At 57.4% G+C, this 67,080-nt stretch overlaps 5 protein-coding genes across 8 annotated transcripts in view; all 5 read left to right on the top strand.

Annotated features, from left to right (window-relative positions):
- Nucleotides 1-14,675: 14,675 nt before the first annotated feature.
- Nucleotides 14,676-36,484, top strand: CADM3 (cell adhesion molecule 3). 2 transcript variants are annotated; one of them, XM_030465263.1, is made up of 10 exons: nucleotides 14,676-14,821; nucleotides 26,340-26,480; nucleotides 26,691-26,843; nucleotides 27,067-27,204; nucleotides 27,447-27,617; nucleotides 27,840-27,930; nucleotides 28,292-28,461; nucleotides 31,561-31,686; nucleotides 32,201-32,266; nucleotides 32,725-36,484. In XM_030465263.1, exons 1-10 carry the CDS (start codon nucleotides 14,752-14,754, stop codon nucleotides 32,841-32,843), a joined length of 1,245 nt encoding a protein of 414 aa, XP_030321123.1. In that variant the 5' UTR covers nucleotides 14,676-14,751; the 3' UTR covers nucleotides 32,844-36,484. The 2 variants fall into 2 exon arrangements, with proteins under 2 accessions (XP_030321123.1, XP_030321124.1); XM_030465264.1 differs by lacking the exon at nucleotides 32,201-32,266 and having other exon boundaries at nucleotides 14,677-14,821.
- A 939-nt stretch (nucleotides 36,485-37,423) lies between these two features.
- Nucleotides 37,424-39,177, top strand: ACKR1 (atypical chemokine receptor 1 (Duffy blood group)). The gene is made up of 2 exons (XM_008496084.2): nucleotides 37,424-37,674; nucleotides 38,125-39,177. Exons 1-2 carry the CDS (start codon nucleotides 37,654-37,656, stop codon nucleotides 39,058-39,060), a joined length of 957 nt encoding a protein of 318 aa, XP_008494306.2. The 5' UTR covers nucleotides 37,424-37,653; the 3' UTR covers nucleotides 39,061-39,177.
- Nucleotides 39,178-40,485: 1,308 nt separating this feature from the next.
- DUSP23 (dual specificity phosphatase 23) lies at nucleotides 40,486-41,995 on the top strand. Of its 3 annotated transcripts, none has more exons than XM_030465222.1 (3): nucleotides 40,486-40,576; nucleotides 41,087-41,359; nucleotides 41,495-41,995. In XM_030465222.1, the coding sequence occupies exons 2-3, from the start codon at nucleotides 41,090-41,092 to the stop codon at nucleotides 41,678-41,680; spliced, it is 456 nt and encodes a 151-aa protein (XP_030321082.1). In that variant the 5' UTR covers nucleotides 40,486-40,576; nucleotides 41,087-41,089; the 3' UTR covers nucleotides 41,681-41,995. The 3 variants fall into 3 exon arrangements, with proteins under 3 accessions (XP_030321082.1, XP_030321084.1, XP_030321083.1); XM_030465224.1 differs by lacking the exon at nucleotides 40,486-40,576 and adding an exon at nucleotides 40,671-40,691; XM_030465223.1 differs by lacking the exon at nucleotides 40,486-40,576 and adding an exon at nucleotides 40,675-40,754.
- A 2,426-nt stretch (nucleotides 41,996-44,421) lies between these two features.
- Nucleotides 44,422-60,841, top strand: IGSF9 (immunoglobulin superfamily member 9). Its single transcript, XM_030465159.1, is given in 25 exon segments — nucleotides 44,422-44,485; nucleotides 44,673-44,867; nucleotides 48,633-48,785; nucleotides 48,924-49,075; nucleotides 49,218-49,335; nucleotides 49,493-49,634; nucleotides 49,821-49,966; nucleotides 50,091-50,233; nucleotides 50,310-50,450; nucleotides 50,629-50,745; nucleotides 51,052-51,202; nucleotides 51,333-51,456; nucleotides 51,551-51,726; nucleotides 51,848-52,098; nucleotides 52,247-52,331; nucleotides 52,720-52,890; nucleotides 53,115-53,160; nucleotides 53,505-54,133; nucleotides 54,136-54,705; nucleotides 54,708-54,840; nucleotides 55,099-55,248; nucleotides 59,670-59,850; nucleotides 59,927-60,101; nucleotides 60,190-60,292; nucleotides 60,370-60,841. Coding segments are annotated over 25 exon segments (4,452 nt in total). The 5' UTR covers nucleotides 44,422-44,427; the 3' UTR covers nucleotides 60,512-60,841.
- Nucleotides 60,842-61,042: 201 nt separating this feature from the next.
- The window catches only part of CFAP45 (cilia and flagella associated protein 45), an 8,290-nt gene continuing 2,252 nt past the window's right edge, over nucleotides 61,043-67,080 (top strand). Inside the window, exons 1-6 of the mRNA XM_030464961.1 lie at nucleotides 61,043-61,177; nucleotides 61,328-61,444; nucleotides 63,861-63,991; nucleotides 65,914-66,055; nucleotides 66,457-66,621; nucleotides 66,858-67,036. Of these exons, the coding sequence (XP_030320821.1) occupies nucleotides 61,043-61,177; nucleotides 61,328-61,444; nucleotides 63,861-63,991; nucleotides 65,914-66,055; nucleotides 66,457-66,621; nucleotides 66,858-67,036 (869 nt within the window). The remainder of the gene's footprint in view (nucleotides 61,178-61,327; nucleotides 61,445-63,860; nucleotides 63,992-65,913; nucleotides 66,056-66,456; nucleotides 66,622-66,857; nucleotides 67,037-67,080) is intronic.

Genomic DNA, 67,080 nt, shown 5'->3' on the forward strand with positions numbered 1-67,080 from the left:
AACCTTGCTCCATCAGAAGTGCCACTTGCACCACGTTCCCAAGCAGGCAGAGACAATCTCTTGTTTGTAAAGTCTGAGGGGGAATTTGGGCACAATGGTCCCAATTGCAGGTTAGAGGCACCAGACTCAGCTTGCAGCACCCCCATGGGGACCCACAGGTCCTGATCTGTAAAACCTCCCTGCTGTCAATCCCAAAGATGCTCACTGCCTGGCACAGACAATGTTTCTCCCAGATGCTCTCAGGCTCCTCTGTAAATGCTTTTTTTTTTTTTTTTTTTACCCCCTGCTCTGTGTGTCTGAACCAAGCATACTTCTCACCCCCCACCTCCCCTGTATATTCAGAAGGGTGAAGCTATCTCCAGAAGCACAAACTGGTGGGATAAGCTGCTGTTTGCTGAGCCAAATGAGCTCCCCGACTTATTCCAAGTCAGCTGCTCACTTTGAAGGGATAAACACTCTGATTAAACCAACAGCTATTCCTTCCTCACAGCCATTCCCTTTGAAGGATGCAGGCAAAGGCAGAGTGAGTGCAATCTCCAGCAGCAAATCCACTGCTGACTCCTCCTGGGAGAGAGAGAGAGCTCTGTGCAGACAGAAGGAGGAGAGCCAGAGCCCAACGATGCTTTGCATCCAGTGATCTCCTTATTCCCATTTCAGAGATCACTGGTAAATTGGGCAGGACTGCTGGGCAGTGCAGCAGGAAGCAGGCCTGGCTCACTGGGTCATTTAGGTGATGGAAATAATAACCTCTGCCTGGATGGCTGCTGGTGCAAACCCTCAGCATCACCCTGAGTACCCCCGGAGATGTGCTGTGCAGGCACATCCCTGCCATCTGAGGCCATCATCCAGAAGTCCAGGGAGGGCTGATACAGGAGAATTAGGAAAGATGAACAGCTGATAAATGTCAAGGAGCACAGTTGCACTAACAGGTCTTATCAGAACTCAGTGGGTCTAACACCCTCCAGTGATGCAGAAGGAGCACAGCGGTGGGGAGGGCAGAGCAGATACAGAGAGCAATTCATGTGGTGGCTTGGCATAAACTTGAAGCAACTTGATATAACCTGACAAGAAGGAGAAACAATGAGAGTCATTTGCATTTTTCAAGGAGAATCAGTGCTCTCCACTCAGCCCCAGGCCACAGCAGAGTCTCACGTGGTCCGTGGAGAAGGAAGAGTCCCAGATGGGTACAACCTTTGTCACAGCAGCCAGATGAGACCCGAATGCTGCTCTTTGTGTTTATTCCCACAGTTTCCTAGGTTTGAATACAGCATGACCATCCATCATCCCAAACTTCTTTTGGGGCACGATCCCACCCACTCTTCACTACACTTTGAACCCTGCTCTGAACAGGGAATCTTTTGCTTCCTCTTGCATTTCTCTGTTGCACTCATATCAGGGAGGTTAGGAACCCTCACAGTGCACTATGAGATGAGGAGATATATTCTATCCTTTGAAACGTGCTCCCAGATACCCCTGTCCCAAAGGCACTCCTTGGATTTCCAGCAGCATCAAACTTTGTGGTCCTGTGGTCCTGCCCACCATTCACCACGTGCTGCAGATCTTTTCAGAAGAAAACCAAGTTGTCCATGAAATGAGAGCACGGATAGTACAGTTTGTTTGTCCATATGCAAAGAAGAAGTTCTCTTCTTGGTGGTATTTCCTAAGATCTCAGCTTTTGCCTTAACCCTCTCAAAGGGCTTATAAGAGGCTAAGGTTGCTTTCAAATCCCTTAGCTTTCAAAAACAAGAGGGATGTTTCATGTCTTGCTATAAGTGTGCCAAGGTGTGCAATAATATATCCACTGCTCTCATCCTCTGTCTCTTCAATCAAATGGGTCACAGTTTGCCAGTGGTGACTCCACAGTGAAGCAAGCTCAGCTCTTCCTCAAGCAGAGCAGGGTTATGAGGAGACATCAGTACCCTGAAGTCATTGCCAAGAAGAGTCTGCCACTCATGGCAGCGATTTCTTTCTCCTCAGCCTTGCACATGTTTGATGTTCATTTTCATGTGTTTTGCTAACAGCAGTTCCCAGCTGAAATTTGGAAGTAGCCCAGTAGCCTCCTCCAGCTTCACATTAACACAAAGGGCTCTTGTTTGCCACACAGCAATGGATGGGTTCACCAGTGTCCTGGTTTGGGCCAGGATAAAGGTGATTTTCTGTTTTGTACTTTTACTTGCACTTGCTGAAATTAACAGCACGTTTCTCATGCAGTGTGTGTGCTTCTAGGATTGATAACACTTGATGTTTATAGTTACTGCTAGAGACTGGTATGCAGAGCCAAGGACACTGCTCAGCTCTGAGGAAAGCATTTTACCGTCCAGGAGGATACAGAGGTCCCACCTGAGCCCTCCTTTAGGGAGGAACAGACAAGATAGATGCCAGAATTGACTAAACAGAGTATTCCATCCCATATACGTCACACTCAGTATAAATTTGAGGCATCACAAGGGCTGAGCCAGATCTTTTCCTGATTTCCTGTTTCCCTTCCTTCACCCGGCATCCTGGAAGGATCCTGTCCGTTCATCTGCCTGTGGTCCTGATCCGTGCCAGCCCATATCTGTGTGTTCCTGCCTCCAGTTCCCGACTGCTGCCGACTCCAGGAGTCCAGCCTGGACTTTCCCAGGGCTGCCCTGCAGCCTCGGTGGGGACGTGAGAGTTATTGGGGGAAAGGGGGGAGGAATGTGGTTTCCATTTTCCTGTATATTTGTATATATTTAGTAATTTTACCTATTTATCATTACTATTTCATTAAAGCTGTGTAGTTTAGTTTCCAACCCATAAGTCTCTCTCCCTTATTCTCTCTCCTTTCTCTATCAAGGAGAGAGAGATTAATAGAGAGCGTCTGTTATTCGGTTTAATTGCCGGGCCAGTGTTAAACCCTGACAACCAGCTCCTTAAAACCCATTCACAGAGCTCAAGCAACCACAAGTTGGGCAATGATTAAGAATAATATTGTGAAATTACTAAATGTTCCCAGTTTCATCCTTGCCTTGCTGTAGCTGCTTACCAGGACTGAAAGCCCTGCCCACCCACAAGCCAAAGGACATCTTTGCTTTCCAGTGCTCCATGGGACATCCCAGAGATGTCCCTAGGTGGATGCCTCAGTCCATCATCACTCATCCATCCACTGGATGGATCAAGCAGCTCAGCAAGGCCAGTTCAGCACGGACTTCTTTCTTACTGCAGGTTCTCCTAGCCCAAAACTGAGAAAAAAAAAAAAAATACAACTAATAATAGAAGCTGTGAAGAGTTAAAATGTCCCGGGAGTAGAAGAAGCTTTGATTCATTTCTCCACATAAGAACTTTCTAATTATACTGAGTCTTATCTCTGTGCTAGAGTGGATTCATAACTCTGCCTTTGTCCTTGATGTGTTCAGCAGCAATGGTTGGATTTTGGACAGTGCATGGATGACAGTTTAGGTTAGAAAAGCAGTTCCCAGGAATCCTTCAGGGAGGAGAAGGGGAAGCCTCACTGGAAGCCTCAGAAGCTCCAGAGATGCATAGTGAATAAGAGTAAAATACCCAAACACACACAGCTACAGATGACTCCCGAGGACCTGTATTCCTCCAAGAATGTCTGATCTCAAGCAGAAAGATCCATCTCCAGGAGCTCCCAAGGCCACGTTGGCTGCGTGGACTTTCCCCTGAAGGGAACCAGCACAGTAGGAAAATTAATAGGAAAAAAAAAAAAAAAAGTTTTGCAGTCAAGAGTCATTTCTCAGACCATGTCACCTTGTGACCACAAACCCACTTGTGCCAGCTTCTGAGGACAGATAATCAGATCCTGGGTTGCATCAAGAGAAGTGTGGGCAGCAGGTTGAGGGAAGGGATTCTCCCCCTTTACTCTGCTCTCCTGAGACCCCACCTGGAGTACTGTGTCCAGTTCTGGAGGCCAAGAAAGCCATGGAAGTGCTGGAGGATCAGGAGGATGATCAGAGGGCTGGAGCAGCTCTGCTGTGAAGACCCTGAGAGAGTTAGGGTTCTTCAGTCTGGAGAGGAGAAGGCTCCAAGAGGACCCCATTGTACCCTTGCCAGTGTCTGAAGGGGCTTCAGGAAAGCTGGGAAGGGACTTTTTAGGATGTCAGGGAGTGACAGGACATGGGGGAATGGATTCAAACTAGAGGAGGGGAGATTTAGATTGGAAGATAGGAAGAAGTTCATCACCAGGAGGGTGGTGAGACACTGGCACAGGTTGCCCAGAGAGGTGGTGGAAGCCCCATCCCTGGAAGGTTTTATGGCCAGGCTGGATGGGGCTCTGAGCATCCTGATTTAGTGGGAGGGGGTTGGACCTGGATGATCTTAAAGGTCCCTTCCAACCCTGAAAATTCTCTGATTCCATGATCAGGAGGGGCAGAGACTCCTCCTTGAAGAGCCACATCAAAAAGCAGTGAAACCTCCAAAGTAAATGCTGTTCCTGATGTCCTTCCTCCTCCCTCCATCCTCTCTCTTTGCTCTCAGGCTCTCTCCATCGTGGTGCCTGCAGAGGAGTGATGGGTTCTTCCAGCAAAAACCTCAGACAAAGCCATTACACACACAGCAGAGAGCTGCTGCCAGCAGAGCCAAGGAGCCATCTCAAACACCATAAGCCATGGTGAAAAGGTTTTTTCTGTTGCACACACAGGGTAAGGCTGCTGGTAATGGTCTACCATCCAGGGATATGCCTGGCAAACCTGCTCAAGGAAAATGTTTCAGTCTGAATTTATCCAAGGAAAAAAGCCAAATGTGGGAGTCAGAGAACATCCTACTCAAATGCACATGCACACACACTTAAGTAAGTGTGCACACTCACATATAAGCTGCCTACTTGGCTGATTTCAGCTCTGCATAAGGGCCAAATCCCCCACCAGTGCTGTGAGATCCCCAGTGACTGGAGTGGGGATGCTCCTCAAGGCTTTCCCTCCAGCACAGAGCAGCTCACACCAAAATGCACTCCAGAAATCTGCCACTGCTCTCCCTAATTATTTTGTTTGCCCATTTTCCCACAGCAGTTTAACATCTAAAAAAGCAGTTTTAAAATCACCTTCCAAAAACTGAGAACTCCAAATTTGAGTCACTGATAAAATATTTTGGCTCTAGCTTTCCAACTCTGCCTTTCAGTATTTGTCCTCATCTTGGGGTCGGTGTGTTTTGTTACAAGCAGAGAATTTCAAACAAATCTTGCTTTTCCTCTGTGAGAGCAGCTGAGCAATCCCAGGACAGAAATACTTGCAAGTTCTTTGGGAGATCCCTTTTCCCAGACTGCCAGCTGTGATGCTGCCCAAGATAGCCTCCACAGATCAGAGGCTCTGATCCCGAGGTGAGCTCAACCCTGAAAGCAAAAGAAACCAAACAGCTGTGCCATCCCTTGGAGCTCTTACAGCTCCAGCCTTGGGATGCTGAGATGTTCAGAGATGCATCAGAGATGTTCACAGAGCCTCAGGCTCTGTCTCTGGCAGAAGCAAAGGGAGATGCTCTCTGGGATGCAGACAAGCTTGGTGACTCTGGAGGCATCCCCCTTGCTCTTTCCTCAGCATCCCCAGTTGCTGTAACAGGGGCATGAGAAGAGATCACAGAATGGTCATGGTTGGGAAAGACCTCTAAGATCACTTTGGCCAAACCCCCCCACCCCAAAAAATAATAATAATAAAAAAAAAAAAAATAGATATGCCCATGAGTGCATGTCCTGAAGTGCCTCATCTACACAGTTTTTAAATATTAGGTGATTCTAACAGCCTGGGCAGGCTGACTAAATGCCCTTGCCTGCTGTGAAACCACTGGAAAACAGAGCATATCCTTACCACAGCCCCTGCCCTCCAGCTCTCTGACTTCCTAAACTGAGGTCCAACAAGCCCAAGGGGGACAAGAAAACCACTTTGCTGCCCCCGTTCAAATCTACCACCCTGGATGGTGTCTGCCACCTAGGTCTGGTTCCAGGTGAGCCTGGGGTGGTGAAGGAGAAGGGAGATTTTTCCTAGAAAGGAGCAGATAAGACAGAGACACAAGAGTCAGTAATTACAGGAGAAGCAAATTATTCCAGTGTTCCCACACATGGAGCACAGACACAGACCAAGCTTCCTCGGGACATTTACCTCTATCACAGATGGGGATTAGAAGCCTTCTAAGCCAGGCTAAGGACTCCACATTAAGGGTGTAGCTTGTGCTCATTTATAAGCCCAATTTCACAGCCTATATTTCTCAAAAAAACCAATTTCTTTGCTTTTGAATTTCACACACGTTATCTGTGGCCAGAGCAGATTTTGGGCAAAATGTGAACTGAAAGGAGAAGAGAGAAGGGATGAGAGAGGGGAGGGAGAGGAAAGAGGGTTTCTATTCCAAGAAATGTCTTCTCTGCTAAGAAGACAAGAGAAGTTGTGATACATGGAAAAACAAGCAAAGCCACCAGCATAATCCCCTAATCTCAGTAAGATCCAGTTTTGGGGATGACCTGTGCTGGCAGCAGTGGCAGAGATGACTTCCACATGATGACTTCCAGAGATGACTTCCACGTGGCCAATTCAAGGAACCTTTCTGTGTCCCCTCCACTCTCACATCAATGCCTGAACCATGCTCACAATTTTATGCTACTGACCTCCTGCTGATCCTTCTCCCGTGGACAGGGCACACCAGACTGTGCTGTCTCACTCATCACTGGAGATGTGGAAAACCCCACCCTGGACTGAACTTTCTGAGCCACGACTTTTGCCATGATGAACTCATCTTGTCCCACTTTGAACACCCTCTGCTTTCAACCCTGAGTTAAGATGGGGAGTTGAACCCACGAAGAGATGTGAGTGGAGCACATCCACCCATGCACCCACTTCTCATGAAGCAGGAAATGGCAAAACATTCCTTCTCTCTCTACCACAGATGTCTGCTACGTTGCCTTTGATTCACCCCATTCCAAGCTGGGTGCTATCCTGTAAGCCATCCTCTCCCTGTAAGCCATCCTCTCCCTGTAAGCCATCCTCTGTAGAGAAGCCAACTCTGGCCTCCCTGCCAGGATTTCTGTACTTCCTCCAGTGAGCTGCAACAGATACTATTGACACCCTGCACACACCACTCCCCTCTGAATTTGGCTTCACATTTGAATTGAATGGAATATTTGAATTGAATGGAATCTGCCACTTTGTTCATGAGCATCATGGGACCCTCTTCAGCTTCTTGCATTCAGCCCCAGATTTGGCTCTCCTCAATACTTTTTTTTTCCCCCCTACAAATTTGCCAGCTCACTATTCAGAGTCTTCTCTGCATCCTCAATGAATGCACTGATTGGCACAACTACCAGCACAGACCTCTGTGTGCAGCCACCAGCACCCACTGCCACTGTAAAAATAAGCTCAATACTCCTGTAACCAATTCATCTACAAGCCTTCCTCTCCACCTCTTGAGAAGTCAAGTGTTCTTGTAGTTCACTGATGCACGAACTCACTCAAAACCTCCAAACCCCCACGTGCAAGTGTACTAACTGTGCACCACCCTGACCCACCAGCTCAGGTGCCCCTTCAGAGAGCTCAGATGCACTGCTGAGCTTTGACTTTCTCCTCTTAGAGCCAAATAAAACCCTTCCCCAATATACTGTCTCCATTCAAGCCTCTAATGAAATTATTCTGTCATTGTTTATAATGATTTCAAGCTCTTTGAACCTTCCTGGGATGCCACTGCAGTGAGCAGTAGCAAAAGGAACCCATTGGCTTCTGCAACTTATATTTGTCTTCATGTATCCTCCCTGGCCCTGCTGTGCACACCTCAGGACTGAGCTGCCTGGACACTTTCCTGAAAATTAGCCTCTTAAAAGGACTTTTACCCTCTAAATATATACAGTGTCAGAATGCAAATGACAGTGAAAAGTCTTCTGAAACAGGGGAAATTCAGGCTAAATTTGCCCTTCACCCTCAAGTCAGCAACTTTGGGTGGCTTGCTGGTATCTAAGAAACTCCAGTCCCTCCTGCAGCTCTGCAATGGCTCTGCCTTGGCCATCAAAGCCTGGATGTGCAGCAGCTTCCCCATCCCCATCCCCTCAGCATCTCCTGCTCCATTATCATGGAGCATTCTCTGCCCACTCCAAAGGTCCCCCCTGACCCACCACTCACCTCTCCCAAGACCACACAGTATCTGTGACAGCAGAAAACAAGGACTATTGGCACAAGACCTTCATGCAGGAGTTTTAAACACTCTCCATGGCAAAGCCAAGGAACTTAGCTGTTCCCTTTAAGTCCTTTTCCCTGGTTTTCTCTTTGTATGACATTTAAAGACTTCTTCAAATTCCTGCTGCTGCAATTCCACTTTTTAGGCTCTTTCCCCTCACAAGGATGCTGAGTGTGAGTTCATCACAGTCAGTACAGAAACCAGGTGTATCTTTGAGAGCAATGCATTGATTCAGGTTCTGTGGATTACTCTGGTGTAAATCAAAAGCTACTTCTCCCCTTATAAGGCCTTTCACCAGTTGCTTTATGGCTTTATGGTCATTTATGCTGTCTAAAAGCCATTTGCTCCCCCAAACAGAAGCAGCTTCTCCAACACCAAATTTTACCCAGTTGTTTAAGGCATTTCCCCATCATAACAAAAATCTCATTTTCAGCAGGATTACAAAGTCACATCTATGAAGTGTCAGTGTTTCATGGATTAAACCATTTTAACCAACAATTTATTTCACTTACTACATGCTCAGGTGACTAACTCGTTCCCAGTAACAGAGGAGTTTCTGCACCTGGTGTAACCTCCTTAGAACTGAGCTCCAGAATTCTGCTATTAAGTTTGAGAGTTACCAAGGAGAAAGTTCTGTTGCATTTGGTTCAGGTTTTTTTTTTTTTTTCTGCTAATTTTTATGCCAGCTTCTGAAAGAACATTTTCTTTTTTGACTGGCATTTTGTATTGTTTTGTTTGCAGCTATTTAAATGCATTGTTTTGACATCATGTGCATTTATACTCCCTCCATCATTAATTGGGGCCAATTTCTTTGCAAAGAAACAAAATGCTCCAGAATAAATCCCAACACGATTTGCAGCATTTTCTACACCAAATCTCTGTTCCAACTGCAATGGGGGGGGGATCTCAGAAAGGACACAAAGCTCTGCTGTACCTGCCCTACCAGTGCTTGGGAAAGCTGTCTGCAAAACCCACGAGGAGCAAATTGCCAGCCAGGATTTGGAGTCAGCTCTGAGCTGTGCTGCAAGCCAGGAACTAATAAATGTCACCCAACCCGCACAGAGTAGATTAGAAACTGCCATTTGGATTTTGGCCATCAGCCTGTGCAGTGCAGCCACGACACCTCTCTGAATTCCTCTTGAATGTGACCAGACTGGGGGAAAAAAAACTTCATTTGTCATTTAAAAATTACCTGAGCAGGTTAAGCTGCCTCGGGAAGTTGCTCCAATGGTCAGGATTTTATTCCAAATCCCAGCTGTCTTCTGCCAGCTTCCAGCCACTGGATCCTGCTCCAGTTACTGCTGTCATCCAAACTGGAAGGCCTGTTAACAGAGCAGGATTTTTTTGCTGAGACACTTAGGTACCATGGCTAAGTAAGCCCTTAATGCTCTTAGAAATTCAATAGTTAAAGTAGATAAAGGTTATCTGATACTCCAGTGACCTCAAAGTCTTCTCTGGTCACTGTGTCTCAGAAGAGCACCATCCATCATTTGTTCCTCAGATGATAATGCTACATTCAGCCTTCCTAAAGCATCTCTTTAGTTCCAGCTTAGCAAATTGCCAGCCCCAGCCTCCAATTGTTTTGTCATCTGCACAGTGCACCAGTTTTGCTTTTTTTCAGGTAGGTATTTGGTAAAAACATTGAGCGTTTCCAGCCCCCCAATCCAGGTCATCCTAAGACTTTAAATAAAGTGCAAGGTCTAGATGGTACAGAGACAAAATAAAGTGCTGAGAAAGCTGAATTTGTTGGATAAAGGAGGTGCTGAGGGCTTGCTGCAACACAACAGACTGTGCTGGTGGAACCCACCACATGGTCCTGCTGAATCTGGGGTTTAGTACCCGCTCCCCACTCCTCTCTTCTGAGGTGTTCTGGGCTCCCTGGAGCCAGCCATGAATAAATCCTGCCCTGATGAAAATTGGTTCAAATAATAGTCCTTAAATGTATCAAACCCAGCCTCTGGGAGGAGTTCCCAAGCACAGACACTGGGTTCTGGTTCCTGACACGCATCAGAGCTGTGCTCTGATTCACAGCAATGTGACTCAGAAGTAACTATGAAAGCCTTAACAGAAGCAAATCAAGGACAAGATATTTCTGTACAGAATATTTCTGCAAATTCGGTTTGGCTGCAGGTTAACATCTTTGATAAAAGCCTGCACTGGCCTGGAACAAGTATTACAAATATCCAGGCAGTATGCAAAGGCAGGTGAATTGCCTGGACCTTGATCTTGATAGAAAAGGAATTACAGAAGTCAAAAGAAATACCAAAGCATCTGGCTGCAAGCTCTGCAGGACAGCTCAGGCAAGCTGCAAAGAGCAGCAGTCAGATGCCCAGATGCAATCACATCCCTGCAAGAATCTATCTCCCTGCCCAGACAGCTGCAGAGCAGCAGCAACATGACTTCTTTGATGAGAGAGATCAAAAATGGGATGAAACTCCAGCAAAGGTGCGATCACAGGGGATGGTACCCAAGGGATGTGAACCACCCACATACAACTGCAGAGCATCTCCACACTGAACACCCTGCTCTGTGCAACCACTTACCTGGAGCAAGGAGAGGAGCAGGAGGGAGTGGGGAGGCTTAATTTTAAGTGGCACACGGGAGACAACTCAAAAAGCAGCTGAGATGCTGCCCAAGAGAAACCCTGGTGCTGCTCAGTTCAGCATCGCAGGGGGAAGCCAGGACCAAGCAGCAGAGTGACACCCAAGAGAAGTAAAATCAGTGTGAGGTTAATTAAGCAAAGTTTAAGGAGCGTTTGAAGAGCAAATCAGGAGAAATAAAAAAACCAACAGGGCTGAGGATGTCAAAAAGCCATGAAGGAAACATGGGGCTGTTAGGCTGTCAAAAGGTTAAAGGTAGCAAGTATAGCATATGAGGCTTGTCCTCCCATCTTCCACACTTCCCCTGGAGATTTCTGTGCCTTTGCAGAGCCTTCAGGGAGATACCAGCCATGGCTGAGTGCCTTGGTTTAGTGGTGACGGTAAACCAAAAACCAGAGGACAGAACTGCTGTTTTCCCTCCCTCCACCCTCCCCAGGGAAGATAAAAGAGAGAAGAAATAAGAGACACTTAAAGGTCGGAAAGCAAAAATGCTCAGCAGCAAGGAAGAAGGGAGCAAGAAGGGGCTGCCCATCCTCTGGGCTTTGAGAGAGGATGGCAGGAGGTGGGAGGGAATCCTGAGCCTTGCCTGCTCTGCCCCTCTCAGGTGCCTCCGGGGTCCCTCAGAAACCCTCTCTAGGTCCTTGTCTTGATACCACAAAATTAGCTTAGCCCATTCAAACCATAACACTGGGGCAAGAGCAATCACAGGCTAGGAAAGGTGATTATTTGAAGGGAAAGATGTGGTTGAGCCCATTTGGTGATTTAGAAGGCTTCATTCTCACTCCATCCTCCAACAACGCTTCCAGAGGGAGTACCCATTGTAGGCACTAGGGAAGGGAATTGCTGGTCAAGCTTCTGGTTTGGTCCTAAAAGTCAGAAGACAGGCAGCAAGACATGACTAAAAGCCAAACTCAGGTAGCCAGAGAGGAAAACCCTCTCCAGAGGTATGATAAGAGAGTGGTCAAGCAGAATGGACTTTTTAGACTGGGGGTCATAGCTAAGGTACTTTGGAAACTGTTTTAGCTCTATATTCCAGCTGGTCCTGGGTGGAAAGTTACCACTGGGGTGGTTTATTCTTCCTCTGCAGCATTAATAATAGCTGCAGCCAGGACATGGGGCTGGAAGGTTTTCAGAGATGGTCAGGTATGGAGCTCTTAAACTGTTACCAGTTAGAGGTGAGATCTGGTTGCTTCTGCCCAAGAGTGCAACACATTACTGACACAGTCCCACAGCTTGTATGCCCCTACCTTTGCCAGTCCTTTACCCTTAGTGAAAGGATGGTGCCAGCCTATTGCTGGGACGTGTAGGAGGGTCTGGAGGACTCAGAGTTCAAGAGAGGCACATGCTCCCAGAGAGCAAGGAGACCTGGAGGCCAACACTGCAGTGAATGGAGCACCCACCTCCATATCCCTGCATTGGCATCAGCAGCAGAAAAGCAGAAAGATTCAGTCCAGCAGAGACTTGCAGGGTTTCTCAAGAACATTAAGAGCAGAAGAGCACCATCCTTCCCAGACATGGCAGAGTGAATCTGTGCTGGGGGGGCCCTGGGAAGCCTCGGCAGAGGTGGCTGCATGACATCAGCCACCTCAGCCATTTGTTAATGCTCAGTACCCAGCAGTGGCAGATGCTCTGGGGCTGAATCACAGGGATTTGTTGTGGCGAGTGTTGCCTCAGCACCTGCTGCACACTGAATGCATTCTCCTCTTCCTCTGCCTCCAGCCTCCCTGCCCTTCCCTGGTCAGCACCTCTCAGCAGCCACCTGTGTGATGGAGAACATGGGTGCTTGCTGTCTTGCAGGAGACAACGAGTTAAAAGCACTGGCTGGAGTGACCAAGAGGAGAGGGGACAGGCCAGGGGGCAGGGGTGAAGGGGTCCATCTGGATACACAAGCATCGTGCCCTCCCCACCTCACCACAGCTCAAGGGACACGATGCTTCTGCACCACTTCCTCCAGCCAAAGCTTCTGAAAAGAAGCTGGGGGCTCATGAAAGGACCTAAGCAACCCCCCTTTCACCTGAGACTCTCCTCTCCAGAGGAAACTGCTCCCTGATTGCTGCACACAGTGCCAGGAGCCAACCCACACCCTCCATGGGCCCAACCCAGTGTTGTCCCCTTCCGCAGACCATCCCATGAGACCCTCTCCAGCTCCATCTCACCCTCCCACCAGAACCTTCCTCATGCACGAGGCTACACTCATGTCTCACGGAGGAGCTACACTTATTCACACTGTTCCTGGGGGAAGACCTTGTGTGAGCTTCTCTCACATCCCCCAGATTGCCAGAGCCATTTTCCAAAGGCAGCCCCTTCTCCTGCTAAAGACCTGAGGAGAGCCTCCTGTGGCATCACTTGATTCACGCTGTCCCCAGATCTGCACCCCAAGCACTGAAGTCAAACCTGGGGCCAGGTGCAGTTCCTCTGAGGTCAGCTGGACCTCAGGTCATAACATGAGCAGCATCACCTTTAGGGCCATGTCCAGACACAGGATGAAACTGAGGCAGAGCACAGGAATGTGATCTGACCACCAGAAAGCTGTTCCTCCCACAGCTCCTTCCTACAGAGATGATGACTAACAGAGACATCCTTCTTGCACAGCATTTGTGCAGGAGAGCATTAAGGGTGCAGAAAAGCTCCACGTAAAAGCACGTGAGGAAGAGTTTATGCTGAGGTGCAAAATGAATGACCAAGGTTCAGACCTACTAAAGTAAAAGGGAGTAACTTCTCCTCTAGGGCTGCAGGAAGGAGTCTGAGCTAGAAACACTTGGGCTGGCATGAGCAAGGAATCAGGTGTTATCATCTAATGGATGATAACGTGGATGGATAACAATGAATAAAGGAGCTCCCTAGGGGATGCCATGGCATAGCAAAGACTGGTCACTGAGTTTACAGACTGTCAGCCAAGGACTGGCACAAAGACAGACTTCACCCCAAATCTGATTCAGCTTCAAGTCTGAGTGAGGATGGGGTTTGAGTCAGAGAAGTACAAGCGGTGCTGCCGAGATGGAGAGGGCAGTCCTCAGCCCTGAGGACCACAGACAGACTGAGCCACGATGATGGGTCACAGCCCAGCACTTCAGCTCTAGACCCCACAAAGCCCCGTAGAGACAATCTCCCACTGACCAAGCTGCACACTCTCTGCTCGGCCATGCTCAACAAGCTGGCTGCAGGAGTGAGGGTCAAGCCAAAGCCGGGCCTTCAGCAATGGGAGGTGCTGATGCTGACCTATGCAGAGCCCACAGCACCAAGGAGAAGGATCCAAACCTCAGCCAGGCCAGCTGCCCCAGTGAGCAGCAATGCATGGGGCCAGATCCCCTGCCTGCTGCTGCCTCCATCCTGCGGCTCCATGGCTCAGCCTGGGGCTCTGCCACTCACTCACCATAGCACAGAGCTGCCGAAAGCCACCAAGAGTCAACTGGCCTGCCAGGCGCATTGGGGACACGACAGCCCTGGGGACACGGTCTGGGTGGCTTCTCTCCCCGCTCTCACCCCGCCGTGGGTGGAATCAGCCACAACTTGGCATCCCCTCAGGGCAGGATAGGGAGTGGGGGTGACACCCTGACAAATAACGACTTCATTTAGACCGGAGCCCCTCAGCCCCGGGGGCGGGGGCCACGGGGGCGACGAAGACCACCGGGGCAACCAGGACCACTGGGGTAGCCGAGACCACTAGGATGACCAGGACCACCAGGATGACCGGAGCCACCGGGATAACGAGGACCACCGGGATGACCGGGACCACCGCCGCCCCGCGCCCACCTGCCTCCCGCGGGGAGCCGCGTATCTGGAGCGCACCACCACGCCTCGGGGCAGGGAGGGAGGGCTGGCACCCGGAGCCCGTATGTTTATACGAGGCCCGAAGGCGGCGGCTTCGGTGCGGTCTCCCCTCCGCCGCGGTACGAATGGGCTCTTCCTCGCGCTCTATTTAATCCGCGCCGCCGCCGCACCGGCGGCTCCAGATCGGGAGCAGGATCCGCGCTGGTTGCTGTTGCTGCCCCAGCGCTGCGGGTCGCCGCGGGCCCCCGCCACCATCATGCTGCCTCTCGGCTTCCTGCTGCTTCTCGCCTGCTTCGGTGCTGCCCGGGGAAACCTTTCCCGCGACGGTGAGTGGCGGTGTCCGGGATGGGCGAACCCTCGCCATCGTGGCGGGGACCGACGGGACGCGGGTCCCGCGGGTGTGTATGCGTGTGTGTATGTGTGTGTGTATATGTGTGTAGCGGGGGAACCGATACCTGTGCGAGCGACAGGTGCGAGGGGCGGTGGCACCGAGATGTGGGTCAGGCGCGGCGGGGCCCGGCAGGTGCCGCCGCCCCGCCCCGGCCCCGCCCCGGCCCTCGGGGCCCGCCCGCGACGTCGGCCCCGGGCGGGAGCAGGTGCGGGTGCCGCGGAGCCGGGCGGCCGGTGGGGCTCAAGGTCACGGCGGTGCCGGTGCTGTCCGCCTTGTGTCCCCCTCCATCGCAGATTACCGCCCGGGGCGGGGCTGGGGCGGCGGAAGGTTCCAGACAGACCCCGGCGGGCGGCGGCGGAGCTCGGCCCCTCCCGGCGCTGCCCGCGGTGGCGCGGGTGTAGCCGTGGGGAGACCCGGCGGATGGCGGATCCCCGGTGGGGTGGAGCCGCCTTCACCCTCCCCCCCGGAGGATGCTAGGATTCGGTGTTGACCCCCGTGGGCGGGGTATGGATCCTTTGGGGGTCTGGCGGTGACTTCCCCAGGGTGGGGAAACCGTTCCTCGGCGCGGGTCTCTGGTTCCCCCCGGCAGGGCAGGAGCCCCCCGCCTCCTGGGAGTGGTGGGCTCCGGTAAGGGCAGCTGCTGCCCCTCCTGCGCGGATGTCTGGTGGCATCTCGGCGTTTGCTCGGTCCCCGGTGTCGGTATGCGGGAGGTGCGGGGCTGGGCTGGAGCATCAGCCCTAGAGACAAAGGGTGTTTACCGCCGTACGCCGCTGCGGGCGAGGCGGCCGCTGATGAAGTGCCGCAAAGCAAATGAATTTTCGGTGGCGGCACCTTGTTTTCCATAACCATTCGACTGCAGAGTCCTGGCTGGGTTGCCAGCTCTCTCTGCTTACGGCCATTAGGGCTGTAGGGCTGCTGGCAGCTGTGTTTGACGTCTCGGGAGTCGCCGGTTCGCAATAAAATCACTGCGGTGTGTTTGTCGGGGGAAGACGGCCCTGGTCTGCGTGTTGTGTTTCGGGGGCTGATGGTAGCAGAGGGCCCAGCTGCCATCCGTGGCCCTGCCTGCCCGTGGCAAGCAGGAAGGTAATTCTAGCATCATCAAGGGTCCCCAAGGGCTGTTGTTGGGAGAGCATTGGTAGAGGTCTAAACTTGGCAGCCTCCTGCCTGTGACTTGTGCTGGAGTCAGGAGCAAGCTTCACATTTGCCTTCCCACGAAGCTGCCTCCCCCATGGCCTGTCCCATTGCTGGAGGAGGTCACTTTCACAGGCAGAGCTGCTCTGGGGGCTGCTGTGCACTGGTGGCTGTGTTCCCACCCACGAATCTCAGGACTGATTTTGGCTACAGCCACCATCCTCCCACGGGAGCCCAAAGGGATCACTTGTGGGTGTGGGTGATGCTGAGTCCCATGGTGCAGGGGTGTCCTGGCATCCTGTGCATGACAGTGCTCAGTGCATGGGTTGGAGCCAGGCAGGAGGGGGTGGCTTAACCATCCTGGCAAGTGCTGACATGAGGAGGGGTGGCTGTGGCCTGAAGTTGTGTGTAGTCCTAGGGCAGAATCCAGCCTGGATGATGACACTGCAAGATTTCTTCCAGGGCTGCCCTGCTGCTGTGGCCCAGTCCTTGCCATGATCTGTCAGGCTTCCTGTTGTCTGATGCAATGAGATAAATGGACCCCCCAAAAGCCTTTGGGAGCAGAGGAGATGGATGGCTGGAAGATGCTTAAAAAGAAGCTGCTGGCATATCTTCACAATCAGTGTTTTACCCTTGTACCTCTCAGCCATCAACTCCCAGCTTGGCTCTTGCTCTAGGAAAGCCCCTCTTCAGCATCCTTCCTGGGGCAGCAATGGAACCACTGTGTCCTCTCATTGAAGAATTGCTCCTGCACCACTCTGGATTTCAAGACTCCAACTTTGGCAGGGCCCAGCAGAACCCACTGAAGCTGCCTGGGCACTGGAAACACTGGTGCTTCATACCAGGGCCATGTTTGTGCACTTGGCTGGTGTTGTGCTGCTCTCAGCAGATTTCTGAGTGTTTGGGCTGGCTGCGTGGTTGTCCTTGCTGTGAGGCTTATTCCCCCTGAGTTATTCCACTCTGGAATTGTGTAACCCTGTTGTTTGGACAGTGCCCTACTGTTGTCCCATGAGAAGCCAAAACCAGACTCCATGGAGCTGTTTTCCCTGTGCTTGGTAGCACCCTCATCCCACTGCAGCAGCAAGGGGGGGGCTGCTGGGCAGTTCCAGTGGCACAGCAAGGAGCTGAGCTCAGGTCTCCCATCCAGTTGCCTCCCACTGTACCAGAGCTGTTCCACTCATTCTGTGTTTCTGTTTCTGGGAGAGGCTTTAGCATGGAGGGTCTTGGAGCTGGGTTTGCATGACCAGGTGTAGATGCCACAGTAGGGAGGTCAGGGCTGCTCTGTCTCTTCCTGGAGATGTTGAGGTTGGGTAGGTGACTTGTGTTCATGCCTTCCTGTTGGCTGAGAGCCTGAAGACCATCTTGAAATGTCTGAATCCTAGAGAGATGAGCTCCCTGCCTTGTGTTTGCAGAGGAGGAGGTTCAGGACATTGTCCCCTTCCTGGATAATGGCTTCAGCTTTCTGAAGCTGGTGGTGATGTCTGCTTAGCCAGACTGTGCCAGGGGAAGCTCTCTCTGTCTTGGGAAGATGTCCTGTGATTTCAAGTGGTGTCCTTTCTGTAAGAAGTCATCCACCCTGCCCTGCCTGTGTGGGAACAGAGCTGAGTGGTAGGAGCATAGAGCTTGGAGAGATGTTTGTACTGCCATGGGGCTTAGAGCATCTCTGTCCCCAGAGCTGATGATGGCTGCCAGGTCCTGTAGTCCTGATCCTTTGGGAGAAGCAGTCAGGAGACGTCAGCATTGGTCCTGAGCCAGGTATGGGAGGCTGTGTATGACCTCCAGCCTGTGGCATCAGCTGTGGAGCAGGGAGACCTTGGTGAGGGAGTCCTGGGGTGCCGAGTGAGATGGTGGAAGCCTGGTAGTTGTCTGAAGCTAATTTAATCCTTTGTTGCTCACGGCAATGCTTTTACCCAACTAATGTCTGCAAATGCCCTGTTCTCACATGTTATTAGGGCTCACCATATGCCACGAATCTCTCTCTGTGCCAGCACAAGCCCCTGGCACTGGAGTAGAGGAAGCAGTGACATCCCTGCTGAGGCAGTGGTGCACAGGCATGAGAAAAAGGGGGTGAGACTTCTCTGCATCTCTTGCTACCTGGATAGCCTGATTTTTGGATGACTCTGATCAAAGACTGGGGGGTAAAACGAGCTGTTCTTGCAGTGGCAATGCAGCTGGGATCAGCATGTCAGAAGAGAGCATCCCTCTGCAAGCAGCTGGGTGAGCACACTGGACAGGGAGCAGGAAAGCCACCACTCAGCCGTCTGGCACAATGGGTGAGGCTTAACAGGCAGTGCTGGATTTTAAGACAATACACGGGATCAAGGGCTGTAGAGCTGCCCAGTCGCATACCCAGACAGTGAGGGGATGTGCTGGCACTGCTGCCGTGGGACAGGATTTTAGCTGCTGTCCTGATAATGCCTCAGGTTTTGGCATGATGCTGAGGCCAGGGTGTCTGGCTTGGTCTGCTCGCTGGAGGAGAAATCCCTGGCAGGCTGGTAAAGCATGAGTTGAGCATCTCCCAGGTGTTGGAGACCTGTCCTTCTCTGGAAGGAGATGGCTGGAAACACCTTACTTGCCCAGGATTTCCTGCTTGTGAGGTCTCCTGCTTGCCAGACTTTTCCTCTTCTTCCTCTACCCAACGTTCTCGCCTCTCCAGGGGTGTTGGAATTGCCAGAGTAACTGGAGGCGTCTGCATCTGGGTAGTCACCCTGGTGCTGGCACTGCCAGGCATTCAGGCAGATGGAGGAATCTGCATTAAAGCTAACATTCCTGTTTGTTTTCACTAGGTTGTTTTTAATCTACTTTTACCCCAATCCTGAGTGTTGTGTGACAGTTCAAGTCCTCACAGGACTGAGCAACGTGAGCAAGGAGATGATGCAGGATGCAAGCACGCATCCACGTTGTCTTTGCTGGTGATCCTAAAACCTGGTGGGCTCTGTTTATGTGCTGCTGGGTTTCTTCTGGGTCCCCCTTGTTTGTTCTGTGTTGGAGCAGCTGTGGAGTGTGGTCTGCTTGTGCAGAGCTGTTCTGGGAAGTGCTCAGTTCCGTGTGCTGACGGTTGGCATGGTGTCCCTGATGCCCAGCCTTGTCTCCATCTGAAATGCTCTCCATGCTCCTTTTACAGATCATGCAGTGGCCTGGCCGTGCAGGTCATCTGATGCTGTGTCTGCACAGACTGAATTGCCTCCTCAGTGCTTGGCTTTTCAGTGGCTGCATGGGACCTTCAAGGTGATGCCAGCACTGCTACACCCACGTAGTCAGATATAGCTGATCCTCCTCCTCTGAATTACTGGGTCAGCTCAGCGTGAACCATCTGGTCCAGTTCTCTCCCCTCAGCTCTTGGCCAGGCACGGGCAGCCATGAGGTGATGCAGCAGCAGAGCCTTCACCATCCAGGGATGGAGAGGTCCAAGTGATCTCCCTGATGCTCCCTACAAGGGCAGGAGGGGGAGCAGGCTCTGCATCTTGCTCTGAAAGAGCTCCTGCTTTCACCCAAGGCTGTCTCAGCCCCTTTGTCACTGTTGTGGGTGCTGTGGCAGAGCAGAGGGGCTGTGCTGGTTGGGGGAAGGAGAGAGGAGCCAGGCAGGAGTGGGGATGCTGGGATGCTGCTGCGGGTTGTGTTTGGGCAGCCCGATGCTGAAACCTCTAACCCAGGTGAGGCTACCATGAAGGAGCAGTCAGGAGTGGAGGGAGGAGGCAGAGGAAAAGCCAAGATGTGATGAGGGCTGGTCAGGAATGTGCTTAACCATTCCAGTCACCTGCCTGGTGTCACACTCTGCCTCTGCCATGATGCAGGCACAGGGATGCAGGCACAGGCAGACATTGGATGCTGCAGTTCTTGGAGGCCTGGGAAGACTTCCCTGATGTCCTGGAGGGGTAGCAAGGCTTGCTGTCAAGCCACATGGTACCCATCTTCCCAGGTGACCCCAGAGTTTGCCTGTGGCTGTGGAGCAGCAGAGCTGTGAGCTGCTGCTTCCTGCTCAAGGGGACCTGCCCCTTCCTCTGGTGATGCTCTAGGCAATGCTCCATCTACAGATGTTCTTCCTCACCTCACAGTGCTTCAAATGCTGTATTTACTGGCAATCCCAATGTAGGAGCATTAGGTTTTCCAGACCACTGCTTTTGCTGCTACTTTTCAGGCCATCTGTTCCCAAGCAAAGAGAGTTCTGACCCTGCTGAGTGGCCAGTAGCACTGGGACCAGCAGCAGGCTGGCTTCCCACACAGGACCTGGTTTTATTTTCTCAGTCTGGAGACAAGAGGAGGTCTGGCTGTGCCACAAGACAGGGCTTGTTGGGACCCCATTGCCCCCATGTCCCTGGGGACCTGTTTTACAGAGGTGCAGTGTGCCTAAGCCAGCAGTTCCTCACCCTCCTTGCTGTTGCTGGTACTCTGCTCTCTTCCCAGTCTGAGGTGCAGTGGGAGCTGTGGGGAGATGGGTCCAGTGGTGTGGCATGCTGCTGAGAGTGCTCCTGCCCTGGTTGTGTGCTGCAAAGCTTGTCCTTTAACATCTTTACCTTGAGCAGATGAACACTAAAAGGTCAGCATCCTGACACTGTCCTGGGGGCTCTGGTTTGCCCCTTTCCACATCTCCCCAGCCTTGGGTTCTGCCTTTTTTTTTTTAATTTTTTTTTTTTCATTTTTTGTCTCTTTATGATGCTGGGAGCTTCCATCTCTGAGAGGGACAAACCATGCAAGAGCAAAGCTGACCTGGTAGGCCACAGCCAAAGCTGAGTGCACTCCTCTGCTCTCCCTGAGCATCCACTGGGATCAGAGGATCCTGCAGCTGGGTACGACAGCAACCACCACAGTCACCTGGAAGATCAGATGGATTTAACCTTTTTCTTTTCTGAAATTCCTCTCCTCTCCTGTCTTTCTGGGAGGAGGTGTTGGTGCCTGGCAGCAGGAGTGCTGTCCCCTAGGAGAGGAGCAGAGGTGTTGGGGGTTTCCATGTTCTTTATTTCTGTTATAAGCATCCTCTTGCACAACGTTATTTGTTTAACCCTTGGGCAGTTTTGTGGTTAGAGTTTCTGATGCCAGCTTGGGCTTAGGTCTGCAGGAAGCATTCAGATGCCTGCAAAGCAATAAGCAATGTACCAAGGCACCCAAAGCTTTCTGAGACACCTTGCTGGGCAGGCAGGAGGTCCTTAAAACAGAACTGTCAAAGTAAAGAGCTCGTTCCCTTGGCAACAGTCATGTTGGAGATTGGCCTTAGGGTAGGAGCTAAAAAACATGTTCAAAAAAAGTAGTTATCAGCTGTTTGCTGTCAAGCTGGAGGAGGAGGAGGAGGAGGAGTAAGCCTGCCCATTGCTGCCCTGTGCCAGAGGGAGACCTGAGGCTCCAGGTGAGCTTGCTGCTGGCTTGCAAAGGACTTTGCCATCTTCTGGGGGGGGCCCAGAAAGTTCTGCCACAGCACTTGGATGATTTGTGCTGGTCCTCAATGGGGCTTTTATCCCTTCACCTCAGTGTTGCCTCTTCTAAGGAGTTGCCTTTGCTCTGCAGGCTTCAGGGATGGATGATCTTAAAAGTCCCTTCCAAGCCTGAAAAATTCTGTGCTCTGAGTCTGAGGTCTCTGCTGTCCCTGAGTTTGTGGTGGCAACAGATCTCCTCCCAGCCATGGGATTGCTGGTGGCCTTGGAAGGAGGTGATGGATTTCCTGGCAGTGCTGCTGATTTTTTTTTTTTTTTTTGCTGAGTTGATTGGCCACCAGACTGGTGTGGATGTGCAAACACAACTAAGCAGAGCCAGCAGCAGCCTAGGTTTGTATGGCTGCCAAAGCTGCAGGCAAGAGCTGCTGCCATCTGAGGTGTTCCCCAGTTCTCTCATCCCCTGCCCAGCTCCATCCCATCTTTGGGATGCCCTCTTTGAAGGGGTTTGTTGGGGCATATGGAGGAGCAGGTGATAACCTAGGGGAGACCAAGCTGTGTGCTTTGGTAGGGCACACCCTGGAGGAAACCCTGGAGGAGAGGTGGTTTCCCCAGCTCTGCTCTGATGTGGGGCGAGGAGGTACCCAAAGGTGTGCAGGAGGGGATGGAGAAGGAGAAGGAGGAGGGCTGTGAAGCTCCTCAGATCCTGTGATGTGTAGAGCTCTACAGCACTTGCAACCAGCATCCCTTCAAGTGCTGCTCTTGGCTGCTGATTGAATGCTAATTGCTGGCCATGTCTCAGCTGCTTAACCCTGGTGAGGGGTCACAGGCATCTGTCACCATCGTGCTGTACCTCAGGAAAGGTCTGTCAGAGAGGTGACTGCATCTCCACGCCCTGGGAGGATTCTGCTCTCCAGTTTGCCAGCAGTGCTCAGGGTTGAGTGTGGGTGCCCCTTGGACCAGGACCTTGCTGCCCTTTGCCTGCAGAGGGGCTCTGGGCTGGTGGAGAGCATCAGTAGGGTCTTGGCTGTGACCAAAGTCTTGGTCTTGGGAGAACTCCAGCAAATGATCAGGTTGTGATGGAGAAGCTGGATCCTTTTTTTTTTTTTTTTTTTTTTTTGCCTTTTTTCAGAGAAAGCTTTGTGTGTTTCTGCTTTCAGAGAAATAACTTGGTGGTTAGGGTGGAGAAGTTGGGAGAAGTCTCTACTTCTTGGTCCTCCCCTGGATCAGCCTGGGTTCTTGCATCAGGAAGGTTTCACAGCAGATGTCTGAGCCTGCTTGGCTGAGTTTGCAACCCACCAAATTCCTAAGTGCCACCTTGGGCTGGGCTGCTCTGGTGTCACCACAGGGGAAGGATGCCTGAGGCTGGAAATGGAGCTTTGCAGCTCATGGCTGTCGAGTGAATTATTAAAATACAGTCCTTGGAGAGGAGAGAACTTGCCTTAGAAAATGTCTGTGTCAACAGAGATAAATTGGATCTTTATGATGAAGAAATGAGACTAAATAGAAGAAAAAAAAAAATTAAGAAAATTACAAGTGGTGGATTTTGGGCTGTGAACTGAGGGTGTTTGAGGGACTTGAGCAGTGGGTCTGTTCCTCTGGGGATGCTTCAGAAATGCTTTCACAGCCTGGAGACAGGCTGAGATGGGCAGATGTAGGGAGAGGGTCCTGGTACCTCCAACTCCTGTCTGCCTTCACCCCAGTTACCACTGGAAGTGCCTTCCAAACACTCTGCCCTGCTGAGCTTGGTGTGGGCAGCACGGCCACCTCTGGAGGCATGGTGAAGGCTGCTGGGCTGGAAGTTTCCTCCCAAGCATTGTTTACTGCTTCCCCTGTGGATGCTCCAGCTGAAAAAAACAAAAAACAACAACCCAAACAGCTCCTGGAGGGGCAGAAGGTGTGTCATGGCATTTTGTTGCTAAAAGGCCCCAGAGATGTGTGTGGCTGCAGAGGATTTATGTCCATCATGTCCCAGTGCTAGAAGCAGCAGAGTTGCAAGGTTTTGAGGAGGATCTGTGCTGGAAGGGGCTTTGAGTGCTGGCCACCTCAGGTCCCTGCCATCATCCTGCTTCTGGGGTCTGGAGAGATGGGGACATTGGTGGTGGTGTCTGCAGGAGCCCCCACTGCTGGCTTGTCACCTGCAAAATAATTTCTCTCTTAGGAGCAGGATGATGGCAGGGACCTGAGGTGGCCAGCAAAGGTTGGGTGGCCCGATGCTCAGCCCTGCTGGCATTGCTGGGGCTTGGGCTGCACAGCCCATGGTGGCCCTAGGGGCTGTTTGTAGCCATGGTTTGTAGTCTGGAGAGTGAGAGGACTGTCAGATGGCAGTGGCTCTGTGCTGGCAGCATTTGCTGGTGAGGACGGATGCTTCCCTGAGTGTCCAGCACCTGTCCCTGGGCTCGTGGGGACTCTTCTAACCTGTGTGCCAGAAAGACCTGAGAGCTTTTTGTGTCAGCCAGCTTCCCAGAGCATCCTGGCTCTGGTTTCCCTATCCCTTCAAGCTTCTGGGATGTTGCTGTGAAGATCCCCTGTCCGTCCCGTCCCTCCTCCCCCAAAATATAATCTGGGGACCCCCTGAGTGACAGTGATTCGTGGCACTGTGCTGCTGAAGGGCTGTTGTGATGGGAGCAGAGTGGTTCATGTTGCCCTTTGTCTTCCTGGAGATCCCCCAGGATCTGACCCAGGGGGATGTTCAGGGGCTGAAGCTGCTGGATTTGGGAGCACGGGTTGCATGGAGCATCTTCCTTCCCCGTGTGCCACTGTCCCCTGCTGTGGGATGGTGCCTTTGCCCCTTGTGCCCCTGCTTGGGGAGGGTCTTGCCTGTGGGGGTGGTGGTGATGATGATGATGATGCAGAGGGATGGGGACCCCCAAGTTGTACCTTCCTTCCCATGGTGGGAGCAAGTGGGGCTAAAGCCCACTGTGGTTGTACTTGCTGCTTCTGGGGTCCTGCCACCCCCTCGTCTCCTGGTCCTGTGGCAGCTCTGCCCCTGTTCTGTCAGGGGCCAGCAGGTTACAGCCACAGCAGTTTTTAATTAAATCAAGTCCTGCCCATCTGTTCCTCCAAGCTGTCTGTGCAGGGAGCTGAGTATCTGGGTTGTGCCAGCGGGCACAGTGTGGTGGAGCAGAGGGGCTCACGTGTGGCAGTGTCCCCCTTACCCCAGGGGGACATAGGTGGCTCTGTGTTCCTCACAGAGGGGTTGGAGACCTCTCTTGGTGGTCCTTCCTGTGAGCTGGGAGGGAGAAGAAAATACACTGAGGAGGCCAAGTCAGGGAGGGGGTGTATGTGGAATCTGTGCAGTGCCCAGTGTGTCACCTGGCATGGGGGTGTGGGTTGCATCACTTGTCCCAGGGGAATCCCCCCCTCCTTGCTCTGTAGAATGTCTCCTGATGCCAGTACTTTAATGAGGGTGGTGATAATTGTAAATGAAGACGTTGGGTCTGTTCTGGTGGGGTTTTCAGACCCTGTCCCCAAGTGCATCTGAGTCGAAGGCCTTTTCTGAGTTTGGACAACAGCAGCTTGCAGCAGCCTAATCCCCTAATTACAGCAGAAGCTGCAAGAAGACATCGTTAACCAAATTAAAACAAGCTGACAGACAGATCTCCCCAGAGTCTTGTCCTCCATCCCTGCCTGAGCCCTAGAGTGTGACATGGCAGAGACATCCCTTGGAGTGGAGGCAAACTGCTTGCCTGGTGCTTTCCCTAGAACTGGGGTCCTGGTGGTCCTCACCAGAGCTCCCACCACACTGGGACCTTGAGCAAGCTGGAGATGGATTGGGGAAGAGGCTGCATCATGATGGGCAGCTGGAACCAAGCTGTGGAGCAAAGCTTTTGGGTGCAGAAGGGCTTGATCATGGCAGGAAAGCAACCTGGTGACACCAGGACCTGGGTGTGGGCACAGAGGTGGGATCACCCATAGCTCAGGGGCTGCTGATGCCAAGTGCCTGCCTAAACACGGGTAAAAAAACCTTGGGCTGAGTAACTTCACTTTGCATCCAGCACGTGAGCAAAGTGCAAACAGCAGCAGCATCCCTGTTCCTCCCGCTTGTCCTTGTGGCTGCCCCCCTCCAGCTGGGTGAGGAGGGGGTGCAACCCCCAAGGCTGGACAAGCTGGCATTCCCCTTCTCCCTCTACAGCTCCCTGGCACATCAGCTTTCCCAGAATAGCTGTCCTTGGGGCAGACAGGGGGTTATGTGATCCTGTTGCTGCTCTTCTCTGCCCTTGGGCTGCTTGGTGGTGCAGAGCCCTCTGGGGTGCCTGGAGGAAGGGAAGGGCAATGTTTGAGCTGAGGAAATGCAGCCTGGCAAGGGATGGGGACTGCCCAGCAAGAGGTGTCCCCTAGGATGAGCCTGAAGAGTGGCACACTGCCTGCACCCCACAGTGCATCCGTGCTCAATGGGTGACAGCAGAGCATCCCTTTGTGTGGGCTGCTTGGCACAGAGGCACCATGGGTGCAATCCCCCATTGCTGGCACTGCCAGGGTGGTGGAACAGAGCTTGCTGATCTCCAGGTGCCTTCCATCCCATACCAGGCTTTCCTGTTCCTGCCTGGATCTTCCAGCAGTGCCAAGGACACCGTGCTGGGAGCCTGACACTGGTGTCTCCTGTGCTGGCTGCCGTGGATCTACTGCCTGGGGACAGCAGTGTCTGGGAGCTGCAGTCTCAGCAGGTGCTGCAGGATGGATCCTGCCTCCTGGTCCTTGCTTCTGCAGCTGTAGTTGAGTTCTTCCCTGCTGGGAAATGGGATCAGAGTGGGAGACCCAGGCTGCCATGGGCTGTGATGTGAGCAGGTCCTCATTATCCCCAGGATGCAGCTCTGCTCCAAGCATGCTGCTTGAGTGATAGAAAGCTGGGGAGAGGGACACACACCCCCAAGACTTGTCCATGCTCAAGGGGATGCAGGGATGCTCCCAGTTATCCACGTGTGCACGCTGGCACTAACTTCCCCTGTCTGTGTGCAGAGAGCCAGCCCACGACGTCAGATGAGACTGTGGTGGCCGGTGGCACAGTGGTGCTCAAGTGCCAGGTGGAGGATCCTGATGACTCCTCGCTGCAGTGGTCCAATCCTGCCCAGCAAACCCTCTACTTTGGGGAGAAACGAGGTAGGTGCATGGGAACTGGGAGAGGAGCCAGCTGCAAGACTGGAGCAATGGTAGGAAAAGTAGCCCATGGCTGGGGTGGGTTCCCCTGCTGAGGGTGATGTTCCCTCCTGCTTCCTAGCTCTGGTGATGCTGCCAGGGAAAAATAGGAGCTGGTGGAGGAATGTGGTGGTACTGAGCCTTTTGCTCACCCTGTTGTCCCTTTTCCTGCAGCCCTGCGAGATAACAGGATCCAGCTGGAGAGGTCCACACCCAACGAGCTGACCATCAGCATCAGTGATGTGGTGCTGTCCGATGAGGGGGAATACACCTGCTCCATCTTCACCATGCCTGTGCGGACTGCAAAGGCCTTGGTCACTGTGCTGGGTAAGGCACCAGGAGCATCCCTACCACCACCACATCCTGCTCCTGATCTCCTGCCTGCAAGATGCTGCCCTACAGCCTTTCATCTCTGCTGCTCCCATATCCATACCCATTAACTCATCCTTGCCATGTTTATCAATGGGTTTTTGCATGAGCATCTGTCTCTGGGTGGCAGCACACTCACACACACAGATAATAGGCTGTTGTATTTCTTCTCCTCTACCAGGAATCCCTCAGAAACCCCAAATCTCTGGCCATGAGCAGCCCATTGATGAGGAGAAGGTAGCCCGGCTGACCTGCAGGTCCTCTGGCAGCAAGCCCGCAGCCCAGCTCCGGTGGAAGAAGGGCAACAAGGAGCTGAAGGGTGGGTGTCCAAGCAGCAGGGCTGTGCCCAGAGGCACTGGGGTGTCTGGGAAACCCCATGAAGGCAGCTGAGCCAGCAAGGGTTGCAGCTGTGCCCATTGCTGGAACACACTGACATCCTATGCCCCTGCCAACAGAGGGATGGGGACAGGAACAGGGTATCCCCTGCTCAACACGTGTCAGCCTCGTGTCTCTTTTTGGGGTGCTGTGTCCATCAGCTGCAATGCTCCCTTGTCCCTGCAGATGAGGGCACTGAGGTGATGGAAGACCCCAATGGAAAGACCTTCACCGTGAGCAGTCGGGTGGAATTCCGTGTCACCAAGGAGGACAACGAAGCCGAGGTGACCTGCACCGTGGACCACGAGTCCCTGCAGAACTCCGAGAGGTCCACCACGCAGAAGCTGCAGGTCCACTGTACGTGCCATGTGGGGATCACAGGACAGGGGGTGGGGACACATGGAGGAGGACAACGGTGTCACCACTGTTCAGTAGACGTCACCTCCATGGTCCTATGCTGACATTGCGCCCATGGCCATCACACAGTGATGTGTGCAGGGTTTTGGGGTGCTGGCTGCTCCTGCAGGGTGTGGGGCAGGGCCAGGTAGTCACCCCACTGTGTGTCTCCTCTTTTTCCAGACAAGCCAACGGCGAAGATCGAGCCACATCCCCAGTACCCGCGAGAAGGAGAGAAGCTCCAGCTGCAGTGTGACGGGCAGGGCAATCCCATGTAAGGCCCCTCCTCGCCTTCCTGCTGCTCAGCCCTGCCAGGCCCTGGCCAAATTGTCCTTCAGGCTCCCAAAACCACGGCTTAGGCCTCCCCAGACCTTGGGCAGGGCATCGCAGACAGCACTGTGTGGGCTCAGGGCCAGGCATTGGCCCTGCATCGATGTCAGGTAGGGCCGGGCACCCCCATGGAGAGTAGGCAAAGCCCCTGTCCTCTCCATGGAGCAGCAGATCCATCCCGGCTCCTTCCTAAAACACGGGGTATTTCCCTTCCGCTTAAACACTCCCACGTCTTCGTTGTCCCCTCCACCTGCCCAGCCAGGGACTCCACTCTGCCCCAGCCTCACCCTCATCCCGCTCCGCAGCCCCCAGGAGTTCCTGTGGCAGAAGGAGGGCAGCGATGCTCCGCTGCAGCTGAGCTCCGACAGCGTCCTCATCTTCCCCTTCCTCAACAAGAGTGACAGTGGCACCTATGTCTGCACAGCCACCAGCTCCATGGGCAGCGTCGTGGCCAAGTACAACCTCGATGTTAGTGGTAAGTGAGGAGCACCTCTGGGCCACTCCTGTTCCCTATGATGGGGGGCACAGGTCCAGGGTTGGCATGCGGTGCACTGGGTGCAGCTGGGTCCCAGCAAGTTCATCAGAGTGCTGCATCCCCAGCCTGCCTGGTCACAGCATAGGAAGTGAGGGGTTGGAATGGACTTCAGAAGACCATTGAGTCCAACCCCCCCTGTCAGGGCAGCGTCACCTATAGCAGGTCGTCCAGGTGGGCTTTGAATGCCTCCAGCCCCACATCCAACCCCCTGTCCTTCCCTGCACTCTCCAAGGGTGCTGCTACTTGGGCCTGAGAAGGGCAGAGAGTGGTCGGGGGGAACTGGGGCAGGGACATGGTCCAGCCTAGCCTGAGCTGGGTCCCTGCAGCCTCTGGGGAGTGGGTGTGATGGGGGAACTGCAGGAAGGGTTCTGCTGGAGTCTGGGACAGGAGGAAAGAACAGTTCTCCTGAGGCTGTTGCAGACAGGAGGTTTCTATGTCACCAGCACAAGCCAAGGATTATTCCCATGTGGTGCTGATCACTCCAGACCCTGAGGTGCTCTGGAAGCCCTGTCCCTTTCTTCTGGAGATGGGGCCCTGTGGCTTGTGCTGAGCTATGGAAGCTGCAGGTTTCCAATGTGTCCCTGGCCTGGTTTGACAGTAACAGTCCCCCAACTGTCCCATCACTCAACACCCATCCTTGTGTGGGAAGGGGCAGCTCCTGTCACCCCCCTCAGCCCCTTCCCTGTCCTGGCTATGCTGAGCTGCCATGTTTGCTGTCCTCATGCTGTGTCCAAGCACTGTGTGTCTCGTGTGGAGCAGAGCTGTGGCTTGAGCCCCTCTCCCAGGGGCTGTATGCACCCAGCCCCTTGCCCAGAAGCTTCCCCATGGTGGTAAGAGCCTGTTTTGGCCTTGGATTTGGGGTTATCCTCTTCTGCCAAATCTCTTGTCATCTCTTCTCTGTCAACCTTGGACTTTTCCATCTTTCAGCACTCCTACATGCTCCAGCTCTTCCTGATTCCTCCTGTCCTGTTCTGGGCATTCTTGGCATCCTTCTCCAACATGGCTGTGGATTGAGTGGGTGCATGGTAGCAGTGGCACCTCAGACACCCTGTTCCCCAGAGTCCCTCTTCTCTGCTTCACCAGGATCAGATCCTAAAGCCCAATCCTATGCAGTTGTTCCTTTGTTACCCCTTGTGTCCCTCCTGTCCCCCTGAGTGCTCAGGGAGCTGGTTCCTGAGGCTGGCTCTGAGCACACAGCAGCACTTGGAGCTTTCTGCACCCACCCAGGAGCACAGCAGCCCCCCAGGGTGCTCAGCACCCTTCTTCAAGCTCACAGCAGCAGCCTCCATGATGCTCGACAGCAGCCACAAGCACAGGGCACCCAGAAACACCTCTGTTCTTCACCCTCTTGGTGTCACGGCCCCCAGAAGAGGAGCTCCATAGCTTGGTTTGGTTCCCCTTGTTAAATCCGTCCTCTTTTTCCCTAGAGTCACTCAAATCTCGGGCACCATCCCTGGAGCATCCACTCAGCTCTTGAGCCTGCCTGCTGCAGTGGCCACCTGGCATGACAGCAAGGGAGAGCAGGGATGGAGCAGTTCCTGAGGGTGCCCAGGACAGTGTAGGTGTCATCTCACTGGGGGTGACACTTTCCAATTCCTGCAGTCCCATGGCTGCCAGGCAGAAGGTTCCCAAGTGGGGTTCCTTATGGAGGAAGGGGTGACAAGAGCTGCTGCTAGAGCAGGAGATGGGGGAAGATGTTCCCAGCAGTGTATCCCAGAGGATGGTGGCAGGAGGCCTGTGGGACACATGGTCAAGAAAGGGGGTTTTGGAAGGAGCTGCTGAGAAGAGTGGGTCCCCTCTGATGGGCTCTGGCACCTCCTGGTGTTGATTCATGTCCCTGTTTTGTCGTCCTCCCCAGATCTTTCCCAGCTCCCCACCCCATATGTTCACTCCACTTCAGGCCCTTCCCAGCCCATCTCTCATCCTTCCATGGCCACAGCTTCATCCTTCACTCCCAACTCCCATCCAAGGTACCATAAGATCCTTTTCTTTCTCTTTATGGACCTGCTGCTCTCCAGCCTGATGGGACAAGGTCCACAAGAGGATGGTGGCCCAGCCCTGGGCCATGTCCCAGGTGTCCAGCCAGGCTCCAGCTTCTTGTTTGGTGCATTTGGACTCTGCAGCCACAGTCTCAGCACTTGGGAATGGTGGTGCACAAAGAAAGAGCTGAGCCCTCCAAGCCTGGGCTGTGTTGTGGTCCTTCCATCTCTTCCAAGCAGGTTGTGGCACAGCCTTGTGTCTCTGTGAGATGTCATCTCTCTGTCCTGTCACCTCCCTTGTTGTCTGTCCCATCCTGTACTATCTGAACGCCTCCCCTGAATGTTTCTCTGGTTCTGTCTGCACTGAGCTGATGGGGCACAACGAGAGTGGAGTGGAAGGAGGACTTGTCCCTGTGTACCAGGGCATCCCCGGTGATCCTAGACACTTGTGATTTGCTGACTTGGGACTGGCTTTGGGGTCCTACCTGCCTTGGGTTGTCACTCTTGGGGCACACTGGGTCACCATGCCAGCCTGCATGTCACCTGCGTGTCACAGCGTGCAGGCACTGGGACTTCTCTCAGCTCTCCCCCTGCAGGAGCCAGTACAGTGGAGCAGTTGTGTTCCTCTCCTTGCTTCTACCACTGCCTTCCTTTTTCCTGCTCCAGCAGGATTGAGCTGATGGCACTGAGCCAAGCAGGACTGGAACCCTCCCAGGCAGCCACCTGAAGCCCTGAGCCATCCATGGGATGAGCCACAGGCTCTGCCACAGAGCAGGGTCTGCAGCATCTCCTGCATAGAATCAGAGAATTTTCAGGGTTGGGAGGGACCTTTAAGATCATCCAGGTCCAACCCCTCCCACTAAACCAGGATGCTCAGAGCCCTGTCCAGCCTGGCCGTCAAAACTTCCAGGGATGGGGCTTCTGCCACCTCCCTGGGCAACCTGTGCCAGGGTCTCACCACCCTCATGGTGAAGAACTTCTTCCTGACTTCCAGTCTTAATCTCCCCTCCTCTAGTTTGAATCCATCCTTCTGTTTTCTCTCCCTCTGCTGTCTGGGCAGATGCCAGCCCAGTGCCCTCAACCTCCAGCACGTACCATGCTGTGATCGGCGGGGTGGTTGCTGTCATTGTCTTCCTCCTGCTGAGTCTTCTCATCGTGTTGGGACACTACCTGATCAGACACAAAGGTATGGGGTGCGGGAGCTGCTTGAGGGGGGTGGGCACAGAGCCAAGACCCCCATGTCATGTCGGAGCAGACAGTGCAGGGCGTGCTACCCCCCTTGGTGGGTCTCTGGGATCAGGGCTGTGTCCTGCAAGTGAATGGGCAGCGTGGGGCAGGGGTGAAGGGAAGCAGCTCCCTGTCCTGCAGACCTGCCCTACATCTGGAGAAACCCAGCTAGCAGAGCCCTCCTGGCTTTGGGGATTGCTGCCCCATGCTGGCACCGACGTCAGTGTGGAGATGTCCCAGCAAGTCCTTGGAGCTGGCCAGCACCAGACGGAGGCAGCTCCTCTCCCATCGGTCCATCTCTCCTTCATGGCTTGGTATCCACTACCCTGGGACCGCCTGTTCCCCTGTTCCCAGCTCTGCCTTGGCCCCACCTCTTCCATCTCCCCACCCTCCTCGCCGTCCCCTCGAGCCCTCCGCTTTCCTCTTCCACCGTTTCCATCTCCCCATCCCTGGACTTTTCATCCGCCCAGCAGGTATGTGCATAAGACACGGGGAGACGGTCACATCCAGACATCGGCAAAACCCAGCAGAGGTGATGTGTGAGTAAGAGCCCCCCCCCATCCATCCCTGCCCTCCCAGCCCAGCAGAGCTGCCACCTCTGCCCTGTGCTGGAGCCTCCTGGCAGGTGGCAGTTTGGAATAGAAACCCTCCAGTTTTCCAAGGGGGGAGCAATAGGGATGCAGGGAAGAGGGGCAGGCGGTGGGGAGGGCAGGTGATGTGCTCGGAAGTGCAGGTGAGGGCTGCTGCTTGCAAAGGGGGGAGGCAGTTTCACGCTCCTGACTTGAGACAACTACAAAAGCCTTGAGCAGCCCAGGGGAGGCTTGGTCCCCAGGCAGGGTTTGTCCCAGGGAAATCAGTGACTTTTCCATTTCAGGCCAAACCCAAAGGATTTTCACCTCCGTTTTCCAGCCTGCCACTGGAAAACCTCTCCCTGCTTGCCTGGGAGCAGGGTGCCAGCAAGGGTCCCTTGTGACACTGACCCCTTCTCTTCACCTAGGCACCTACCTGACCCATGAGGCCAAGGGGTCAGATGATGCCCCGGATGCTGACACGGCCATCATCAACGCAGAGGGCGGCCAAGCCGGCGGCGACGACAAGAAGGAATATTTCATTTAGGGGCATAGGAGAGAGTGAGAAACGGAGCCATCAGAACCCCGATGGAAACAGAAAACAGACCACAAAACCACACTCAACCCAACAGATTTTACTCTCGCGCCCAACAGGGGCGGACAGATGGACAGAGAAGGATGTGGCAGGACAGAGAGCGGAGAGCAACCAACCCCAAGACGTGAAGCTTCTACTTGAACTTGTACAAAATGTTATTACCACAAACAGCGAGAGCCCCCGGCCCCGTTTGCTTGCTTGCACCTCCATCCCTGCGACCAAAACACAGACCAACCAGTGAGTGAGCGACTTTCCTTCTGATCCTTTGGACCTTTGCTTTGGTTTTGTGGCTGCTCTTTGCTTTGGGCCCTTGGTTTTTGGGATGTTGGGCTGGGGTCGATGTAGCTCTTTTCTTTGTTTCTCTCCACTTTGGTTTCTTTGACATCTGAGGATAAAATCAGCTCCAGGCTCTGGTGCAAGTGCAGGGCAGCCCCTTCTGTCGTGAATGTTCCCCTGTGCTTCCCACCCCACTGGGAACTGCCCATCCCAGTGCTCCCCCCCCAGCCTTGGGATCGGGAGCCTGGCTGGCAGGAGGGGGGAGCAGGGTGCTGACCTCTCTGCCTCCGAGCTCTTGGCACGTGGCTGGGGTTAAGCAGGGAGGGACCTCGGGGGGGCCCCCTGCTCTGATTTTATCCTTGGTGGTTCTTGTTGAACAGTGTCTGTTTGGGAGGAAAGCTGTCCTTGTGTTGGTAGATGTGTGAAAGGGGTTTGTGAGCTTCCAGGGTGGGAACCGCTGAAGCCCCCAGAGAAGACTGGGAGCTGCCAAGCACTGTGGCTCCCTGGTCCCACCCCAAGGGGAGGGGGGAGGGCAGAGATTTGGAGGCGAATGGAGAGGGGAGAAAAAACAAAACAAAACAAAACAAAAAAAAGCCCCGACTTGACAAATTCTCAGATTGGAAACATTTATTTCAACCATCTATTGAGATGTTCAGTGCAGGAGGCCACCTGGGCTGGGAGCACTGGACAGAGCTGGGAGAGCTGATAGTCCCGCAGCCATCTCCACTTCCCTTCTTGCCTGGCTGGTTCTGGGGCCTCCAGAGCCTCTGGAAAAGGTAGTTTAGAGCCTGAAGGTGGCTTCAGTCAGAGCTGATGCAGTTCAGTTAATGGCACCATGGAAGCCGAGCTGGAGACAACCTGGTCCTTAGCATGGGCACCCTGGAGCAGCACGAGGCCTGGGATTTCTCTGGCTGAGGAGATGTGCAGAGAAGGGCTCCACCAGGGTCTGCTTCTTGGACTTGTCTCTTCCCCCATCCCTCCTGGCCCCATCCCAGGGCAGGTGTGAGCTTGGAACAGGCTATTTCTTTCTTGGATCTAAGGGTTGCAGCCAGCAGTGGCCAGTATGGCCATGTTCAGTGTCTGGGGAGTTTGGTGGTCTCCAAAAAGCTTTGCAGGGACTTGCCCTACCTTCTGCCTGTTTCACTGTCTCTTCCAATATGGAAACAAGAAGCCTTCCCACCTCTCTGGCATGTCCTCAGGATTCACTTGCTGACCACACTTCCCCCCTCTCCCCGGGAACCAAGTCCCATCTCACCCTTGGGATGAGGTTTTCTAGCTTCCTAGGATCTTGGTCTAGACACAAGGAGCCTGCAGCAGCTGGCCTTTGGCTGGGCACATCTTCAATTTTTGTTGGAGAAGGAGAGCCCTTGGAGAATGAACAAAAGCCACGGACCTCACCTTGGAGGTAGAGGAAGAGTTTGTGCCCTCTTCTGTGGGATGGGGTGGCCATGGGGCAGGTAGTGATGCTCCCATCCAGACTTTGCAAGCACATGGAACAAGGAGAACACCATTGTGGAGCTGGAAAGGGAGCATCTGGGACTAAGCAGATGAGGAGGAAGAGGCAGAGCTTGGGTGGCAGGCCCAGGGAGGGGAGAAAGTGATGAGTTTGTGGCACGTGCACAGGGGTGGACCCAAGTTGCATGTTGGGGTGTGAGCACCTTGAGACAGAAGTACCCAAAGCTTTTGTTGTACATGGTGAAGAAAACCCCTGGCTTTCTCCATGTGATCCCTCCCTTCCCATCTCTTTTATGGAGGAGGTGGGCCTGGAGTTCCAACAAGAACTGGAAGCCCGTTTTGGGCCACGCAGCTGTTGCTGCCAGAGGTACAGTGCAGGTACTGATGCTGTTACCTCCTCAGCAGCACTCTGAGCACGTGTGAGTGTGCAGCCTTATGCTTTGCTTGAAGATCTCTGGCATCCACTGCTGAACAGATGGAATTTCTTCGAATAAAAATGCAAGGATATATTTTCAAGTACTATTTAATGTCATTGTAAGTCTACATGCTGTAGATGGCTCCAGAGAAAGCCCCAGTCTGGGAGGGAGGGAGGGTTAATTAGTCCCTAGGGAAAAGGAAGTGGGAGCTGAGGTCTGACAGGGATCTTTGTTCCCCTGTGAGGGCAGTATTGCCATGGCTACTTTCTCCCCAGCAGTGCTGCTCCAGAGCTGCTTCAAGGGCTGGTGCTGGTGGTCACTTCTTGACCCTGCTAAGAAAAGTCAAGATTTCACCATTTTTTGAGCTACTGTGTGGTACTGGAAGTGGAAGGATGGAGCACAGGCAGGGCATTACCCAGTGTGGACCTGGGTCAGGTCTCACCCTGTGTGGACCTGTTGTTCTACTGCAGCCCCCAGGAGAGGCTGAGCAATGCTGACCAGGCATGGCAGGTCCTGGAAGTGGTGTGAGCATAGACAGGAGGCAAGAGCTGAAGGAGTCGGGTAGTTGGGTGATGTTCACCAGGTCAGATGTGTTGAAAAGGGAGATGCTGCAGAATGAGCGTGAGGAGGGGGGGGCACCAGCATGAGGCTGCAGTGGGGCACCAGGGTGGTGCCACCAAGGAGGGTGCAGGGGTGGTGATGCCCACTGTGCTGCCAAGGGAAAGTGCAATAGGAGGGGTGGTGCCATTAGGGTGAGGGAGAATGGCTGTGGTGTCATGAGTGTGGAGGGGAACAGATGCACAGCCATGGGTGGGTGTTGATCACAAGCTACACCAGATAGGTGCCAAGTGATGGGGGGTGGTGGGTAGGTGTGTGCTGTGCTGCCCCGTGCTGGGGCTGGTGAGGAGGGCTGGGTAGACCATGTCATAAATACAAAAGGTGGTGCGGGTTGCTTGAAGAGGTGAGAAGCTCCACCTTGGTGTGGCACCAGCCACTTCCCAGGGCTCCATGGCCTTTTCAAGCACTGGAGGGTCCTTTGTGGCCAGATGGGCAGGGGACCTCCAGCCATGCACCCAGCCTGCTGGCCTAGGACACCTGGATGGGGACACAGCTAGGGACAGCACGGGGGTTTGGAGAATTTGGGAAATCCCCCTTTTTGCAGGCAGGTTTGTTCACTCCTGTTTGTCAACCCTGGCGAGGTTCTGGCCTCTTCCCAGCCGGCACTGAACTCTCAATAGACATGAAAGCCATATTTGTAGGGAGCTCTGGTGGTGCCGAGGGGCAGCGGCGGGGCAGGGCAGAGGAAGGTCTGTGTTGTTGTGCTGTGTTCTTGTCTGTACATAAAAGGGAGACAACGAATGTGGATGTGACTTTATAACCTTTCTAATATCCTGTGCTAATCTCGGAAAAATAATCCTATAAATATATCTGGATTACACACCTTAACCTGCCTGTGTCTCTGCTTCTGCCTGGGGTGCCGGATGCTGGTGGGGCCCAGGAGGTGCCATGACAGCCCCTCCACACTCTGGGGCCAGGGTTGGGGGGAGACAGAGACCCAAAGCTGAGGCTGGTTGGGAGGACACAGCTTACCCTGGTGCACAGCATGGGGAGGGAAATGGCTGAGTCTATCTCATGACCCAAGGGGGAAACAGCTCAGCCCCAAACTGCAGCAATCCTGGACCCTCCTCAGTCCAACCCTCAAACCAGTCTCCATCAGCCACCCATCGGCAGCCCCCCTGCACAGACCCTGTTTGTCCCCAGATTCCCCCCACACACTTAAGTCCTGCAGACACTCAGGTGCTGATCCTCAGCTCCCCCTGAATTACCAATCCCTGTAAAGGGCAGTGACACTGAAGCCCACCCAGCCTCACCACCCTCTAGGGATGCTCCCTTCGGACATAAGGGCTACCACTTGTCCCTGGGGCCCTGCTTTCCCCTTTCCCCCCCCCCCCGTGCTGAGCTTGCAGCCCAGGGAACCCATGACTCAGCCCTGGTGGTGCAAGGTGACCCTGCAGGATCTGACTTCCCATCCTGAGGAAGAGCTGTGGATTTCCTTGCTGGGCAGGAGCTGTAAAGCACCATGTGCCTGGGCTGTGTCTTCATGGGGCCCCCTTGACAGCTACCTGCATCCTGCACCACCCGCCCAGTGCCCACTCTCTGCTCCAGAACCAGGATGAAACACCGTATGTGCCTGAGCAATAGGAACGTTGGCATGTGGCTGGGGTGCTTGGAAATAAAATTCCTAATTAATTTCAGGTGTTCTGCCAAGAAGTCATTGTTTCCTGTGCGAGAAATTGCAGGGTTGCTCCAGGGGCTCACCCCCCATTACCGGCAGCACCGTCCCACCCGCTTCCTCCAGGCACTGGCACAGGCACTTGCCAGGCCTGGAGCACTATTAAACGAGGCAGCTCTTATCTCTTGACCACAGTCCTTCACCTCCCTTGGGAGAGGGAGGAGTGGAGCCTGAGGGGGAGCAGGCACAGCTGTACAAAGGGGATCCTGGAGAGTGCTGTGTGTGCCCCCTACCCCAGGCACAGCATCGTGCGGCGAGCAGTGGCTGTCAGACACAGCACCCATCAGAGACCCCAGTGCAGAGGAGTCCTCAGACACCCATCATGGGCAACTGCCTCCCAGTGGTGAGTGCCTCTTCTCTCCCCTGCCACCCTCCAACGCCCCCCGCAACCATTTCCCATCCTGCCAGACACGAGGGTTGGGGCTTTGGGGGTGCCCCATATGGCTTGTAGTGGGCATTGCTGGCAAAGGCTCCGTTGCAGCTAGGTCAGTGGGGTTTGCAGCCCTCTTTTGAGGCTGTAAGGAAACGTGGGTACCCATGCACAGCACAGCCAGCCCACCCCTGCACCCCTGAGGTATCAGCTGCAGGCAGCTTCCCCTCTCCCTGCTGTGTGTCTTGCCCTGATAAATTGCCCAGCTCAACCTCCACCAGGGCTGTGCGTGGATCCCAGGCACCAGTGGGGCAGCAACTCCCTGGTGGCCCTCCAGAGGGGCTGTTCCGAGCAATGCTTTGGGATGGAGGCACCTGCAGTTGGTTGGGCAAAACCCTGACTGACAGCCGGTGGTCTTCACAGAGCCCGAGCCTCCTGGAGAGCAAAAACTCCGTGGACCTGCTGGAGATCATGGGTGACCTTGACCTCTCCTACTATTACAGCAACGAGACCTTCACAGACTACGACGCTGCGCCCTGCCACAACCGCTACTGTCCCTTCTTCCAGCTTGTAGCCCCCCCCTTCCTGGCAGTCACCTGTGCCACTGCCACCCTGAGCACTGGGGCACTGCTGCTGGCACTGGCCAAGTGTCCCCAGGTCTGGGGCTGGCCCCAGAGCCGCCTGCTGGTGGCCCAGCTGGCAGTGGGGACGGCTCTCTTTGCTGCCCTGTTACCACCCGTGGCAGTGGGCATCAGGCAGGGCTGGCGGCTGGGCGCAGGGCTGTGCAGGCTCACCCACTTGCTGTGGCACTGGAGCCTCTTCTCCCAGGGGCTGCTGGTGGGCAGCAGCTTCTGCAGCACCGCCTGGTGCCGCTGGGACCCCCGAAGCCGCCGCCTGACTGTGACCCTCTGGGCTTCGGCGCTGCTGCTGGCAACACCAGCGGCTCTTGCCGGCGGCACCGTGGTGGGCCAAGAGACAAGCTGCATCCGCCGGAGCGTGGACGTCCTCTCCCCAGCATACCTGCTGCACCTGGCCCTCTGCTTCAGCCTCTTTGTGCTCCTGCCAGCAGTGCTGCTGCCAGCCACGCTGGTTGTGCCGCAGTTGAAGGCAGCCTGGGAGCCGGGCGCTGGGGCGAGCTGGCTCTTCTTTGGGCTTTGGGTGCCTTACGGGGTGGGGCTCACCGTGGATTTCCTCCTGCACGCCCGGCTGCTGCAGCCAACCTGCGGCACCTTCGAGCACTTGGATTACGTGCTGGGGCTGAGTGAGGGGCTGGGGGTGCTGCACTGCTGCCTGATCCCCGCTGCACTGCTCACCGTCCGGTTCTGCCACCACTGGGCTGGCACCAGCAGCAGCTGCTGAGTTCTGGCACTGCAGCCCAATGGTCCCGTGCTGGCCCCTGGCCCGCAGCATGAGCACCTTTGCCCACGGTGTCCCCCATCAGACCCACGGCTGCTGCCCCACAGGTGATGCTCCCCCAGAGCTGTGACCAAGCCTGGTGCCTCTCCTCCTTCCATCCCCTTCTCTGAGGTCTTAGCCCCGCTGTTTGGGGCCAGACAACTTGCTTTGCTCAATGGAGACAGTGCTGGGGGTACCTCAAACCTCTTCCCAGTCGGTCCCTGCCTCCTGCACTCCCGTGGGGGCCCCCGAGGCTCAGTCCTAGGCCCTGGGCTCCATGGGGAGATGTGAGCAGGCAGACAGGGCAGTGGCAGTGTGAAGCAACTGGAGGATTCTTTTTTTTTTTTTCCAGTCCTTCCTGAGAAGCTGAGATAAGCGCCCCAGCAGAGATCTGCCAGTGGGAATTACACACAATATATATGTCTGTCAGAACGTAGTGGCAGGGGCTGGGAGGTGTGGAGGGGGCACAGACGTGACATCCTTTGCCTCTGGTCAGGCTCTTGCAGGTGTAGGGATGGGAAATGGGAGGCGTATGCTCCTTGTACCTCCAAATTAGCAGGAAAAGTTCATCACGAAGCTCTGGGGTCTGTTGGTGGGAAGCGAGGTGATTTCAGTCCAGTACTGGAGGCATCTGAACAGCATTCCTCCATTCCCATGAGGACAGCTGCCTGGGGTCCAGAGGTAAAGTTGGGGGTGTCGGGGGTGCTGAGCCACATTCAGTCCCTTTTTAAAAACCTCCCGGGACAGAGAATCCACCCCCTCCCTGGGCAGCCAATTCCAATGCCTGATCTGGAAAGAATCTAACCCTCTCTGGAAATAAATTCTTCCCTAACATCCAACCTGCTGGGGCAGGGGGCCGGCTTTAACATCTGAGAGGCTTTTGTGGGGGAAATCTCATCCGTGTCCATGTGGGACAGGGGGATCACCATCGCTGTGGTCAGGTACGGCAGCCTTTTCAAAGCCCACATTTTTGGCTGGAAAACCTTCCCCTCCAAGCCCGAGGGAGCGGTGTACCTGAAGTCCCGATGATGCCCGGCGTGGGGTCGGGTCCTTTGCTCTCTGTCCGGCGAGCACCGGGAGAGCTGTGGTTGCCACAGGGACCATGTATGTCATCCCGCCGACCCTTCCCTGCTGTGTAACAACTCCTCTAAGCCACTTGGTGTCACATAAACGAAAAAAAAAAAAGAGGTTTGAAAAGCACTCCAGTGGTGTTTGCCGGGTAAACTGAAGCCCTCCAAACCTTACAAGCGAGGGATGGTGGAGGGAGCGGGTGCCAGCCCAGGGGGGCAGCGGGAATGAGTCGGGGGACAGAGAGGAGCTACCCCTTACCCACCCTGGGGGTCGTGCATCCTCCGCGGGGGACGGAAGGGGCGGCCCCAGGGGTGCAGCCCCCGTGTCCCGGCGGTCCCCGCCCGCCCGCGCCGCCGCTCTTTGCAGAAGCTCCGCGGGCCCTGCTCCGCTCCGCCGCTCGACTTCCCCGGTACGGCGGAAGGGGAAGGGGACCGGGTCACCTCCGGAGGCTGCGGGAAGCAGCCACGCAGAGCTCGGTGGCTCCGGGGAGGGGCCCCGCACGGGGGGAAGGCCGCGGGAGCCGGGTTAGGGCGGTGCTGGCGGAGGGGGCGGGCGTGGAGCGGGGGTACGGGGACTCGGGGACCCGAGTACGTCCTTGGAAGGGTGGTACTGGGGGTCCTGGGGGCTGGGTTGGGAGTCCTGGTGGGGGTCTGTCCTGGGGGCGGCCTGAACTGGTGTTGTGAAGGGCCTGGCCAAGTGTTCTGAGCCGGGGAGCTGAACTGAGGGTCCCGGAGGTCTGTCCGTGTTCTCTAATTGGGGGGTGGGGTGGTAGTGGGGGTCCTAAAGTCCTGTCCAGGTGTTCCTGTGGGATATAAACTGTCTCAGGGTCCTGGCAGGGGTCTCCCAGGGGTCTGCTCAGCCAGGGCCCCCAGCACCCCAGGGAACATGGGGTATAGAGCCATCGCACTGGTCCCCGCAGGTGATGGGGATGCCCGAGCCCCCGAACTTTTCGTGGGTGTCAGAGGGGCGTCTGGCCGGGCTGGCCATGCCACGGGAACCGGGGCATTACCGGTTCCTGCTGGCCCAGGGCGTGCGACACCTGGTGTCACTGACGGAGCGGCCACCCCCACACCATGGCTGCTGCCCCGGTGTCCAGCTCCACCGGCTCCGAGTGCCCGACTTCACCCCTCCAACACCCGAGCAGATCCAGACCTTCCTGCAACTGGTGGAAGACGCCAACGCCCGTGGGGAGGTATGGTGGGGGACGGTGCTGGGGGGGGGCTGACAACACAAGGGGTGACACCCCAAGGGGGAGGAGGTGGCACCCAGGATGGGAGGGGGACACCGCATCCCCCGGTGCTGGCTGACGGTGTGGCACTGCGGCCAGGCTGTGGCAGTTCACTGCATGCTGGGGCACGGCCGGACAGGCACCATGCTGGCCTGCTACCTGGTGAAGGAGCAGAAGATGAGCGGCGGTGATGCCATCCGAGAGATCCGGCGGCTGCGGCCCGGCTCCATCGAGACGCGGGAGCAGGAGGAAGCCGTGATCCAATTCTGCCAGCGCCTTCAGTAGGTGCAGCCCCGCAGCCAGGAGTCTTCTCTCTGTGCCACTGCTCTCCCCAGAGGGTTTCCCTGTGCCGTGCTGGGGCCACGGGATGGTGGCATCCTGGGCACAGCGAGGAGGAGAGGAGCTGCAGCTCCCAAAACTCATCTTGCCGGTGGGATCTGCCCCACCACGACGCTGGAGAGGACAGCGAGGAGGTGTGAGCACAGTGCCAGACAGCTTTGATCCAGACAGTTGCTCCAAAATGGTGGGGAGCCTTTCCCAGCCCCAAGGTGCTGCCATCTGCATGCTTGCATTAAAGGACTCTCCTGTGGCTTCTCTCCAGGTCTGTGTGTGGGGAACTGGAGGGCAGCAGATACACTCATGGCTATTTCGGGCTCCCTGGCACCCCGGTCTGTGGGGTTGCTGCCTCCTGGGTCTTTGCCCAACCTCAGTCCTTGGGGAGCCCTTTGGGAAGTGGCAGGTAAGCCACAGGGCTGGTTGCCCACTGAGGCAGTGGTGCCACGTGGAGGGTGGCAGCCACATCAGCGCACGGGGGCCGTCCCGGGACGTTGATGCTTAAAGGGAAGCTTAGATGGAATTTAGGCATTTCCATCCAAAAGTCCGATCCTGAAAATCTCTTCTCAGCTGCTCCTAACCTTGGTGGCATTTAAATCCTAAGTGCAAGAAGTGTCACCGTCCTCATTCCTGGGTACGTGGCACATGGCCGGGAGCGCTTGGAGAGGACTGAGCAGGAGTGCTGTGTCCATGCCCCAGCCTGGCAGGCCCATCGTCTCTGCCATTCATGGCCTCCAAATACTGCTCTCAACACCAGAATGTTATCATCTTCCCTTGGGAATGAAGCACCGCTGACAAAATGGCCTTGACCTGCTCAGAGCTGTGGCTGGGGTCAATGTGACTGCCTCAGGGTGGCTGTGTCACCCCACTTGTCCCTTTCTCCTGGACCCAGCTGCTTCTGCAGCACCTGGGGGGGTGGGGGACTCCTCCACTGGGGTTCAGGGAGCACCCATGTCCCATGGGCAATGCCATGGCACAGATGGGTGTGACATGGGGCTGCCCAGGGCTGCAGCCATTGCCTGGGCATGAGTTGCTGGAGGGGGGGGAAGGTTGGGTGGGGAGCCCTTCACATGGGGATGGGGATGATGGGGAAAGGGACAACAGGGATGGGGTAGTCCTGTCCGGCTGTGGCGCCTAAGCCCGCGGGAGCTGCAAGACTCACATGGGCCCATGAGATGCAGGAAAGCAGCTTAGCCACAGAATTATTACTTTAACTCCTCTTACTTTAGCTCTGTCCTTAATAGTCTCCCAGGCTCAGGCCAGGCCAAGCTGGGTTGATGGGGGGAACTGTGAACCCCCAGGGGAGGGGGGGTCATCAGAATGGGTTTTGCCCCACCATCCCCAGCCCGTTGCTCGATGCCCCTCCTGGCACTTGTCAGAGGTGCAGAATGTGGCCCAGCGCGGTGTCCGCGGTCCAGAGCAGCCGCGCTCCATCCTCGATGGCTCCATCGTGGCAACAGGACACGGGGATGTCCCCTCCCTGGTCAGCCCCCATCCCAGCCGTCCTTCCAGAGCCCCCAGCCTGGCGGGCAGCCCAGCTCCAGCTCAGCCCAGTGGGATGAGGACACCGTGCCAGTGGCCATCCCCAGGCCAGGGACACATTTAGGGTAGGATTAGAGAGGAGACAGCTGGGATAGGGAAGGGCAAGTGGGGAGCCCTGGCATGAAGGCTGTCACGGGGAGTGCCCCGTGCCCGATGTGTGCTGCCTCCCCACAGCGGGGTTGTGCTGTGGCATGGCACAGCTTGGCATGGCAGGACACAGCTTGGCACGACTTGGAATAGGATGGTGTGGCGGGGCAGGAAAGGGCATGGCGTGGCGTGGCATGGTGTGGCACGGCGTGGCATGGCTTGGTGTGGTGTGGCATGGCATGGCATGACGTGGTATAGCGTGGCATGGTGTATTGTGGCATGGCATGGCACGGTGTGGCATGGCATGGCTTGGGACAGTGTGACTCGGCAGGGTGCAGCATGGCTTGGGACAGCAACGTGAACGCCACACGTTGTGGATACTCCCGGCCAAGCTGCGTGGGGTGCACTGGTGTCACACACCCCTGTGCCCCTTGCCTGTGTCCCACGGGTGTTTCACAGCCCCGCACCTCGCGCCCTCCCTGTGTCCCCCCCGTGTCCCTTTCCCTCCATGTCGGGACTACAACTCCCAGCAGCCCTCGCGGTTCCTGCTGCCCCGCTCTGCTATTGGCCGCTTCGGAGGCACTGGGCGTTCGGCTCCCGATTGGTTGTTCCCATGGCAACGGACGGCGGGGGCGTGTCAATGGGTGTGGCCTAGAGCGTGAAGGGGCGTGTCCTGGGGCGGCCCCTCCCTCTGTCGTGGGTTTGTTTGTAGCCGCCGGCGGCGGCGGCGGGAGAGTGAGGTGGGAGCGGTGAACCGAACCGAACCGAACCGAACCGAACCGAACCGAACCGAACCGAACCGAACCGAACCGAACCGAACCGAAACCGAACCGAACCGAACCGAACCGAACCGAACCGAACCGAACTTCCGCGGGGCGGGCATGAGGAGCGGCGGGACGCGGAACGGCCAGCGCCCCCCACCTGGGGCCGGTGCTCCGTGGGCAGCCCGGTGGAGCCCGCCTGTCCGCGGGCCCTGAGGGGCCGGTCCCTCCCGGTTACCCGGCTCCGCTCGGTTCCCCGGCGGCCTCCCGTCCCGTCCCGCCGGGGCCGCCTTAGTGGGGACCTGGGCTATGCGGTGGTGGCTGCGCGCCGCCGTCCTCAGCCTGCTCGCCGGCGCCGGCGCTGAGGGTAAGGGGCTGCCCGGGATGGAGGGGACGATCCTGGGATCCCGGTCTGACCAGTGCCGGGCCCCGGGACGCGGGTGGCGGCAGGGACGGTACACGTGGTACCGGTGGCTGGGGGCGTTCCGCGGGCGGGGGGGGTTCGTGCAGGCTCCCGTCCCACGGTCCGGCTCACCCTTCCCGCTTTGGTCCAGCAGGCAACGGCCAGAGACAGTCCCGGGCCGTGGTGGGGCGCGTCGGGGAGAGCACGGTGCTGGGCTGCGACCTCCTGGACGCCCACGAAGCCCGTCCCCCTCTCTACGTGATCGAGTGGGTCCGTTTCGGCTTCGTCCTCCCCATCTTCATCAAGTTCGGACTCTACTCGCCGCGGGTAGACCCGGAGTACGTCGGTAAGTCGGGTAGCTGGTGTGCGGTGTCGGTGGGCGGGTTCGGCGTCCTAGGACTCCCCCTCCCTCACCCCCCCAAGGCAGCACACGGGGCTGTCGGGCTGGATCCGGTGTCCCACATCCCTGGCTGGGCCCCAGCCGTGGGCTGCTGTTGTCAGACCGCATTAATCACGCTCTTGGAGCAGCGAGGAAGCGCAGGGCTCTCTCCCCTTAGCCCCGGGGCAGCGGGGGATGTTTCGAGGCCAGGGAGGTCCCCACAGCAGGGGAGAGTGGTTCCCTCCTTGTGCAGCAGCTCCAGGGATGGCTGCGGTGGGAAGTGCAGGGTGTACGGATTCCCAGCTCGCAAAAGATGTTCAGCCCCTGACCCAGCTCCAGGGGCAGGAGGGATTCCCACCAGGGTGGGAGAAGCTCCCCAGGAAGGTGGCATCCAGCACAGCACTCATCACTCCCATCCCCGGGGCCTCCCCCAGCACTGTCTGCCGGTGCTGCCCACGGTCCAGAGGCTGCAGACACCCGGGCAGTGCCACTCTGCTATCCCAGCCCATGTGGGTCGCTTGAAGGTTGAGCCTGGGGAGGGGATTTTGGTACAGCTGCTAATTGGTGGTGCTGGGATTTGGAGCAAAGCTGTGCTGGGGAAGGGCTGTGGCGTGGGAGGGGGATATTCTTTAAAGGATATTTAAAGTGAAGCAGTGACAGACCTTGAGGAATCCCTGCGAGAGAGGGATCCCTGTGAGCATGGAAGTGCAGACAAGAGGAGCATCCCTCGAGTGTGGGGAAGCAGGGGCAGAGGGGAAGGGCTGGCGTCTGGATGGCATTTGGCCAAGCCCAGCCCTGACAGCCTGTGACAGCAAAGCACCAAAATCCACCCTCCAGTCCTCCCACAGGACAGCATGGGGAGAGGGCTGGCACACCGGATTGTGCCTGGGTCAGGAGCCTGCCCCACTGCCAAAACCAGCCTTTGCCTCAAAAATGCAGGGCAGGCAGGGGTGTGAGCCAGCTGAGCCAGCCTCTCTCCTTCCTGCCTGCCAGCAGAAGTGCTGCCTCTTCCCAGGCTGTGCAGGAGACCTCTTTTGGGGCACACCTCAGCTTCCCCCCCACTACCAGTGTGTGCATGGGGACACCTTTCTTCTGCAGCCCACCCCAAGCCGGTGGGATCGGTGGTGACACCAAATCCTCCAGTGAGGACAAGGCACCTGCTCTCTCCCGAGAGGCCCGGGTGGGGCTCCTGTTACCTGAGCCCAGCATCGCAGGGCCCCTCGGCTGCTGGAGCTCAGGTTACCCAGGAAGGGTCTGGCATCATCCTGCCTGCAGCCCCTCCCCTTGTCCCTGCTGCCCCCGGGGGGGCTGTAGGATCAGTGCTGGGGGAGGGGGTCTGGTGGTTGTAATGAGGGCGAGGTGGGTGGGCAGGGGGCTGGTGGCTGTCACCATGGCAGCAGAGCTGCTGCTTCTCAATCCTCTGGGGGCTGGGAAGGGATGGAAGGAAAGGCAGGGGCCATGTGGGCAGGGAAGGGTGAAGGCAGCTCCTCCGTCCAGGCTCTGGTGTCACTCAGAGGGATCAGAAAGCCCCTGCTGTCAGGTGTGTCCCTTTTTGGGGTGACTTGGCTTATTCTGGGAACTAGTTTGGCTGCCATCTCTGTAAGAGGACAGCTCTGCCCAACATCGGCTCTGTAGGAGCCCCCTGGGACACTTGGGGAAGGGGCTGGCTCTCCCTCTGGTGTCACTGTCACCCACAGTGTCACAGGTCACTGTCTCCTGCCATCAGCTGGCCTGGAACAGGGCTGGAGGTCCCTGGCCTGGCTGCCTGCTTGAGCACCCCATCCCAGGGGCTGAGGCTGCAGCCCCCTTTGTTTTCTGCTGAATGGTGGTTGCTAAGCACTGGGGGATGCTGGTCCGGAGGGCAGCCCTGGTTTTGTTATCAGCCGGGTTGTGGAAGAGGAGGAGGGGGCTGGGCCTGTCACAGGGGATTAGGGGGAGGGTGGGGGGTGTCCCCAAGGCAGGCTGATCCCTTCCAAAGGGACCATTGTTCAGGAGCCTGCTGTTCCCTCCCAGTTCCTGGGGCTGTGAGCTGGCAGCTGTAGGTAGTGATGGGGCTTCCTGAAGCTGCTCCAATTCCTGGGGCTCATTGTGGGAAGACCCTTTGTCCCACAGGTGTTTTGTCCTTGCTCCTGTCCCTTTCTCTGCTCCTTCCACCAGTCTCGTGTTCGAGGTTTGCCTGGGGTGTTGTTTCACGCTCTTGAGTGAGGAATGCTGCCAAGAGGCATCTAGCTCCATCCCATCCATCCCATCCATCCATCCCCATGTCTCCTGCTGCGGGAGATGCCGTGGCTGGAGCTGGTGGGGGGAAAAGCAGGAGGGTGGGAGCTGTGGCAGATTGGCTGCAGAGGATGAAAGCAGCTCCAGGCGCTGTTGGCAATGGTTGGGTTTTGTCTGTGTGCTGCCCCAGCACTCGCCGTGTAATCCAGTCCCACAACCACCCAGCTTCTGTGCCCCAACCAGCCTGCCCAGGTACCCCCGCTGCTGCTGCTCCTCCTCGACAGGCTTGTCTGGCAGGATCCAGCCTTCTGCTCTTGGTACCATTCTCCATGGTGCCCAACCTGGGCTGCTGTGGTTCTGGCAGTGTGTGGGGACTGCCTGTGACACCCAGCCAGTGGGAAGGAGGTTCAGAAAAACTTGCTTTGCTGGAAAACACTCCAGGAAAACTCTGGCCCCTAGAAGCTCTGGGACACCAAGAGGAGCATCTTGGTGGGCTCTGGTGCCAAGAGGTGCCCTGTGGTGCTGCCACCACCGTGGCTGTGGTGCTGGGAGTGAGGCCACCCCGAGTGATGTCTGGGGTTAGACTCTCATCCCTAGCCTGGAGCAGCTCTCTGGGCTGTGGGTGCCTGCAGTGAGGTTGGAGACACAGCCCTTGGGGTGCTGGGGTGGTGGGTGCTGCCCATGCACCCCACTCTGGGCTGAGCCAATTGCCTGCTGCATGCCTGAGCCGATTATGGCTCTGATAATAGCCCAGGGGATTAAAGGGCTGTGCTCGCTGTCGCTTCATGCCCTTATCCTTCTCCTCATCAAAGAGGCCGTGGGGCACAGAGCCACTGCCTGCTCGTGGTGTGGCCCTGTAGTCCTAGGAAGCCCCCACCATACCCGCTCCAGGGGTCTTTCCCTGCGAGGCAGGTGAGAAGGGGTTTGGCCTGACCCCTCTGTGCTGTGAGGATAGGGGATGGTGCAGGGTGCCCAGGGTTCAGAGGGGCTCCTGAGGGTGAGACATCCCTGGGGGAGGGCTCCTGGAAGGAAAACATGGTGAAAGAGTCCCCAAAAGGCAAGGGCTGGGGGACCATCTCTCCTGGCCAGCAGCTGGAAGCAATGCTGGGGGTACTGGGTCCAACCTTACTGGGGGCTGGGGGAGTCCCTGCCGAGGCCACCCCTTTCAGGGGTGGATGGCAGAGCCAACTGCCCAGTCCTCCCCCGTTTCCCTGGCAGTGGCAGGACATACAGTAGTAAATGTTGGTGTGACCAAGCTCCTGTGGCTGCTCCAGCCTTTGTCCTGGAGCCGTGCCCAGCCGGCCCCCTGCGGCGCCGGTGGAGGCAGAAGGAACCCGAACCCGGCCAGACCCTGCAGTGCTGCCAAGTGGGGCAGTCGGCCCCGCTACCGGGGGAAGCCGGCGGCGGGGGCGAGCACCGCGTGGGTGGGTGGCCCAGGGAGAGACGGGTGGCCCGGGGACGCGGCTGTCCCTGAGCCAGCAGCACGGGCTGTGACAGCCGCTCCCGGGCGTGCAGGTCGCCTGCGGATCGAGGAAGGCGCTTCCCTGCGCATCGACCTCCTGCGCCCTGAGGACCAGGGTTGGTACGAGTGCCGTGTGCTCTTCCTCGACCGGCACAGCACCGAGGCTGACTTCCAGAACGGCACCTGGATCCATCTCACCGTCAACGGTACCGCTTGATCCCACTCTGGGTCGCTGCTCTGCCCAGCACCAGCCAAGATCTCTTCGTGGCTGGGTCTGGATCCACTGGTCTTCCAAGAGGTGTTGAGCCAGAGCTGGAGGTGAAGGTTCGGACTTGTCTTTGCAGCACCCCCCACCTTCCTCGAGACCCCCCCTGAATTCGTGGAGGTGCGGGACCGGGAGACACTGAGCCTTACCTGCACGGCTGCCGGGAACCCCCAGCCTGTTGTCATCTGGAAGAGGAGTGACTTGGCTGTCCAGAGCGGGGACACAGTGCAGGTGAGGATGGCAAACCATCAGTTACCCTCAGTGATGTGTCTGCCAGTGACTGTTCCTGCTTTGGTGGCACCTGTCACCAGCCCTGCCTGCAGGGCACACCTTCCCAAGAGTGTCCTGTTCCTTGCCCACGGTCTCATTGCAGGTGAGGAATGGGACACTGAGCATTGCTGTTGTGGAACGTGCCAGTGCAGGCACCTACACCTGTCATGCTTCCAGCAAGGAGGGCACCATCACCCACACCACCCGCGTGCTCGTGCAGGGTAAGAGCTCTCCCAGCTCTGGCCGTGTGGATGCTGCCACCAGCCATACAGCCACCTGTGTCATGGGGTTGGTTTTGGCACAGGTATGACAGGCTTTGGAAGCAGCTGGGGCTGTCTCATCCCCAGCCCTGGCTGTCCTCTCTGTCCCACGCTGCAGGGCCACCCATCATTGTGGTGCCACCCCAGAATGTCACTGTCAACATCTCCCAAGATGCCTTTCTGGCTTGCCAGGCTGAGGCATACCCAGGAAACCTCACCTACACCTGGTTCCAGGGCAGCAGCAATGTCTTCCACCTCAGGTACAGCAGGGACAGGGATGGCACCTAGGTGGCTGCAGGCTCCTGCTGGCCAGCAGGCTTCTGTGGCTATGTGAAGCCTGGATCTGACACAAAGGACTGGCTGGGTGTGTGGTGGGGGGGTTTGTTCATCCAAGGGCAGCAGAGAAGCTCCCAGCTGTGCTGCTCAGCACTGCCCTCCCCTTGCAGCCACCTCCAGGCTCGGGTCCGCATCCTGGTGGATGGGAGTCTCTTGCTCCAGCAAACGACCCCAGATGATGCTGGCAAATACACCTGCACCCCCAGCAACGGGCTGTGGAAGCCGCCTTCTGCCTCTGCCTTTGTCACAGTGCTGTGTAAGAGCCCCACAGCCCCTCACAAGCCTGGGCCATGCTGTCACCAGCCCCATTCAGCTGCCACAGTGGCCCCGTCTCCCTTCTGCCCCTCACTCCAGCCCTGGCACCCTGTTTGTCCTTGCAGATCCGGCACAGGTGACCACCATGCTCCCAGAGACCCACCTGCCCAAGGGGATGCAGGGTGTGATCCACTGCCCCACCAGGGCCAACCCCCCTCTGCTCTCCGTCAGTTGGACGAGGGACGGGCGCCCGCTGGAGCTGGACAAGGTACTGCCACTTGTGCCCTCTCCTGTCCTCCCACCTCCTCGAGCCCCTTGTCCTGACCCCTTGTGCCTTCTCCCAGTTCCCTGGCTGGTCCATCAGACCGGATGGCTCCATTGTTGTTGCCATGGGAAACGACGATGCTCTGGGAGTGTACAGATGCACCCCGTACAACAGCTACGGCACTGCTGGCGAGTCCCAGCCCACCCGTGTCCTGCTGAAGGTGAGGCTGGCTGAGTGGGGTGTGGGTACACTGCCCGATGGGTGGGTACACTGCCCGAGCCCCAGCTGCTCCCACCCTGCTGTGCTGAGCAGCCCAAGCATGCTGCATGCCACAGGTCTGCACTCCATCCCACCAACCACCAAGCCCCCCCCCCACGCTATCCCTGTGTGTCTTCCAGGACCCCCCAGCCTTCACCCTGCGTCCCAAGGAGGAGTACTTCCAGGAGGTGGGCCGGGAGCTGGTGGTTCCCTGTGCTGCCCATGGGGATCCCCCCCCAACTGTCACCTGGCTGAAGGTAGGACCTCAGTCTGCGGAACCAGCCAAGCCCTCCTGAGAGGCAGATGCTGCTTCTGGGGCCAGCACTCAAGAGCAGTCCCCATGTCCCCCCTGACTGAGGCATAAAGGGTCACATCTCTCCTGGTTCCTGCAGGAGAAAGGGTTCTCAGGGTACTTTACTTGTGTGGCACTGTAAGAAACCAGGGCAAAATCCTTCCCCTCAGCTCCTAAACCAGCCCTAGGGTGAGGAACTGTGTTGGTTACCCCAGCCCTGGGTGGGGTGGGTGGTTGCCCACCATCAGGGTGTCTGTGCCTTGCCGTGCAGGTGGGCAGTGTGGGGCAGAGCGGTGCCCAGGTGGATGGGAACAGCAGCCTCGTCTTCCGCCCACTCATCAAGGAGCAGCATGGAGTCTGGGAGTGCACAGCCACCAACCAGGTGGCCAGCATCAGCACCACCACCTCTGTCCATGTTCTGGGTGAGTCACTTGGTTCCTGGTGAGCAGGTGCTGGGCTGCTCCATCACGGACCACACCAGCCTCCCAGTGCTGGAAGGGGTGAAAATGTGCGTGCGTGGTTGGTACAAGAAGTCTCTGCTTCCTCTACCAGGTACCAGTCCTCACGCTGTCACCAATGTCTCTGTCTTCCCCCTCCTGCTGGCAGCCAATATCTCCTGGGAGCCAGGGTTTGATGGGGGTTATTTCCAGAGGTTCAGTGTCTGGTACACACCACTGTGAGTGCCCGTGGGCAGGCTCTGGTGTCTCACACCCCCTTCATCCCACCTGAGTGGCTCAGCACTGGACTTCCAGGTCCCTTATCTTCCTCAGGATAAAGCATCCACCCCGGGCCCATCACGACTGGGTGTCTCTCTCAGTGCCTGTGGGGGCTCAGCACCTCTTGGTGGAGAATCTGCAGCCAGACATGAGCTACCAGTTCAGCGTCCTGGCCCAGAACAAGCTGGGCAGTGGCCCCTTCAGCCAGATTGTCACCTCTGTGCCCAGGGGTAAGAGGAAGGGTCCTTGTGCTTCCCAAAGTAGCCCCAAGCACATCAGAAGCTCCTATTCCTGCCCTGCTGTTCCACCCCACCACCCAGGCTCCCACACCAGTGTCCCCTTTCTCCTCAGGCTTCCCAGTGACCACAGTGCCTCCGGAGCCACCAGCTGTGACCATCCAAGTCTTCCTGTCCCCTCCGCAGGCTCTGACCGCCAACGAGACGGCACGGGGGGTCCTGCTGCGGTGGGAGCCCCCGGCACAGTTCTCGGTGGCGCTGAGCGGTTACGCGCTGGAGCTGCGGCAGGACAAGGGCAGCTGGGAGGTGCTGGACCGCTCCATCCCCAGCACCAAGACCCAGGTCCTGGTGCCAGGACTCATCAAGGTGGGCATCTCGTTGGCTGCTCGTTGGCCACGGGGAAAGGCAGCAAGGGAGAGGGTCAGGTCTTCTACGTAGCTGCTGTACCAACCATGGGGGCTGAGGGTCAGCTGGCCCCTGTGCCAACGTGGCTAATGGCCCTCTGCTCCCCCAGGACGCCTTCTATGAGTTCCGACTGGTGGCCTTTGCTGGCAGCTACATCAGTGATCCCAGCAACACAGTGAACGTCTCCACAGCAGGTAAGGCCTGGGCTGCCACCCCCTTCCTCCTCTTTGCACCAGAGGTGTGACGTGCTCACTGTGGTCTAAGATCTTCCCAAAGAGAAACCTTTCCACCCCGATGTGTCCTTCCTGCTAGACCCCCAGGGTGCACAGCAGGACCCCCAGAGCTAACACTAGGGGAAACACCCACCTCCACGTGTGCATCTGGTGTGACTTCAGTCTCACGGGCCAGGCAGCAGGAGAGTTTCTGGGGTGCACAGTGTCCCTGCACCCCATGGAGGGCATGGGTCTGCTGAGGCTTTGCTGTTTATCCCATGGTGCTGATGATGTGAGGGAGGCAATGCCCACCATGCTGCTGTGCCCTGCCAGAAACCGAGCCTCTGACTGTGTCTCCTGTCTGGCCCAGGTATGGAAGTGTATCCATCTCGTACCCAGCTGCCAGAGCTCCTGCCACAGCCAGTGCTGGCAGGGGTCATTGGGGGGATCTGCTTCCTCAGCGTGGCAGTCATCTTCAGCACCGTGGCTGCCTGCATCATGAATCGCCGGCGTGCTGCACGCATCCAGAAGCGAAGGCAAGGTAGGAGCTGTCTGAGTGCAGGCACCTGGATCCTGGGGCTCCAGAGAGCTCAAAGTGCTCTGTGCAGGGCAGCAGGAAACGGTGCCCCAAGGGAGGGGACAGGTCAGCCTGGGACTGGGGGCTCACCAGGGGCAGTAGTAGGGCTTAGTGGTTGCTGCTGTCTCCTCATCATCACTTTGCCTTGCTCGCTGTGTGATTCCCCTTGTGTTCTCACGACCTTCTAGATCCACCACTCGTCTTCTCCCCCAGCAAGAAGCTTCAACCTTCACAGTAAGTCGTGGCCATGCCATGCTCCCATCCTGTCCCCCATCCTTGTCTTGCTGTGCTTTGCCATCATTGCTCACTGCTCGCCAAGGGTGGAGGGACCAGCCAGGGCACTGCTACACCCTTCCACACTGTGGGCTTGGAGTGGGGTGCTGGGACCAGGGTGTGCTGCAGTACGGGACTCCCTTGGGGTGCTATGCTTTTTTGGGAATCTTTTGGCTGAAGAAATAATCAGAGCACAGGAGTTGGTCTGTCCAGCCAGCGGTGTGCAGGGTCACGGCATCTGCACAAGCACAGGGGCCCAGATATGAGCCAGGACTGTGCTCCAGTGGCTCCTTTCTTCCTTCCAGCAGTTCTCGTGGCTCTGGTAGCCCAGACAGCACCGTGAAACTGAAGCTGCAGCCATCTCCTTACCAGAGCCTGCGCCAGACGCTGCTGTGGGGCGAGAAGGCGGGCACCAGCCTGGGTCTCAGCATCGCCGGGGCCGGTTCCCGGTACGCTGTCTACGAGAGCCATGTCGGGGAGCACATCCCCCTGGAGCGCATCTCCCGTGGCCCTGACGGGCGCTTCGTGGTGGAGACACACCCAGAGGAGCACAGCTTCGGGGCGCTGCCCTACACCAAGCCCGAGTCAGACCCTCAGCAGGACCCTCCGGGCCCACAACCCGAGCCCTACCTCCAGCTGTCCCCAGAGGAGGAGGAGGAGGAGGAAGAGCCCATCTGGCGCAAGAGGGTCTCTCTGCGCCCCCGGCCCATGGGGCAGACCCACCATGGGGCCCGGGCCAGCTACCGCCAGGGCCGTTACTTTGGCTACGGCAGCAGCAGCCCCGTGGATGAGGCCACGGCACTGTGCATCGTCAACATCAGCCCTGTGGCCTCGGCTGCCACCACCCTGCCTTACAGCGCCATGGAGGAGCTGCGCCACAGCCCTGGCAGCACTGAGCCCTACCAGAGCTCTGCCAGCGCCCTGTGGGACCTCGCTGCCCCCTCCAGGGCTCCCCCCGGCCATCCCTTGGCCCCCCACCCTCTCCCAGCCTTGGGGGCAGCCGGCAGTCAGCTGGCCCCTTAGCCCAGAGCGGGATCCTCCAGTACCTGAGCCTGCCCTTCTTCAAGGAGATGTGTGTGGATGGGGACTGGCCGGCCCCAGAGGAGCCAGCGGAGCCCACCTCTGTGGGCAGCCAGCCAGAACCCCCACTAGCCCCCCCTCCTGCCTTGCTGGGGCCTGGGGGCTCCCCACCACGCGTGGGGCGGACGCTGTGCCCAGATTGCATCGACACATGTGCCAATACCACCTCTCCCCCAGCCATCGATTTCCTCAAGCCCCCCAGGCTGCCAGTGGGTCCTGCCAAGGCCTCACGACCCGGCACCCCAGCTGGCCTGCAGCCCCCCACCCAGCTGGCTCCCCACTTCCTTGCTGGCAGCAGGACTGAGGCTGCAGAGCCCAACTGGGGAGCAGCCAGGCTCCTGGATTCTGCACCCCCCGAGAAACTTGCCCGGGGCAGCTTGACCAGCCAGAGCAGTGGCCGGGGCAGTGCCTCCTTCCTGCGGCCTCCTCACTGGCACCGTCCCTGGGGGCATCTGCCTGGGCACCCCCGTCAAGGAGGGGAGTAAGCTGGCAGAGTGGGGGCTCAGCAGCAGAGGATGGAAGGGTGAGGACAGATCCAGCCCTCGGCAGCGCTGGGAAGAGGTGAGCCACTGGAAAGACACTGGGAAGAAGCCAGATCTTGCCGGGGCAGCTCAGCCTATCCTACAGTATTTGGCTGGGGTGTCCTTGTAGCACTCTGACCCCTGCTCTATGAAACATCCCGCCCCCCAACCCTGGGGTTCCCACCCTCCCTGCCCCAGCAATCACCCAGCTCTCCCCCCAGCATCCCTCCCCTCCCACCGACCCACCCTGTTCCTCGGGGTGCCTGGGTGGGGACTGTCCTGACGCCTGTCCCCGCAGGAGGAACACCTCGGTGGATGAGAACTACGAGTGGGACGCTGAGTTCGCCCTGGAGTCGGACATCCTCCAAGCGCTGCAGCTCTACCGCAGCGGGGCCCCGGAACGGCCCATCTCCACCATCGCCCTGCGCGACCTGGAGAGGCAGAGTGAGTGCGGACCCCGCGGACCTCGCCACCCTCAGGGTCCCACGGGGCAGCCCCCTACCCTTCCGCGGGCCCGACCCTCGGGGACCGGGGCGGGCAGGGCCCTTTGGTACCCGCCTCCCCGGGGGGAGCCGCGCTGGCGGGTGACGCGGTGCGGCCGGACGCGGCCCCTCTCCCCGCAGAGCCCGGCGGCGGCTCCTTCCCGGTGAGCTCGGTGGCGGCGGAGGCGTTGGCGGCGGCTGGCGGTCCCCGGGAGCGGGGAAAGGCTCCGCGCCAGGAGCTGGTGGCGTCCCGGCGGCGGCGGGAGGGGCCCCGGCAGCGCCTGAGCCCCCGCGGGTGTTGCGCGGAGCGCTTCGAGTTGGCCACGCTGCTCTAGGGACCCCAGGGCCGGGGGAGGAGGAGGATTTGGGGTGGAATAAAAAAGGCGTCAGAGCAACACCGGCTCGTCTGTGGCAGGGGCACAGTGCCCACACCAACGAGTACCCCCCGCCCCACCCAATTACTCCCCCCCCCCATCACATCGTCTCTGTATCCCCTTGCAGCCCCCCCACCCCACTCCCCTTCCCCTCTTCCTGTTCCCCCGAAGGTTTCCCTTCCCATTCCCATCTTTCTCTCCCCATCCCAGGGTCCGCTGCCCCCCGCAATTCCCATCCCCGCCCTGTCCTCTCCCCCCCCCTCCCGTCGGGTCCTAGTGCCCCTCCGCCCCCCTTTTTTTTTTTCGGGGGGGGGCGGGAACCTGAGGGATCCGCGCGCGGGGAGGCGGGGCCTGCTCCCTCTTTCCCTTATTGGTCATACCGTGGGAGCGCGTCACGGGGCGTGGGCCCCCAGCAAAACACGTCATCCTCCTCCCCGGGAGGTTCCGGGGGTCCCGGCGGGCTACTGCAGGGTCATTGCAGGTCGCCATGGGCTGTCCCAACTCTTACCCTTGGGCTGTCCCCACTGTGGCCTGTGACTTGTGTCCCCCCACAGTCTCGGTCCCACCCACGTGCCGCCCCTGTCCGCACCCCTCTGTCCCCCCCCGACGTCCACTCATGTTGCCCCATGTCACCCGCTTGTCACCCTGTGTCTCCTGAATCAGCCCCAGCCCTGCCCGCTAGGTCCTGTCCCGTGTCCCCATCTGTGTCACCCCCTCATCATTCTGAGCTGCATCCCCTGAGCATCCTGCACTACCCCACTCCTCACCTCTATTGTCCCCAGCCCTGGCCACCAGCATCCTCTCCCTTTTCCCCTCCCCTGTATCCTGCTCTCTGATCTTCCACCCCTGTTCCTGCATCCCTATGTCACTCCCTGACCTTGTTTTTCCCCCCCCTTTGTCATCCCTGTCCTGTGGTTCACCCTGCTTCCCTTGGTCATGTGCCCCCCCCCCCCCCATGCGTGTCCCCAGGCCATGCACCCAAGTCAGCAAAGCCTCAGGAAACCCTATCAGAAATCCCCCCTCACAACTTGGGGGGGCAAGGGAGGGGAGTGGGGCATGGGGGACTCAGTGACAACGTGTAACTGGCTGCTGGCACTGGTCACCCCAGGAGGGGCACTACAAGGCTAGTGCCCACCATGATGTTATTCTCATGATTGTGCTCCTGAGGATCGTGGCACCTTGGGCTGGCTCAGAAAGGGAGGGTGCAGAGACTGGGCCAGATTTTGGGTGCTGAGGGCTGGGTGGGGTCACGGGGACGCTACTGGAGGCGGGTTGGTGGCTTCAGGCCCAGGTTTTGTTTGTTGTTTCGGTCGCGCTTCCCATGGAGACGGAACTTGTGCAAGGTCCCTCCCTGTGCCACCAAGGACACCACGGGTGCTGAGGGTGCCATGTTCCTGTGGGGCCTAGAGCTCAGCGAGATGTCCTCCTGCCACCACAGCCAGGTCCTGATGGGCCAGACCACCATGTCCCCTGCCACCACGGTGACCATAACTCCTGTTGCTACAGCCGGACCCTGTCACCATCACAGCCTTGTCCTCCACTGCCACCACACTGAGCTCTGCTTCCACTGTGATGACCAGAGTCCCCATGTCCCCCTGCCACCACAGCCACCCTGTTCCCACCAAAACTCTGATGTCATTTGAATGTTATGGCCGGCTTGTCTCCAGAACAGCTTCCGTGTCCCCCTGCCACGGTGGCCATCCTGACTCTACCAAAACCCCGATGATGTCCCCTGCCACCACGGCTGCAATGTCCCCCACACTGCCCTGGTGTGTCCCCCGCCATCACGCCCCCCCCTCCCCATCCCGGGCCGAGCCCCTTCCCCTTGGGGCCGCCGGGCGGGGCGGGGCAGCCCGGGGCGCGGTGGCGGCGCGGCCCTGGCCCGACGGACCCGCCCCGGGAGCGGGCGGTACCGGGCCGCCCCCGGCTGCGCTGACATCAGCCGTGAAAAGGGCGCGGGCGGCGGCATCGGCCACTGCCGCACCGGGACCGCGGGATCGGCGCCGCAGGTAGGGAGGGGCGCGGGCAGCGCCCAGAGGAACCGGGCGGCAGGTGGGCACGGGGATCCTCCGTGGGCACCGGGATGGAGATGGGGACCGGGAGGGGACCGGCCACTCCGCCCTAAAATGGCCGTGGCCGCGCTGCCCTGGGGACCCGAAGTGGGACCGGTCCCCGAGCTGTACCCGCCCCGCCCCGGTAACGGCTCCGGGCAGGGCCGGCAGCGGGACACGCGGCCGCGCCCGGGAAGCGGGACCCGGGTGGGGCTTCCGGCCCCGCTACCCCGGGGGCGCGTCCGGACCGCCGGCACGGCGGCCCTGGGCATGGGGTTGTACCGCCTCCGGGCGCTTCCCGGGGTGCTGGTGTCCCGGCCAGGCGGGCTCCGGTCCTTGCCCCGGTGTCCGCGGGGTTTCCCGGGCGCCTGTGACCCACCCGGTGGTTCCCTCCCCGTTGGCCCCGGGGGTCTATAGAGACTCCGGGGGGCTGTAGCCTAGCGACGGTCCCCTCCTTGCTACCCCCGGGGTGTGTCGGGGGTCTCCAGAGTGGTCCTATGCTGACTGCGGTCCCCTCACGGTCTGTGAGGTCCTCCCGGTGGCTTTGTCCCGGCTGGGTTGGGTGTAGACCCCTCCCTGCTGGCCTCGGGGGATCTGTGGGATCCCCAGGGCAGCTGCATCTCAGTTGGAATCCCCTCACTGCTGCCTCAGGGATGCCTGGAGGGTCCCCGGGATGGCAGTGCCCACCGGACAGGGTGCAGCCCCCTCCCACTGTGCCGCAGCTGGGCTGGGTCAGCCCCCCCTCTCCCCTCCGCGCCTGGGCAAGCCCCAGCTGTGTCGGGAATCAGCCCTGTCTGCACCAATTTCAGCTCCTCTTTGTTTCCCAACCGGCTTGGCCCTCGGCCGGGCGCTCCCCGCACTCCAGGGAAGTCGGATCCCTCCCTGCGGGGGCTGTCCGTGCCCCAGCCCTCACCCCGGGTGTCCCACAGTGGCCAACAGCTCAAGGGGGGATGGACAGATGGCCTGGGGCAACCTGTGGTTGTGGGGTGGCTGTGGTGCTGAGGCTCCACAACCCGCCACGGGCTTGAGGCTGTTTTTCCTCCTGTCACAATGAGCCAGGGTGGCTCATCCCTTCTCTGCTCCTGGTAGCAGGAGTCACTGAGCATCCTGATGAGGTCCCAAACTGAGCCTGATTCCCAGGCTGGGCTGCTCCAGCCCAGCAGCTGCCACTTCTCCCCAGCTGGGATATGGACACCAGGGCTGGCAGGGGTCCCGCACCTCTGGCGTGCAAGATGGGGTGCAGGGGGTGGTGTGTGGCCTGGCAGACCTGTGTGCCCACCCCCACTGAGTCCAGCTCCCCCCCAGGGCTTGGAGCCCCCGGGCTGCATGGGCAGGACAGCGCTGGCCTGTTCAGGTCCCCCACAGACACTGTGTGCCACCTCCGTTCTCCCCAGCGTGGGTGGCACCATTCCCCTGGCATTCTGACACGGGCAGTGCCAGGCCCATGTGCCACCCTTGCTGGGGTGGGGGCACTGCTGCTCCAGCCCCATGCTCCCAAGCCAGTCCCGGATCTGGCACCCAGCCCAAGCAAACGGGAGATTTGCAAACAAGCTTCGACCGGCAGCGAGCGGCTGCCAAATCCGTGCGCGCTTGGCACGGCTGAGCCATGGGGATGGGGATGCTCAGGGTGGGGATCCAGCCCTGGCAGGTGGGGGCCGTGGTGCTGCCCATCCTGCTTGGGGTCTGAATCACTCATGGGTGGGCACAGCCTCAGTGCCTGCTCCTGGTCAGGAAGCCATCAGGGCAGGGCAGAGCCTGGGCAGTGCCTGGCACGGGTGATAAGGCCCGGCGCCGGACATCCAGGCAGCCTGGGCAGGCAGATGGGGCTGGGCAGCAGCTGCCCTGCCTAGTGCCATGTCTGTCCCCGAGGGGCTCCACCACACCGTGCTCATCCCCCAGTAGGTCCCCCCAGTGCCGCTGACAGATGTCTGATCTCTGCAGACTCCCCACCCCCCCTGTCAGAATGGCAAACCGGGGACCCTCATACGGCCTCAGCCGGGAGGTGCAGCAGAAGATCGATCGGCAATATGACCCCGAGCTGGAGCAGATCCTGGTGCGGTGGATCCTGGCACAGTGCGGCGGGGACGTGGCGCAACCAGCCCCCGGCAGGGATGGCTTCCAGCAGTGGCTGAAAGATGGCACCGTGAGTACAGAGCCAGCCGGAGGGACAGGGGGGCCACAGCACCGCACTGTCTGACCCCCGGCTCCTTCCCGGGCAGGTGCTGTGCCGGCTCATCAACAGCCTGCACCCGCGGGGCCAGGGGCCAGTGGCCAAAATCCAGGCGTCTGCCATGGCCTTCAAGCAGATGGAGCAGATCTCACAGTTCCTGCAGGCAGCAGAGCGCTACGGCATTGCTGCCACCGACATCTTCCAGACCGTCGACCTCTGGGAAGGTGAGCGGCCGGGTGGGTGTGGGAGGGAACGGGAATGAGGATGGGAAAAGGGACAAGGAGAGAGCCGAGCCCATCTGGCACCTTGCAGGTAAGAACATGGCATGTGTGCAGAGGACCCTGATGAACCTGGGCAGCTTGGCCGTGGCCAAAGGCGACGGGCTCTTCGTGGGAGACCCCAACTGGTTCCCCAAGTAAGTGGTGGGTGCCGAGGGGGGGATGCCAGGCTGTGAGGTCCCTGTGGGGATGCTGACACCCACCCTACCTGCAGGAAGTCGCAGGAGAACCGGCGCGTCTTCTCCGAGGACAAGCTAAAGGAAGGCCAGAGCGTCATTGGGCTGCAGATGGGCACCAACCGGGGCGCCTCCCAGGCTGGCATGACGGGCTACGGGATGCCCCGCCAGATCCTCTGAGCGCCTTGCACCCCTGGCACGGCCCCCCCAGGCCCTGTCTGCAGGGGGCCCCCAGGGTCAGCCCCCAAACTGCCTAACTCCCTCCTTGTGGACCAGCCGGCTGACATCCCCCCCCCCTCCGCCAGTGTTTCCAGGACCAAAGTCTTTTGTAATTATTATTATTTTGCTGGGTGTGGGTGGGATTGGGGGTGCTGCCTCCCCTCAATGCTCCGCCTGCACCCCCTCAGTGCCTTGGGGGGCAAAGTGCCCCCCCCCAGCCTTGCAGCTGTGCTGGGTGAGGGGGTCTGTTCCCCTCCTCCCTTGCACCCTAATAAATGGCTCCTCTTCTTTTCAGGCCTGGTCAGTGATTGGGGGGGGAGGGCGAGGGGAAGGGGAGAGGGGCTGAGGGGGACAGAAGGGGAGTGGGGTAGGGGAAAGGAAGGAGCCCGATCAGGGGGTGCGAGCACCCGAGAGCTTCGCTGCGCAGCATGGCGGCGGCCGGGCACATGTGGGGGCGTGGCCATGGCCTCCTGGGCGGGGCCAGGGGGCGGGATGCGATGCCCGGTACGGCCCCTAGGCTCCGCCCACTCGCCCGCTCTCGGCGACGCCCCGCCCACGCGGCGGTTGCCAAGGGAGCGAGGCGGGGGCGTTGCCATGGCGACGGGCGGCGGCAAGCGGAGCGCCATGGTGAGCGCGGCCTTCCCTGGAACCCCGGGACCTTCCCTCGGTTCCCTTCTGTCCCTCCTCTCCCGTTCCCTCGGTCATTCCTCTCCCTTTCCCCCTGTCCCTTCTCCCCAGTCACCCGGGGGCCTCCTTCCCCGTTCCTTCCCCCCGCAGGCCGCTCACGGCCCTCTCCCCCCGCAGCTGACCCCCCCCCCCCCAACCCCGCACAGCCGGTGCAGCCAGAGAGCCCCGAGCACGGCGGAGGATGAGATCCTGTCTGGGCAGAGCCGGGTAAGGGGACCGGGACCCTGGGGACACCACCAGCTACCAACATCTGTGCTGTCCAGGGGAGTCGGGGGGACGGGGCTCACCAGGATGGAGACCCCGGTGCCTTGGTCCCTCCTCCCTCTCCTGACAGTCCTCATCATGTCCTGCTCACACCGGATTGCTTGCCAGAGACTCTTCTCCACCGTGTTGCTGCCATAGTCCCGATTTTGCAAACCTCCTGGGTGAGGGACACCCTTCCTCAGCCCATCCCAGGTCTTCCTACCTCTTAATTCCTTGTCCCTCTGTGGGAACCCCATGTCTGATTCCTTATTGGAGGGCACAAAATCCAACCCACCCTTCCTGGGAGTGTGCAAGGGCCACAACCACACCAGGACCTGCGTGGGCCTCTGTCCTCCCTGACATTTCCACTGTTCCGAGGGTAATTAGTGAATTAGTGAGAGGGAGGAGGGTCAGGAGATGGTGAGATACCCCAGTACAGGCATTACAGGGTCTGCGTGGTAGACAGTGGTTCTCTGATGTGGGATTTAAAGAGAGTCCTTAGAGCAGGGGCTGGAAGGTTCCAGAGCAGCTTGTTGCCAACATATTTAGCCTTCCATCAGGGAGCTATGAAATCAGTCCCCTTGGAGACCAGGCAGAATTACAGCAGGTCCCTGACCTCCTGGCCGGAAGCCCTGGCTACGGAGAGAGATAAATAGAGCAACAGCTCCTTCCTCTTCAGTCTTGTAAGGGAAAGGCTGGCTTCCTCGGGATGAGGACAGCCCAGGGGACACCCACAGCTGCTGGCACTGCAGGGGACGATGGCGTTTTCCAGGCAAAGGTGATGGTTTGGACGTCCTTCCCCTGCTGCTGCTCCCCACCCTCCTTCTCCACCTCTCCAGGTCGGGTTTCTGGTCACAGCCCTTGGCTCTGCCAACCCTTGGTGTCATCCTTGATGCTGTTTGGGGCTCGGGTGAAGTGTTGGGGTTCTCTCCGCTGTGATTTCCTTTCCTGGGTTTTATCCCTTGAAAGAAATCTGTCTAAAAGAGACAGATTTGTCCCTTTGGCTCCCTTTGGCTTTTCGGGGGAGCGGAAGGAAGCGTGTAATGGAGATTACCTCTGCTCCCAGCTGCCCTCATGGGAGTGCTTCGGGCAAGCAACCTGCTGCCAGATCCCTGGGACACCCAGGAGCCTCGGGCAGGTTGATGATCTGTTGTTTTTATCTCCAGTGCCTTCGAGGCAGTTAGATTAAAAAAAAAAAAAAAATAAAATGGTCATGCTCATTCTGGGTGTTCATTGAATTCCCTGAGATTAATCCCTGCTTAGTCCCAGGAATTCTGGCTGTGGGGACAATGTGAGGGATGGCTGCAGTGAATAATGCCACGATCTTTGTTTGCACGGGTGTTTCAGAGCCAAACCCTTTAATTCAACAGCTCACACTTGGGGCCCGTGGTGCCTGGGAAGCTGCTCTGGTATCTGCTGGGCTGGGCTGCAGTTCAGGGTCATCAGACCCATAAAATGGAAATCTTGCCAGCAGCAAGGTCCCAGGGAACTGCTCAGCACCCATCCAGCCAAAGGGTTTGTTCCAGAAGGACTTTTAAGCTGAACTGGGAAATAAAAGTACGAGGGAAACCAAACACCTGTGTGGACCTTAGATTAGCTCTGCAATTCCTGGCCCCAGGATTTCCTTCTGGTTGGGGAAGTAGAACCTCAGGCTGGCCCTGCCAGGCTCCTGTCTCTGGGCTGGGGACCGATGCTCAGCTGCTTGGGGGTCTGTGTCTTCCTGTGGGGCAGGATGGGATGGATGGGACATCCACATCTTCCCAGGACATCTCCAGGGTGCCAGAGGGTCCCCATTTACCCCGCAGTCAGGGGACACTTCACTAGGTGGCAGCCTCGGCTCAAACAGAACAACTGGCACCAGCCCCAGCTGTACTGGGACTACTGGCTTCCACCCAGTGTCTGCCAGTGGTTTGCCCTGAGAGGCCAGATCTCAAGCTGTCCCTCTTTCACCCTCCCCAGCACCTACTGCCAGCGAGTTTGGGTCAGTCTGGGTTGTTTTTTCTGGAGTTCACAGGGCTCTGCAGGACAGAGGTGCTGGTGGCCAACAGGGGAGTAGGGCAGAGCAGCTGCCAAGGGAGCCAAAATGGTGCTTAAGGATGTGTGCAGTCTTGCCTGGGCAGTTATCAGTACATGGTTTACCTCAGATCTGGGCAAGAGACTGATGCACGGGGTTTTATTGCATTTTTTTGGTCTCCCCCTGGAGGCAGAAACCTCTTCCCCTGCTCAGACCCCACTGGGTGTTTGTCAGAAAGTATCCTGAGCTCAGGGAAGCATAGAGCCTCTCGTGCCCAGAGCATCACTGTTCCCAAGAGTCAGAGGCCAAGAACTGAGCATGGGCAGGTGGCAGGGAAGCTGTAGGAAATTTTGTCCTTTCTTGCAGAGCCTGCAGCAGCCAAGCAGCCCCATCGTGATCCTTCAGGATGTGCAGTCTGCCCCCAAAGCCTCCCTCATCAGCAAGCACAAACCCAAGACCACCCGTCTCATCACCAAGAACTTCATCCAGAATGTTGTGTAAGTCAAGGGCAGCTCCGAGGAGCTTTTGGAGCCCTGCCCTTCTGTCACAGCCCATCTGGGTGCATGGAGCTCATCCCACCATTTGTCAGGACATCTTGGGGAGGAGGGATGAGCAATGCCCTGATGCACCCAGCTTGGGCTGAAAGCCAGAGAGTTCTGGGCTCTGGGTTCCACAGGGGCACCAAAGCATCACGAGAAGTAATGAAAAGCAACACAAACTTTCTCAGCAGCCTAATAGCTCCTTCTGGGCTGAATAGCTCCCAGGGTGGCACCTGCCCCCCTCCCAGCAGGTATCAGTTGTCACCTCCCATTTGCCCTGAAATTAAAAAGCCCCCAAAGAGAGCTGCAGCCTCAGCCCTGCAGATTGGAGCCGTGTGTTTCTTCACGGGGATGTTTTATAAGCAAGGCTGACCTGTAAGAACCCCAGCCTTAATTACTACACCTCATTAAAAGCCTGCAGCACACAGACAAGAATAGGCCCATTATCCCAGACAACTTCAATTTAGCCTCATCTTGACCTCCCTAAATTTTCATCGTAGCCGTCGCTCTGTGAGAGCTTCATCTTTCGCTTCCTGTTTTGCACCTCTGTGTAATGCTCTTGCACCCCTAAAACGTGACACCTGCCCTGCAGGTGGCTCAGTTTTGGGTGTTGTGGAGAATGGAACAGCACACAGGCACTGGATCAGGCTTCCAAGGCTAGTAGAGTTTTTATAAATTCAAGTTTTTATTTGATCCTGCTGCCAAAAGCCGAGGGCCAATTTCCAGATGTGTTGCACGGCCACAGCTCCAGCTGAAGCCAATGGAAACTGTTTGTGCTGGTTTAATTCCTGAAAATCAGGCCCTAGACATCCCAGGCTGGTCACCCAAACACTGGGACAACTAAAGCCACTGTGTCATTACATTTATTAGTGCCGTTGTGACCATTAGCCATTCTTTAAAGCGTCCTGGAATCCGATGCTGTGATGCAGCTCTCGAATGATCATTATGCAGGTATCTGCTCATATTCACAAGGGTGGATGAAAGGTGACACACAATAATAATGAGTAAATTCTTAGTCCTGAACATCTTCAAAGTGCTCAGTGCATTTGGTTAATATACGCTCCTACACCGCACGCGTCACCATGGTATCTGAGTAATACAAAGAGTAATTAACTCCTTACAACTCCCGTGGAAAACAGCCCCGTATTATTATCCACATTTTTACAAGTGGGGAAATGGGGGCACCAAGAGCTTCAGTGATTTCCTCTAAACCACAGTGTGAATCACAGGCAGGGCTGGTGGCAGGGCAGTGTCCTGCAGGACCAGGGTGACAGCTCGAGGGGGACCTGGCAGTGCTGGGAGGGGAGAGGGTGCTCTGTGTCTGGGCAGCACTGCCTCGTGTCTCCATGCAGGGTGGATTCCCAGGGCTGGGCTGTGCAGAGAGGGAGCAGACTGAGCAAAAAGGCAGCTTCTGCTCCCTACATCTGTATGCACGGAGCAGAAGTTCTGAGCAGCAGGAGCTGGTTGAGGGGTGGGGATGAGCTCTGTGTCCTGCTGGAAAAGGGGTCAGGGCAGTGGTCAAAATTCTCTCAAATGGGGGCTGGGAAAGTTAAGTGGAAATGAAAGACTTTCAGCATTGTTTTATTGGGGCTGACTAGGTCTGTGCTGAATGTTTTGGGGTTTTCCCAGTCCCCTGGTCATCCTCTCCCCTGAACATCACCCCGTTGTCCTGCTTTCACTGCACTTTCTGTTCCTTCCTCCCCCTGACTGGGACAATCGGGTCCCAGTAGCTCAGATACTTCCTGCATTGCTCTGGGGTGACTCCTGGTCGTGGGGCCACCCCAGCCATGGACAGCCCAGGCAGGTCCCATGTCCAGGCTGGGAGCAGAGCAAACTGCCAGAGAATCCAGACCACTGAGCCCCCTCTTTGCCCCATCCAGCATCCCTACGGAGAAGCCAGAAGCATCCCTCATCATCAGCCAGGGGGATTTCCAGCGCATTCAAGCAGCAGCTCAAGTCCTGACCAAGGAGGAGCGTAAGGCCAAGCTTGCAGCCCTCAAAGCAGAGAAGGAAGCTGCTCTTGTAGGTGTTGCCCCTCCTGCCTCTTCTGCCCCTTCTTTCCAGGCTTGCTGGCTGTGGGTAGAGGTGGATGTGTCCAGACTGAGCTAGCCTGGACCAGAAACACCCTAGCTGGGGCTGCCCCAGAGCTCTGCTCGAGGGCCACCACCTTCCTCCCTTTTTCACACACCTTTTGGTGGGCTGAGATCCAAGCCAGGAAGGGCTGTGCAGAATCCCTGGTCCATGGGTGGGGAAATAATCCCATACTGGCTCTGCCCAACAATACCACACTCATTCCTCCCCCAGCCCAGGTGACCCTGGAGCCTGCAGTGAATCCTTTGTGCCACCCTATGAAGGGAGCAGGGGTCTTCACGGGGGTGTGGGAAGGGGCTGCCCAGCTCAGCAGCCCCTGCCTGTCCCCCCAGGAGGCTGCGAGTGAGCGCAAGAGCATGGCAAAGGCCAGGGCTGCCCAGCCAATGGAGAAGCTGAGCGAGCTGGAAGAGGAGGCAAGGGAGAGGGCCAACAACCTCCTGCAGCGGGCAAACAGGATGCGCATGGAGCAGGAAGATGAGATCAAGGAGTTCAGCAGGGTAGGACCAGGGGGTCCCTCACACCACCTGGCACTGCAGGACCTTCTGCAGACCTGCCTGAGCCCCCCCACAAGCCTCACCCAGCAAATCCATGCCTAAACTCTGCTCTTTTGTTGCTACCTGGGGTCTTCCTCTCCTTGCCTTTCCCCTCTCCACACAGTGTCTGTCCTGGTGTCCCTGATGATGCTGCCAGACCTGGCAGAGAGGCCAGGGAGACCCATTTGTTGTCCCCACAGATTATCCTGGGTGCCAAGTGCCACATGATCCGTGATGCACAGATCCTGGAGAAGAAGGTCATTGCAAAAGAGATGGAGGAAGAGGAGAAGCGCCTGGACAAGATGATGGAGGTGGCGAGGAACAAGGCCAATGAGATGCAGGAGGAACTGGAGCGCAGGAGGAAGCAGGAACTGGCCAGGTTTGCAAAAGGGCATCTTCCCATGCCTGGTGTAGGAGCTGAGA

The sequence above is a fragment of the Calypte anna genome, chromosome 25 (genome assembly GCF_003957555.1).
Source record: "Calypte anna isolate BGI_N300 chromosome 25, bCalAnn1_v1.p, whole genome shotgun sequence".
Lineage (NCBI taxonomy): Eukaryota > Metazoa > Chordata > Aves > Apodiformes > Trochilidae > Calypte > Calypte anna.

Excerpts from the sequence above, each read along its gene's own strand:
- CADM3 (XM_030465263.1), top strand. The coding sequence starts at position 14,752 with ATGCTGCCTCTCGGCTTCCTGCTGCTTCTCGCCTGCTTCGGTGCTGCC. Across the intron at positions 26,481-26,690 it reads CTACTTTGGGGAGAAACGAG|CCCTGCGAGATAACAGGATC; the intron begins GTAGGTGCATGG and ends CTTTTCCTGCAG. Across the intron at positions 27,205-27,446 it reads GGGCAACAAGGAGCTGAAGG|ATGAGGGCACTGAGGTGATG; the intron begins GTGGGTGTCCAA and ends TTGTCCCTGCAG.
- ACKR1 (XM_008496084.2), top strand. The coding sequence starts at position 37,654 with ATGGGCAACTGCCTCCCAGTG. Across the intron at positions 37,675-38,124 it reads TGGGCAACTGCCTCCCAGTG|AGCCCGAGCCTCCTGGAGAG; the intron begins GTGAGTGCCTCT and ends TGGTCTTCACAG.
- DUSP23 (XM_030465222.1), top strand. The coding sequence starts at position 41,090 with ATGGGGATGCCCGAGCCCCCGAACTTTTCGTGGGTGTCAGAGGGGCGT. Across the intron at positions 41,360-41,494 it reads ACGCCAACGCCCGTGGGGAG|GCTGTGGCAGTTCACTGCAT; the intron begins GTATGGTGGGGG and ends CACTGCGGCCAG.